Here is a 72089-nt window from a genome sequence, read left to right as displayed (position 1 = left end):
CAAACCGAGAGCTATGGTAGATGGAGCAAGGAAGCAAGAGAGAGAGACATTGTATGTGGGAATCCCAATAGTCACAATGTGTGGCTGGCCTTTCCTTATTCAATAGTAATCCACCACTGGCAACCCATTGACAATGATAGATACAAGGTATCTGAGCTCAAAGTAAATCGGCCTATAGTCATGAATCTTTGCAATAAACAATCTAGCATAAACCAAAAGAGCATAAAGAGTCTCCCATTGTCTCAATGAGCGAAGCTCTGCAATAGAAATACAAATGGCTCCCACTAGAAGCAAATACAAAATGCCCAAGAGTACAATAAAGCTCAATATATCAAGCACATAATATTTGGAAAGCCCAAGTGCATCCATGATACATTCATGAGTATATACATCCAATATGTCTTTAATAATCCGCAACTGAATAATCATTGAAGCAAATGGCTAACACCCAAATACATCCAATGGAGCTCAAATCCAAGCTTCAAAGGTCACCATAAACTTATCCAAGCATGAATAGCAATGTTGAGCATCGATATAAGTACATGAAAGACTTGAATAACATGTAGCCATATAATACTACACAAAGCTATGTAACCTGCAAGCTTGTTGTCCAAACTAGAACTACTCTATTTTGTATTAAAACAAAGAATCAAAAACTACATAGAATCAACTATCTGAGTGCTTACATCTATAGATCTTATTGTGCTCTTCATTTCTAGCTATAGAATACCTCAATCCAATATCGTATGCAAAAGTTATGGCCAAATTACAAAAGTGATGTTAAGCTACCATAATTGTCAACGACTTCTATAGCATGCTCTGTATCCACTCAAAATGAATAGATTGAATACTTCTTAGCTTAGTGAGCACTCAACAAGGCTCAACTAAGCCTTAGGAAACTACTAAAATAACCTCAAACAAGTATTGAAGGTAGATAAGCCAATGCACACCTCAAATAGATTGAAATGGAGCTACCATAAAAGTTGTAAGTCAAGCTCTCTTCCCAAGCTGCATGCAATATCGATGAAGCCCCTCGAATTCCCACTCTAATACTAGTTGAAAGGTGGAGCAAGAGTGGAAGCATGAGTAGAAGCAAGAAAGAAGCAAGAGTGGAAGCACAAGCAAAAGTAAGAAAGAAGCAAAAGCTAGGAGGTTCACACGAGAGCAAGAGCAAGATGATATGTGGGAACTCCAATAATTACAATGTGTAACATGCCTTGCCTTATTCTATTGCCACAAAAAAAGAAAGAATAAAGTGACAATGATAGGTCCTTGCAACCTACAATGTATAGATGTGAGGGCACAATGTACACAGTGAATGTGGGTGATTAGGCACATGCGCCTTTAACCCCCAACACATGCATAAACCTCTTTCAACTTGGAACATTGAAGGTTTTAGACTTGATTTGGTTGTGAAATTAGTTCAACACAAAGATTCACTCAAAATAAGTAGTGTCAATCCCAAAGCAACTAGCTAATTATGCTCCCATGAGCTAGTCTAATAGTGTAATAGATATCCAACATTTATGCTTCTTCTGAGGCAACAATAAATTGGTACAAATGGAGTATGTTCAATAATTTATTAAAAAATTAGATCAATCTTTCAATCCAAATTCAACCACATAAGATCTTGAATTATACAACCGATTATCATAGTCTTCAACTACCTAGTCAATGGGTAAAGTAGCTAGTAATGGGCTAATGCTTGGCCCATGGCATCCCATGATTAGAGATTAAGTAAATTCATAATTCTCAATGAGGAAACAATAGAAAACCAAATATTTAATGATTTCTTATATCCATCATAATACATGAAAAATCAATGTCTCTTGTTGAATCTGGTTAAGCACATATAATTTGATGGTGCTTGGCAAGTGAGAGGCCTATTTTTAGAGTTTTTGTTTGTTTTTTTTATGAATTTGATTGGATGAGAAATCATAATCCAATCCATTATTTCAACTATGTAACTACTCTAAGAAATTACTCTTGGATTGGTCATTTTCAGTCTGCCCTTCATACTCCATGTCTCACAAGGTTTGTGCCGTCATCGATATCCTAGCAACACTCTCCATCATGCTAATGCACCCTGTGTATTCCATTCATCAATGATGAGGATATTTAATGATCAAGAATCCATTGTGTCTCTTTAGTGGAATGAGAAATAAAGTTTGGACAAATGGACCTATGCATATGGGAGCATGAACTCTTGAATCTCCAATGCCTTGCAGTTTCTCACCTCAAAAAGTATTCTCACGAAATGTTTGACTAACCTCACATAACTGTGGACTCTATTCTACAACCAAGCTAAGATATTAAAATAGGAAAAGAAAGTACATGGATGCAATGAAAATTCGAAGTGTGTAGTCTATATGGTTGTCATTGAATTCAAAGCTCTTGTCAATCCCCATAGGCCCTTCTCCTTGTGTCCACACTCATGAATCCCAAGAGCGCACAATGAACTCCTTTGCTTGTTCCTCCAATCTGAAGCAAGTTTTTTTTTTTTTTTTGGGGGGGGGGGGGGGGGGGTTGTTTAATAGAAAGAAAATGATGAATGAAGCAAGGTGAATGAGAATGCACTTGAGTAGATTGAGGATAACCCTCTTCTTGCAACTACTCCAAGAGCAATGGTATCCTCTCCTTCCACTAGCAAGCTCGTAGGAGAATCAACATAGCTAGTAGAAGCTAGAGTAGAGTATAGATAAGCCACATTTACTTTGCAGCCACTGGAATGATTTTTTTTTTAATTCCCACTTTAAATATGGTTGGCCTTTTTTACACGTGGGTTGCCTCTTACTATTTTGCATTGTGCCTAACTATTCTATCACTTACAACCTTCATGGTTTTAGCCCATTGGGTGAGTTAGTTCTTCATTCCACTGACACATACACAACCACACTTTACATGCACACACTTTTTAAGTTACAAATTGCATAGGAGTGAGGGTGATGCTTGATAATGATTTCACAATAAATGTTTGGGATTTCTAAGTATTAAATTTAATTTCCTAATTTATCTTGGAGGACCTAATGCTTAGTGTTGTTTTCACTTTTTCGATTTTGGGTTGCACTTTCACACTTAGCTTTAGTTTTTATCATGTGGATGTGGTTATTGTTATTGCTGGGTAGTCATGTTTTGATTTTTGCTTTTGATTTTGGCCATTCGACATACATTGCTTTTTTCCTTTTGTTGCCTATCACTAATTTTCTTTTCAACCTTTGTTGTAGTTGTCCTTGAAAGGGATTAGCATCTATCAATCCTCTTCCATGGCTTGCATTTATAATTTTTTTTAAATTTCATGTGGCTCATAATCAAGGGCAATGTCTCCCATCTAGGCTTACCACTTGGGAGGAACCTTAAAGTGCCACCAAGGTGGACCTCGTAATTAATTGTTCTTTTAAGACCTTTGTTGAGATCTAGTTTCATTACGATGTCCATTGCTAAGCTTCCACCAAGGTCCCCACAAGTGTTGTTAACCCTCAAACGAACAAGGTGGAAAATCTAGAAAATCTAAACCAGAAGACAAGGCCAAGACAAAAGTGAAAAGGAAGACGAAGGCGTGCCAAGAAAAATATGGAAACACAAGAAGTGTAGAAAAGTCCTAAATCAAGGAGAAAGGTGCACAAGAAAAAGCGCAAGTCAATAATTTTGTAAAAGAGTGCAAGGCGCACCATGATTTCTTTTAAGAGCATCGGGCTCTCACCCGTGCAAATTGTAAAGGTAGATGGGCAGTAGGAAGGAAGCTAGGAAGATAGGAGGACAATGGAAAAAAGGGCCTAGTCGGCCATGTAAAAAAGGGGATAAGGGGATGACCGCCCAAAAGGGATTTAGGGTTTTGTATATAAAGTTGAAAAGTGAATGAGAAGTTCATTCTTGTGTGTGGCCAAAAGTAGCTCTCCTCTTCTTCTTCTTCTTCTTGGTTGCTTGATCTTGTGCTTGAGAGAGAGTGTGTGAGAGAGTGAGGGAGTCAGTGTGTGAGGGTAAGGGACCATGGTGGAGAAGCTCTCCATCTTCTCCTCTCTTCTTCTCTTCTCTTGCTCGCGGCAATGGAGCTTGGAGCGTGGAGCTTGAGGACGTGCTCGCTTGAAGCTTACACTTGGGTCATGAAGCTACTAAAGTGCTCGGGAGAGGAGGCATCTCTATCGGGCATGGAGGTAAGCTCACTACACTTGTAGAGAGAGATAGTGAAGGGGATGTAATGGCAGTGGAGAAGGAGAAGAGGAAGATGCGGGAGAGAAGAGCACATACAATGTAGGTGCTGTCCAACTGAACTGACAGTCTTATTGCACTATCATATTATATATGAATAAAGAATGGGCAGTCACAATAATGTACACGGGCAGGCCCAAAGGCCTTTTACCCCAACAACCTTCCACTAAAAGGCCGATGTGGCTGGGGAGTGAAAACAAAGAAAAGAAAAAGAAAAAGACAAGGTGAGGAATCATGACATCTCACCCAACACCCAATCGGAAAGCGAGCTGTACAAGAAGTGTTGGGAACCTCTACAAAAGAAGAGTCAAGCATCCCCAAGTCCATGACATCTAGGAGATAAGTGATCCCGCAGCTCCATACAATGGAGCAATCCAAGAATGCTTCTCATGAAGCAAGCACAACTCATCAATGCACGGCTGTAAAGCATCAGAGTCGCGCATAGCATCACCGTGGCGCATACAAGACAATGGAGAGTAGTCAAACTCTCTAGAGTCAATCATTGAAAGAGAGCCAACATCCTGCACACTCATCCAAGGGGGTCTCAAGACTACATGTGGCCTTAGCGAAGCGGAAGACTGACATGTGGCCTTAGCGAAGCGGAAGACTGACATGTGGCTGGCTATCCAGCCTACAAAACTACAAGAAAATGGCTCTTATGAGCCTACAAGGGGTCTAGTAACTAATCACCAACATCTTGACCCTTACTGCTATGCGTAGCTATGTCATCTGGGCCAATAAGTGCCTCATTTTCAGCATAAACAACTTGCTGTAATGGCACTATAGCTGCTCTAAAATCAGACATAAAGCATATTAAACCCTCATCAGGAGGCCTAAGAGGTGTTTGCGTCTCATAGAAGACAACATGACGGCTGTGTATGACCTGCTGGGCATCCAAATCCCATAATCTATAGGCCTTACAATCACCATCTCCATAACCAAGGAGGATACATCTATGCGACATAGGCTAATGTGGCATATGTACAGATGCCTGGTAGCCAAACATCCTCAAGTAATCATAGGAGGGTTGCATGCCACTCCATGCCTCATGGGGTGTAATACCATCCAAGGTCAAGCATGGCGTCCTGTAACCAAATAGACTGTCGTCATAAGGGCCTCAGCACAAAAGCCATAAGATAATCCAGCTATGGTATGCATAGAAGCAACCTTTGCCTGTAAGGTCAAGCACATGCCATGAGCAATCCCATAATACCGTGGGCGCAAGAAATCAATGCCATACTACTGACAAGAGGTCCAAAAGTTGGGAGAGAGAGCATGACTCATAATCCATTTGCAAGCACCTAGTCCTGCTACCAGCAGAATCTCTAAACCTATCAATCATAACTGCAACATCCTCAATTTCCACCAAGGGAAAAGCCCAAACATGGTGGGTAGCATGATCAACAAAGGTCACAAAGTACGATGCTCCACCAAGTGACTGGGAAGGCATAGGTCCATATACTGCACAATGGACAAGATCTAGAGGAACATGTCTCGTACGATCACCATAAGTCAAGGAGGCTCTGCAAGGACCAAGAGTATAATCAAGGCAAGCATCAAGATCTGTAAGTGACATAGGAGGCAACAATGAGTCTGAATGAGACAAGATCTCCATCTCTCTGTGGTGCATATGGCCTAGGCGATAATGCCATAACAATGCATGTGGTATCCGAATAACTGCAACCATATAATCTCCCACATGAGAGACATGCATTGGGTAATGAGAACCAACTCTAGAACCTCTGGCCAAGACGAAGCAACCACGACAGATCTTATATGACCTATCCTGAAGAGAAATAGAGTAACCTGCATCATGCAACTAACTAACAAAAATTAAGTTCTTACTGAGAATGGGAACATGTAAAATATCCCTAAGCATAAGAGAAGTCCCATTAGGCAAAGCTAGGTGTATGTCTCCTATACCAAGAATAGCATAAGTCTCCTCAAGGCCCAAAGAAATGCATCCATCAAACTCCCTATAAGTAGAGAACCATGCCGTGGAGTAACATGACAATATGCCATAGAATCCAATAGCCAATTTGAGGCGTAGGCCGTATCACTGAGCAAGAAAGTTGTAGGAAAACTAGATGACAGGAGTACATGCTCAACTACATCATCATGGGTAACAACATGTACCTCACCACTAGTAACAGTGGTAACACCTGCTGCATCTCTTGTGTCTCTAACTCTCTGCTCATGTCGAGTCCGTCTCTGTCTCTACTGCTCTCTAATCCATTTAAAATATTTTCTTTTAGCATGCCCAAGCTTCCCACAATGGAAGCATACATCTATAGAAGAAGAATATGTAGAAGACGACAAGGGATCCAAGTCATCATGAATAGGGCTATCCATAGCATCCACGGAGCTCAAGGAGTCGAGGGCTGTCCCAACATAGGGAACCTACTTACTATCAGTAGAAGCACAAGTAGTAGAAGCATGCTGCTGCAAGTACTCTTCCATCCTCACTGGAGAGGGAAGCACAGAAGCATCAACTAGGGAGGTAGAAGCTCCCACATGAAAAAGACTTGTAGCTAAGTGCATGACATAACCAACCGCAATAGTGTAAAGGTCAAGACATCTGTTAGAAGAGCATACGGTATTTTTCCATGAAATCAGCGCATAACCATAATGGCAAACATGACTCTATAGTACATCAGACCACATAGTAGTATCCAAGTCAATGCAAGATTGGTAAGTGGCATAAGATCCTGCACTGGTCAAGCTCTAAGAGAAGCCCAAGTATCTATACAACAACATCCAAATAAGGAGCTCTGTAAAGTACATGATAGTAGACAAAGTGCATAATTGGGTAAGCATCAAGAGCAACTGCTCTCTGACCTGTATGGGCAAAAGCAACCCAACGAGCATAACACAGAAGCAACAAAGCCATAACTGCTAAACCCAAGCACTATCAAGAAGTCTAGTGATCAAGAAGTAACCCGCAAAGAACCAAGCATCAATGAGCAATGAAATTTCAATAACCAACTGCCAAGACAATGGAGCAAGCACTGCTCAAAACATGTATCTGCATCCAAGTAAATCCAAGATCCATAATCGGGGCATTAAGGGCCAAATAGCATCCAAGCTGCATAAGTGATAAGCCAACCAAATGCAAACTGCTCCACAAAATTCTCAAGTGCAAGTCGTTTCAAGCCCAAATATCCGCCATACTACAACCGAACCCAAAAGCATCCACATCAAACATCAGTCCCATGATAGGTAGCACGGGGCATAAACCTTGTCAAGTGAAATGCCAGCTACAAAGAAAATGACAGTGAACCAAGAATTGAGCTCTAATCTTTGCTCAAGAAGCATTCGAGAGCATAAATATCAAAGTGGCATCATCCAAATACATCAACATATCATCCCGAGTAGTCGGGAGCACTCGTAGACCATAGGCATAACCAAACTGGAGGTAAAATAACCTATCGACCAAGGTAGCATAAATCGCAACCAAGAACAAAGTGTCTGCATCCAAATCAAGGCTCAATAGCTCTCAAATAGCATATCCGGGCATAAACCATGATGACCAAGCATCAATACATCCAATAGGACACCCGAATGCCAACAAAAAGCATTATGCATAAGCCGTCCCTGATAAAACCTTGCTGCCCAAACAATATACATCAATAAATCCCTACATAAATTGAGCTATGGAAGCTCAAACCAAGTCCCAAAGCATCTCAAAACATTGGGTAAACATCCCCAAAGCATTTGGGCATCAAATACCAAGCCTCGGGAGCATCACATAAGCTAAGAGCATGACATTTTCTTACTGTAAATCAACTCAGATCTATTACAGAAAATTCTATGATCAAAATTTGGCAGATCTAACATCAATATTGCATCCAGAGCATGCCAAAAACCCTAGTTAGACTCTTACCTTGCCTAAATCGGGTTCCGAATGCCTGAGATATGAGAAAAAATGGGATTTTTGAGCCAGGTTTTGAAACAAACGCAAAAAACGTGAGCTGCTATTGTGGGGTATGCTGGTTATGCTAAGGATAAGGGGGCGAATGGGAGCATACAAGGTGCCCAATGAAGCCAAGGAACACCTGCCAAGAGCTTATGAGGGTCGAGGAGAGGCGGGAGATGAAATCTTACCTCGAGGGGAAGAAGCCATGGCTGGCATTGAAGCTCCAAGCTCTAGGTCTTCAATCCTGGCTGAAATAATGCCGACGGGCCAAGCTCCATGATCAAGCTCTTATCCAAAGCTCTGATACCAGTTGAAGGGGATGCAATGGCAATGGAGAAGGAGAAGAGGAAGATGCAGGAGAGAATAGCACACACAATGTAGGTACTATCCAACTGAATCGACAGCCTTATTGCACTATTATATTATACATGAAAAAAGAATGGGCGGTCATAGTGTACACGGGTAGGCCCAAAGGCCTTTTACCCAACAAATAGCGTGTCAGCTATGTGAGAGGTAGCCATTAGTGCTCGGCTTGGAACGCTTGAATAATAAGCGGTCTGTGGGTCTTAGCGGTAGCTCACCTCTACAAGTGCAAATGATTAATGTCACTGTTATCTTACTAAAGTGCCCACGATGCCTTCAGTCCTCAATAACTTTTTTGAAGGTTTAAACTTTGGGGGAGAGGGTTATAGAACAAACTTGAATAGTTCCTAAAATAGAGTCCATTGATTAAACAACTCAACAATCTCAATGAGATGATTTGAACTCCTTAACCATCAAATTTGGCCTAACACTCACCTTGATCATCCAAGCAACCATTGGGGTGTCCTAGCAATAGGCACGGGAATTGTGAGCCTCATATCAAGAAAATACATGATCATAGAGGGAAAAGGAGATGCCCCAAAATAGGAACAAGAACAAGAAGAAGGTTAAGAGAAAAAGCATATATGTCTTTTTTAAAATACATAAAATATCAAGTACAAGATTTGAAGCTATTATAGTACCTCCATGTAATAACATATAATATAATATGTACTATACCATGTGGCATAGCCAATTGGTGATATTCAATATGTATACAATACATAGTGTATAACTCATTAACTTACAAAGCCTTAACCTAACAATTATAATATTTAAAACTTGTTTTGGTAGGGTGTTTTTTATCTTTCCCATTCAACCCATCAGTAGGACTTCAAAAATCTCTAGCCTAAAGCAACCCTTGAACTCCAAGGCTTTTAATGGAGGGAAAGAGAAAAGATCCCAATAACCAAAACAAAAGCAAGGCAAAGAGAAAGAGCAAATGTTAAATTTTTTAATATAACATAAGTTTTAAGGTTTGAAGCTACTATAGTAACATGCAATCTATGCAATAATATTTAATATAAATATTATTTTGATATTTAAAACAATCATATTAAAAATGTGTTTTATGCAAGCATCTTTTATTCTTGCCATCCCATTGATACTTCCATTAATTTTTTGCAAATTGTGAGCTTGCCATTCCATCGTTGAGTTACCCTTTCACTAGACAAGTTCAAAGCATTGTTCACTAATATTAGCTTTATAGCAAATGCATGGTGAACTTTCTCATCCTACATCTCTTGCTTTAGTTCCTTCCCCAAAGATTGCCATGGCTACATCACAAGGCCAACTTTAGGCCCAATAAAGACGATTGTGGTTGTAGGCCATACACCCCATTTGTGTAATTTGAGAGAATTGTGTAATCTATGTTTTGAATTAGTTGCAAGTGAGTGAGGTTTCATTCGAGCTTTGAACTATAGTTGAGAGAGAGAGAGAGAGAGAGAGAGAGAGAGAGAGAGAGAGAGAGAGAGAGAGAGAGAGAGAGAGAGAGAGAGAGAGAGAGAGAGAGAGAGAGAGAGAGAGAGAGAGAGAGAGAGAGAGAGAGAGAGAGAGAGAGAGAGGTGTTAACTAAGCTTTGAATCAAAACTTTGAATGAGCTATGAGTGAAAGAGGTTCTATTCAAATTTTGAACTCTAGCTGAATGAGAGAGTGAGGACATTATAATTGCATGACTCTACCCAACAATATTAGACATGGAAGAATTGGTTCGATTGAAGGTGGAAGTGGCACAAGTGGAGGAATGGTGAAGTGTAAAGATGATGGGGCTATATAAGGCAATGAATATGGTGCACCTAAGGGGACCCTGCCTTGGAGCTACACTTCAAGCGTCAAATCAAAGAGCATAGGAAAATGCCATCACTGCACTTTTGAATATGTCAATATGTGCAAATAACAAGAATTTGATAATTTGGTAGTTGGTGTATTGGAACCACTAGTTGAGGTAGTAAGGGCAAGCAATAACATGGAAGTAAGGGAAAATGCATATGTAATATTGTTCTCATTGTTTGTTGTGAATGATTGTAAGATGGCTATTAGGAGCAAGCCCAATGTTGTCCCAATGTTGCTAAACCTAATGTACTAAGGGAGTTCCAAGGGCAAGAAAGATGTTGCAATTGTGCTATTCAACTTGTCTATCTTCATGAGAAACAAAGCAAAAGTGGTGTAAGAAGGCGGTATATTGTGGTCAGTGGACCTTCTAACAAAAGAGGACAGGTATTACTAATTAGTTGCTTGAAGTGCTTGTAGTTCTAATGAGAATAAGTGAAGTTGTGCTTGCAATTGATGAGATGAAGGCTATACTTATGTTAGTCAATCTTTTGTAGTGGAGATTACCAAGGGGTGAAGAGAACTCCATGGTTGACTCATTAGTGCTTTGCAAAAGTGGTGTTGAGGTTGTGATTAGGTGTGTAATGGCACACCCACAACATTGTCTTCTGTGGAGACCTATGGTAGCTCTCAAGGTACACTAGACCAACCATCCATAAGAGTGAGCATGGCCAAGACCTTGCCAACTAATACCAACAAGCCTTACCAAGATCTAGTCGGCTACCCCTATGACACCATACCCAACAAGATTGACTAACTCTTCCATGCCTAGATGTCCCACTGTGAGAATGACATGACCTATGGCACGAATGGAGTATACAACCTACAGCCACGACCATCTTTAGGGAAGAAAGCAAAGCCCACCTTCTCGTCAACCCCCCCCCCCCCCCCCCCACCCCAACACACACACACACACACACACACACACACACACACACACACACACTCTCTCTCTCTCTCTCTCTCTCTCTCTCTCTCTCTCTCTCTCTCTCTCTCTCTCTCTCTCTCTCTCTCTCTCTCTCTCTCTCTCTCTCTCTCTCTCTCTCTCTCTCTCTCTCAAATGTGAGCCAAAGTAGAAAGGATGTAGCACATAGTTTTGTCTCTCACAATTTTTGTTGCATGTATAAACCATAGCATATAGGTATAAGGCTTATAAAAGACAACCATTGCTTTGTGTTATGAAGGTTCATGATAAGCTTTCAAATCTATGTTTTCTGATGATCTTTTTATTTTGAGAACAATAGTAAAGTAACAACTTTAAGTGACTCTTAACATTTGACTTGAACATGGTTTTTCTTTCATCGTGTTAGGTCAAATGTGATGCATTGCATGACTAATGAGTTTTGTAGGTTTAATGTTTTTATATTACATTGAAGATAGCAAGAGAGCAACACTATCTCTTCAAAATGAGAACTATAGTATTTAGAGACAATGAGCCTTTGGATGAGGAGAGCCTTAAGCTGTAAGAAATGAGGACAAGATACCTTTGAACTTTCTACTCCTCCAAAGTTGGAAGGCGAAAGTATCTGTCTTTAGATTGCTAATAAGCATGTCACATTATGCTTTAAGAGTGGCCTTCAAACATTGAACAAAGTGTTATAGTGGATTCACACTAAGGTCACATTTGTGCAATGGGCATGATATATATATATATATATATATATATATATATATATGTACACACACACACACACACAAAAATCAATGTGTGTTTGGCCAATGGGATTGATTTCCTCAATGCTACATTGCATCTTAGAGCTCGCTCTATCTTGTGTGAAGGTGCATTGTGTTTCACAAAGCTATAGGCATGTCCTACAAGAGAAAGGCATGTTCATATGCATGGTGTATTGACTTGCTTTGGCAAATCCAATAGTGTTTTGAGCATGCAAAGTAGTAATGGAAAGACCTTAGAAATGGCTAGGATAATTATAGAAGAACATATGCTATAGATGCATTCAAACCCTTTACAACATCAAATTTGATACCTTTTTCCTACTCATGTTTCAAAATATACATGAAATGCATCTCTTTCTTGAAAGTTATGCACAAAGATTTAAAAACTTATAGCCTCAAAATTTGAGTATAGATTTGAAGATTCTTTTATGTAGAAACCTTCATCACTCACTCACTAGCTCTCTTCCTCTTTCAGGCTTCTTTTCTTTCATTTACAAATTTCACAATGTAGATCTTAATACCTTATTTGTTTGCTTATTTACATGACCATGTGATAGTTTTGGTCATGATTTATTGGAATTCAAGCCCGTGTGTGTGTGTGTGTGTGTGTGTTGCATACATGTTGTCCCATGTATGGTGTAGAAAACATTCCAAGGCTATTGTGGCTTATGTAGTATGCATTTGCAATGAGAAAACTAAGTCATTCGGGTAAATTTTTAAAGATAATGAAAAGCACATAAACATAATATCTTCCTTTATATTGAAGTTTCCTCTCAAGAGGAAAGAGATGCTACAGTTTGGTTCTTTCAAGGGACATGCATTATAGAGTTAGATGCATGAAGGCCCAAGTTTATTGACCAAGCTACGACCAATTAGACTACCATTCCATACTAAGAGATTGACCTCCTATTAAAGATAAAGATTCTAGATGAAACATTAAGCTACTTGGCCCTTCATTCGATAACTTCTAAGGACAAATATTAGTCTATTTGGGGTTGTATGACTTTGCGAAGTCTAGAAGAGAGGCTATAGATTGCATGACTCATGTACAAACGATATTTTATTCTGAAGCCATCTTTGCAATTGGTGTCACATAGGGTGTAGATTATGCAAGCAGTATCTCATAGGGTTTTTTTCAAGTGAATGATAAATTTTGTGTTGTATTCTATCATATGTACTACTTGAGGTTCATAATGAGATATGAGTAAGGCAAGCGATGTTTTAAAGGCAGGGGAATCACTCAATTAAAGATCAATTAGACATACCTCGGATTTTCATTGAGTGGCTTAGGGCCTTGAGATGGGTGCATGTTGATTGAGGAAAATAATCCTTTCTCGAGAGGGGGAGTGTTATTATGTTCTCAACTGTCGATTTAACTGTGAGCCATCTTACACGCTATAATCTCTCAGCTCTGCGGCCCAGTTCAAAATCGCATTTGGAAGCAATGGCGATGGCCGCCGGCTTGCGCATAGGGGCGCCCTGCTTCTTCACTTCCTCCCCGGCATCTACCTCGTCGTCGTCGTCCTCCGCTGCGGATCACTGGCCCTCTCACTCTCTCTCTTTCTCATCAAGGCATCGAGGAATCATAGTAGAAGGCAGAAGAAGCAGCAGCGGCAGCAGTCATATTTGCAGGGCCCTGATCGGGATCCCACGCCCCGTCCCTGCACATCCCAACGATCCTTTCCTTGCTCGTCTGCAAGCTGCCGCGTCTTCACCTGCAGGGCAGGCGCAATTGGCCTGGGACACCAGCGGTAGCGATGAACCTCCATTGCTTGACCTTGTTGCGAGCCCTAAGCTCATGGCAGCTCCTGGTCAGGTAGCTGGCATGTTATCTGTACTTTGGGAAATTCTTAGCATAGGTCACAGGACGCAAATGCCAGGGGAGATAGCTGTCATCAATATGTCACAGTGCACAAACTCAAATCGAAGCAGGGGTGGGTGTCATCAATATTTCACAGTGCACAAATGGAAATGGTGATGACCTTCGTCAATATGTCACAGTGGACAAACAAATTCGAGTGGAGATGGCCATCATCAATATTTCACAGTGCACAACTGGGAAGGGCGATGGCTGTTATCAATATTTCACAGTGCACAAATGAAAATGGCAATGGCCATCATCAATATGTTACAGTGCACAAAGCCGAGTGGAGATTGCCATCATCAGTATTTCACAGTGCACAAATGAAAATGATAGCCATACAGTGCACAAAGTTGAGCAGAGATTGCCATCATCAATATTTCACAGTGCACAATAATGGCGATGGCCATCATCACCATGTCATAGTGCACAAAGTTGAGTGGAGATTGCCATCATTATCAATATTTCACAGTGCACAAACGGAAATGGTGATGGTGATCATCACCATGTCACAATGCAGGGATTTGATCGGGGGTGGGCATCATTGATATATGTCGGTGCACAAATGGAAATGACGATGGCCATCATCACCATGCCACAATGCATGAATTTGAGCAGGGATGGCCATCGTCTATATTTGATAGTGCACAAATGGAAATGGCGATGGTCATCATCACCATGTCACAATGCATGAATTCGAGCGGGGATGGCCATCATTGATGTTTGATGGTGCACAAGTGGAAATGGTGATGGCAGTCATCAATATTTCACAATGCACAAATAGAAGGAGGGGAGGATGATTTATGATGCTTTACAATGACGATTACAGTTCCAACTTATTGTCATCAATATTTCACAGTGCACAATGGAAGCAGGGGAGGAACTTAAATTGATTGGCCTTTACAAACTTATTGGATGATTTATCATCATTTACAACAATGATCAAAGTTCTGACTTATGGTTGTGAAGCCTGACTGTTGGGATTTCAAACAATCTCGGTTTTAGATTGATACATATGAACTGAGCCTTACCCTCAAAGGTTCATAACATTGCAAGCTTTCTTTAAATGAAAAACAAATTGAAAAATGGGAATGCCATGAGCACAGTCCAAAAAACAATGTTTTCTTTTGACAATTTCTGATGTTGGTTGTATATATCGTCAGGTTGAGAGATCAGCTGCTTATAACGAGCATAAACCACGAAGGCCACCTCCAGATTTACCTTCGTTGCTTCTCAATAGTCGGATTGTATACATTGGGATGCCTGTAAATTTCTGAACTTTAGGTCATGGCAGTCATCTATTGTGCTTATAGTTTCGACACTATGTATAACTTTGAATTATTCTGGTTGTCCAGCTTGTGCCTGCAGTCACTGAGTTGGTAATAGCAGAGTTGCTGTATCTCCAGTGGTTAGACCCTCGGCAACCCACATATGTCTACATCAACTCTACAGGAACTTCACGTGCAGATGGTGAAACGGTATTGTCTAACAAAAGTAACTTTATGCAGTTGATGGCACTAAGATCTTTGCCATGAGAAGAGGGTAGCTGCCAGTCCACTTTTTTGCTGTCAAACAAGTGTGGTGCACAGTATTGCCAAATGTTCTTCGGGACTGTGGATGTGTGCCTAATCTGGACATTTCACTAGGGGATCCTTTAGGTAGATGTATGTTTCAATGACTAATACTCATCAAGGTTATGAGCTCCCTTTGCGGCAGTGCGACACGATCAGGTTACTGGGTAGCTCAGCAGCCACTGAGTTGGTAATAGCAGAGTTGCTGTATCTCCAGTGGTTAGATCCTCAGCAACCCACATATGTGTGCATAAACTCTACAGGAACTTCACATGCAGATGGTGCAACGGCATTGTCTAACAAAAGTGACTTTCTGCAGTTGAAACCGCTAAGATCTTCTTCATGAGAAGAGAGTAACTCCTAGTCCTAAGTTTGGCCACTGTTTTGCTGTTGAACAAGTGTCGTGCACAATATTGCCATATGTTCTTCGGGACTGTGGATATATGCCTTCTCTGGGCATTTCACTAGGGGATCCTTTAGGTAGATCTATGTTTCAATGACTAATATTCATCAAGGTTATAAGCTCCCTTTGCAGCAATGCAACACGATCAGGTTATTGGGTATCTTAGTGGGGTCTGAGCTACTTTGTGACATCTTCCACATGATCTCATTGTAAGTCAAGCGATGAATTAGCTGGAGCAGACCATTTTTACTGGGATTAAGTCTCACTCATGAGCTCCTAAAGATGTGAAACTGGTTGTGCATGTTAAGAAATACTAAATCAGGCCAACGGTAGTGGTAATCAGTTCCAAAATCATTGGCCAAATTTACACAAAACAGTGTCTAAAAGGGCCAAATTAAATTAAAATGGAAACCTGACAGTTCTGGTTAGGGCAAAAACTCTATAACTATAAAGCGACCAAGGGGGACACCCTCACTTTTTCAATCATTATCATTCTTCAATGCCTTTCTCATCCTCTAGTTGCTGTAATACACACAGCCCATCATTGTGGCAGTTCCTCCTGCCTAGATGATTGCTGCTGCTACCTGGCATTTCTGGTATCAGCTGCCACCTTATCATTCAGTCTAGCCATTTTTGACTGCTGCTGTCATCATCATGCTGTTGTACTGCATCAAAAACACAGCCTTTTATTGCTGGTGATTGCATTTGCCACCTATCTGGGTCTACTCCATCCTGATATGCAGCCATCTACAGCCTAAACGGCAGCCTTTGTGCCACCGAAAACACAGTTTTCTGCTACCAGCCTTCTCTGGATTGTACATGCTGCTTCCCTACAGCAAAGCAGCTTGCTGCTTGGACAATCTTTATTCCATGCTCAAAAAATTAATATGACTAGCCAACAAGTAGATTGGGTAGGTCAATTTATCACCCAAGTAATCCAGAGTACTCATTAGCCTTGGAACTAGCATTAATTAATTAATTAATGCCAATTCCCTAGTGTCACCATTGACACTCATGGCTAATTAAATGTTCTAGGTGAAATTTAGACACCAGGTACCACCTAGTACTTGTTAGATATAACTTGTTACAACTTTGCCTTTGGCACCAATTGATATCTTAGGGTCCTAGGTCCTACATTGTAAAATAACTAACATGCACGTCACATTTGCACATTTGATTAACTCTTTAATCAAATGCTACACAACAAAATTTCATGTCCTCTTGACTATAGGCATTTGGCTCGCCAACCATAGAGCCAATTGATGGAAAGTGGTGGTTAGATTGTGCATTGTTTTTTAAAGTGAAACCACTTAAGTTGACCCTTAACACAACCCATCTCGAGGTCTCTATGTTAGTGCGAGACTTCAAAATTTTTTGTGTATGTTGATAGAAGTTATCTGAACAAGTAGTCTTGGTGATGCTATGAAATTCTTGCTCGTGTATTGTCTAGGATACAAATCTGCAATTTCTTTCTAGTTGTCAATTGAAAGTATAAAGGCAAAAACTAGAAGCAAGCTATTGACATGCTTTTTGCTTAAAGAGAAAGGTTTGATGTTTGAGGTTAAAAAATATGCAATTATGGTAAGTGTAATAAGAAGCTTGAAGGTCATGGACTCCTGTTTGGACTCACCTTATCTGCAGTTCACCATGATATAGAGGTTTAAGGTCCATTGTATAATACCAACATATTGTTTTACTCATTCATTCATTTATCATGCTAAGTTCTCTTTTTCTCGAGTTCTATTACTTTCACTATGTTTGTTGTACACTTTGAGTTCTTTATCTTTATTGTAGCATCTCTTTACATTGCATCCGAGCTAGGTATAATCAACGATACTTCAGCCTTGATATGAAACCTTGACATTGAAGAGAAGTATGAATGCAAAAGAGAAGAATGTTTGATCCACTTGTGAAGATATGCTAGGGTTTGCACAAAGAAAGCACAGAATGTATAAACATGGCTGAAACACAATAACTCAGATAGTAATGCAATAAATGCAAAATGCAAAATGCAAAACATAGAAACACAACCTTGATCTTGGGAGGGGGATCCAATGCTAACTAAGTATTGTAAGCATGCTTGAAACTTGACCTTGGAAGATGGCTGTGATGCTAGTCAAGAGTACGAAGGCACAATCACCAAAGTAGCTGTCCATGTGTCATGAAAAGTAAACTAGAAGTGTAGATAATGATGGCTAAATGATAAAAACACCTCTATTGAAAGGAAAGAAAAACGGATCCTAAAAGGAGGAGGATGCAAAAGCCTCGATCTTGTTAGAGAAGATACTATCTTTATCTCTAGGCTGATGGAGGCAATGCTTGCCAAGTTAAAAACTGAAAAAACAGACCTTTAGCCCATGTAGGACCTTTAGTGTTAGTCCTAAATGGAATAAAACCAAGCATGAAAGGATCAAGAAAGAAATCTACATACTAGATGTTTCATATTGAGATGCTTTTGATGTTGTGAGGCTGAGATGAAATGGAAGTAAATGAAAGGAGGAAATGTGTAGCGGAAGACTTGAAAAAGTATGGCTAAGCCTAACCTAAACATTGGTTGTACTTTCATTGTATCTTTTTAGTTTAGCAAGGACACTCTACTCTCTTGCTTCAGCTCACACCTTGTCACTTTCTTATTTCTCTCTTCTCCATAGCTGGTGCCATTTCTCACATTTGGTATTAGAGTCGCTTTTTTGCATAGATTTTACTCAGCCATTGTTAGTTGATGCCACTCCACCCGAGTCTTGTTGCCATTGGCTTTATTTGTGTGAGGTAGAGAAGGAGCTACTGAAGTCTGAGCAGCTGCCTGCCAGCTCTGGCCTGCCCTACCTTGCATGCTGTCTACGCCAGTGCTGCCAGCATGTTTGTGTTAGACATTCATTTCTTGGACAGTCGGTGGATAGCGGAGTAGGACAGTGCCATGTCAGCAGCCACGTCAGCAGACTGCGTAGGTGCCACGTGGTAGCCTTCAGTCGAACAGTTTTTACTGCGCAGTCAACTATTTCTGGCTATTTATAGCTGGTTTGTGACACACTCCATTCATTCATTTTCAGATTCTGATCTTGAGATCTGTTGGCTGAGATAGATTGTGCTCGGGCTGACGGAGATCGAGGTCATCAAGTCGGAGACATACGCAGATATTTCCTCTGCCCCCTTGTATATTTCTGCACTCTTATACAGCATAATACACCGCAGATTTTCTGCGTTTACACTGTCTCCTTTTCTCTCTCTCTCTCTCTTCTCTCTGTGTTCACTCTCTCTCAGTCTTTGTTCTACGCTTCCGCATCGCTGCACTCTAACATGGTATCAGAGCGGTGAAGATGGACTGATTGAGGGCTGAACCTGTCTGAAGAGGAGATTTTAACGTGACACAAGGCTGCGTTTCCAAGATTCGAGGGCGAGCAGGAGGGCTGCGTATCGGATCAAGTCTGAAGCGAGCATGGGCGTGTGGGAAAGGAGTCTTATCGGTGAATTTGTTGCAGGTTATTGCTGTTCGAAGGTGAGGAAGGTTGTGTTTGAGGCCTTCCAGTGCAGATTTTACTTTTTCATCGCCTCCGGTGGGTGAAGAAGGTTTGGGCACTGGAGGAACCGGCCCTAGAAGGCTGCATTTACACAGTCAGAGGGGGCCAATTTTGTGTTTGTGCAGGTATTGCAGGTTAACATGTCTATAGAGATTGATTTGGAGTTCCAGGCGATAATGGACAGGAAGGTGCTTGTCCTACCAGCTCTTCCATCTAATCAAAAGCTTGATGGTGACAATTACCGTATCTGGCGGGTGATGATATTGGCCATTTGGAGTCTTATGATTTGCCGGAACTGATGATGGAGGATATTAATAGGCCCTTGGTGAGGGATGAGTCCAAACTCTCTTCCAATGCTCGTGCAGAGTTGACCAAGGCCCAGTCTTATTGGGACAAACTGAATGCCAGGATTCGATTTTTTCTATTTCTGTCTTGCACTATAGCCGTGATAGCTCACATCGAGCACTTGACGTTGGCTCGAGAGATATTGTTGGAGCTCGACCAGATGTACAACCGGATGACCCTGATGAAGAGGGTTTCTTTGGAGGTGCAGATGCGGACCTTGTTCGTGAATAAGTCTTCTTCGTTTCGGGAACACATCAACAAGCTTCGACAGCTTCAGATGCAGGTTCAAAATGCGGGGAAGCCTATTTCGTCTGAAGACATGGCGATCACATTACTGTCCCATTTGCCTCCACGATTCGGTACTTTTTATTCCGCCCTTATTGCATCAAGGCGGGGGAGTCGACTCTTTGGTGGGAAGAGTTGGTTCCTATGGTCTTGGACCAAGAGGAACAGTTGAAGGGACAAAATGCTTCCAAATTGGAGGCATTGGTTGGTCAAGCATCTCAGAAGAAGGGGAAGGACCAAAAGAAGAAAAAGGAGGACAACAAATCCAAGAAGGACAAGGAGAAGGAATCGACTTGCCATATTTGTGGTAAGACCGGTCATTGGAAGAAGGATTGCCCCGACAAAGACAAGGACACCAAGAAGGACACGAAGGATTCTGGAGTGGTGGTTGCACCCTCATCAGATGCTTTTCTATACTTAGCAATCATTGAGGACTCTACCTCGAAGATTTATGATGCTGCAATGACAGCTCCCCAGGCTTGAGAGTGGATTGCGGACAGTGGTGTCTCACGGCACATAACTCCTTCCGATGGTGTTGCCCATTTGCAACCTTTGTGTGGGCAGATTCTCATTGGAGTCAGCTCTTCTGTATCTATTGCTACGCGGAGTGAGATGCAGTTTATTTCAGATGGATGTGGTGGTATCCACACTTCCGAGGTGTGGCATTTGCTAGGCTTGGATCATTTGCTTTTGGTCCATAAGATTTGTGCTCTTGGTCTCTTGGTGGAGCTTAACAGTGATGCTGTTCGTGTCCTTGATCGTGGATTGAGGAAGGTTCTCTCTGCAGGGTATGAGGATGATAGCATCTACAAGTTGAAGTCTTCCCCAACTCTTACCTCTCTTCTTTTTACTTCTCAGACACAGTCTGAGCTATGGCATGCTCGGTTTGGCCACCTGAACTACGAGTACCTTTGGAAGGCGTCACGAGGGTCGTTTGTCCGAGGATTGTCGGACATAGTGGTGAGCCATTAGCCATGTGTCTCTTGCATTCGTGGGAAACTGCATCAGGATGCGATTCCCAACAAAGCTTTTAGGCGGTCTACTTCACCCATGGAGCTTGTATCTACGGATCTTTGTGGCCCGATGAGGATTGAGTTCTTGAAGGGGAGCTTGTACTTCATGTTGATTGTAGATGACTACAACAGGATGACTTGGGCCTATTTCTTGACTTTGAAGTCAGAGGCTTTCTCTTACTTTAAGGATTGGCTTCTCTTTGAGGAGAACCATTTTGGTTGGCGACTAAAGACCTTGCATTCAGACAAGGGAGGTGAATTTATGTCTAATGAGTTTGCTTGTTTTTGTACAGATAGAGGCATTCACCAAGAGTTTGCTAACACCAACACTCCCCAAGAGAGTGGCATTTTGGAGTGGAAGAACCGAAGTGTGATCGAGATGGCGCGCACCAGGATGGAACACTGACAGATATCTCAGTTTCTGTGGGCCGAGGCAGTGGCTCCCACAGTTCATATCCTCAATCGATCTCCTACTTCGGCCGTTGACAAGATGATAACTTTTGAGGCTTACTCTGGGACTAAGCTTGATGTTTCTTATTTTAGGATCTTTGGGCGTGACGCTTATATGCACATTTCGAAGACGCAGCGTGACAAGTTTGAGACGGCTTCCCGACGACAGGTTCTTGTTGGTTACAGCTCCTTGTCCCAAGGATATCGTCTGTTTGATCCCGTCAAGTGGGATGTCTACACAAGCCGAGATGTGCGGTTCATGGAAGTTCCGGCCATAGAGGGGGGTGAGGAGCACCCCGTTCTTGGATATCTAGGGGAGAGTTGGGCTCTCGAGACAATTCCTTTGGAGTCAGAGTCTTTTGATGGAGATTTTTCTTCTGATTCAAAGTCTTCACTTCCACCGGCCACACTTGAGGAGCTTCCGGCGGTGGATATTCCTGAGTCTTCAGCAGATGGAGAGCGATGGGGAGAGGTTCGGCCTTCTCGTTGGGCCCATGACACACTCTGAGATTCAAGGATTGAGGGGGTCCTTGAGAAGTGGAATCCGCAAGATTGACCACGGAGGTCACGGAGGAACCATGCACATTCTTCGGAGCTTGTTTGCTCCAACTATTGTTTGCTGACCTGTGTTATGCATGATTGTGAGCCCATTTCCGTAAAGGAGGCTTTGTAGTCTGATCATTGGCGGAAGGCTATGGAAGCCGAGTTGGAGGCTATTGAGAGGAATGGCACTTGGTCTCTTGTGCCTTGTCCCTCTCACAAGAAGGTGATTGGTGTCAAGTGGGTCTTTAAGACCAAGTATCTGAGTGATGGTTCTTTGGACAAGCACAAGGCTTGCCTTGTTGCTAAAGGTTTTGCTTAGCGCCTAGGCATTGATTTCCATGATACTTTTGCCCCCATTGCTTGTATGGCGACTATTTGAGTTGTTCTTGCCTTGGCTGGCCATAGGAGATGGCCTGTCTATTAGGTGGATGTGAAGTCGGCCTTTCTGAATGGTGACTTGCAGGATGAGATCTATGTTGAGGAGCCTCCTGGCTTTGGATCCTCGGATGGGAAAGTTTACAGGTTGAAGAAGGCCTTGTATGGCCTTAAGCAGGCTCCATGTGCATGGAACGAGAAGATTGACTTGTTTCTTCAATTGAAGTTAGGATATCGGCGCTCCAAGGCCGATCTGCAGCTTTATGTGCACGCTTCCGAGGTTGGTCGTGTGTTGTTTGTGTTGTATGTTGATGATTTGATTCTAACAGGGGATCATGCACAGAAGGTCCGAGAGACCAAGACAGCTTTACATCAGGCATTCGAGATGACGGATTTGGGGCTTCTTCATTTCTTCTTGGGTCACGAGATTTATCAATCTCAGAGGGGGATTTTTATCTCTTAGCAGAGGTACATTCAGGAGCTCTTGGTGACTTTTGAGATGGAGACTTGTCGGCCCATTACTACTCCTATGGATCCGAATTGGAAGGCCACTTCACACTCAGATTCTCCTTGATGGACGCTTCACGCTACCGTCAGTTGATTGGATCCTTGATTTGGCTTCTCAACACTCGTGTTGATCTTTGTTTTGCTGTGGGTCTTTTGACAGAGTTTATGATTGAACCCAAACATGTGCATTGGCAGGCTGCCCTGAGGATTCTTCGGTATTTGAGGGGGACCTCTGACTTAGGGATTTCTTATCCCGCAGGTACAGATGTTTTCGATTTGGTTTTTGCAGGTTGGAGTGACTTGGATTGGGCTGGCGATGTGAACCATCGACGATCTACTACAGGCTACTGTTTTACCTTGGGTATAGGTGCTATCTCTTGGAGTAGCAAGAAGCATCCACGGTAGCCCTTTCTTCTATTGAGGCGGAGTATCAGGCTGTCTTCTACCACATGTGAGGTTGTGTGGCTTCGGAGATTGTTGGAGGATCTTGGCTGCCCCTAGACTCGTCCTACTCTTCTGCGGTGCGACAATGAGAGTTGCATTGCCTTGGTACGAAATCTTGTATTCCATGCCCGGACGAAGCACATTGAGATCTAGTATCACTTCAATCGGGAGAAGCTTCTGGATGGGACCATTGATGTGGAGTATTGCAAGACGGAGGATAATCTTGCAGATTTGTTTACGAAGGCACTTCCCCAGGCTCTTTTTCGGTAGCATTCCAGATCAGTGATTTCCTAGATAGTCGGTGGACAGCAGAGTATGGCAAAGCCACGTCAACAGCCACATTAGCAGACTATGCAGGTGCCACGTGGCAGCTTGCAGTCGGACAGTTTTTATTGTACAGTCGGCTAGTTTACTGCGGTTGGCTGCATTTAATGTAGCTGACTTGGTGCAGTTATTTCCTATTTTTTGGCTATTTATAGCCGGTTTGTGGCACACTCCATTCATTCATTTTCAGATTCTGATCTTGAGATCTGTTGGCTGAGATAGATTGTGCTCGGGTTGATGGAGATCGAGATCATCAAGTCGGAGACATATGCAGATATCTCCTCTATCCCCTTGTATATTTTTGCACTCTTATACAACATACTACATTGCAGATTTTGTGCGTTTACACTATCTCCTTTTCTCTCTCTCTCTCTCTCCTCTCTGTGTTCACTCTCTCTCAGTCTTTGTCCTACGCTTCTGCATTGTTGCACTTTGACAGTTTGCTACCGATGCTACTTGCCAATGCGCCACTAACATTGCCGGCAACACTATCCAGGCTGCCTCTTGTAGACGTCGCCAGCCTCCACTCTTTTACCTCTTGTGCCCAGTCCTAGCTGCTCGGTTGCCACCTTGCTCCATTGTGTAGCCACTTGTGCCTGTCTCTGCATGTACATCTTGCCAGCCCTATTTGCCATGTGCCTATAGTATTGCCATCAGCTATCAAGCCCTCGCTAGCTATGTGACATGCATCCCGAGGAGATGGTACTTTTACCCAAATCAATGTCCTACGTGCGCAGTCACCCCAAAATTTGGGGCTTTCTCAACAAGGATTGGGGCCCAAATTTGGCTGCAATGTCCCCAAATTTGGGGCATTGGGATCCCAGGATCCAAAAGAGCCCCCAAATTTGGGACATTTTGAATGAGTCGCTGCCCCAAATTTGGGAGCTGAAAATGCGCCAAATTTTGGGGCTTTTTCAGTAAGGGAATGCAGGCTGGAATGCCCCAAATTTGTGGCATTTTTAGTAAAAGGAATGCAGGCTGAAGTAGCATCAAAGTTTAGGCATTTTTAGCAAACATTTAACACATGCATGTTGAAATTTTGGCTGCAAATTTCTGCAATTTCATTGAACTTTAGTGATTATTTGTCACTTTTATATAGATGGCAGCATTGACATTTATGGGATCTTCATCATCCTCAGTAAGCACTTAGTCAACAAGTGGACGAAGTCAAAGCACTACTTGGTCATGGTGGGATGAGGTAGATGCAGGCGTGCCATTGAGAGGTGGAGGGGCTTGCCCTTGGAAATGCAAACTTTGCTCTTATGCTCGCACTAGTGGGGCTGATAAAGTGAGAGCCCATCTTCTACATGAGGAGCGGAAAGAGGTGCATTTTTGCACCAATGTATCAATTGAGAAAAGGCAGGAGTTACTTGACTGCATAGCCACTTCTATGGGGAATTCACATGCCACGAGGATGCCAAATATAGCAGTGGATCCAACAACATGGACTCCAAGGTGAGCAAGGCATGGTGCTTCATGCAGAAGACCACTAGGATTAGTGGCTATGTAGCCTTCTCGTAGGCCATCAGTGGCAGCAAGTCATGGTGTTAGACAAAGTTCATTGCATACTTCATGGGAACCAAAGAAAAAAGAGGAAACAGATGCAACAGTGGCACACTTTTTTTACTATGACCATATTGCATTCAAATCAGCTAGGTCACCTTATTTTTTAAATATGGTGACAAAGATTGTAGAGTATGGACCCATATATAAGCCCCCTTCATTAGAAACAATCAGGACTACATTGCTTTAGAAGGAGAAAGCACCCATAGAGATTGCAACAACAAATATTTGCAATCAATGGGCAAGAAATGGAGTGACATTGATAGTAGATGGATGGAGTGACACACGCTATAGGTCCATACATGGTGTTGTCGCATATTCTTGTGGGGATGTATACTTCATTGGTAGTCATGATGCTTTAGAGATTGGAAAGGTGTAGATGTATTGGCATTTGAGTGGTCCAAGGCAGTGCAAGCTGTTGGGGCAAAAAATATAGTGCAGTTTGTGGTAGATGGTGAACCTACAAACAGGGCAATAGGAAACATTTTAATGGCAATGGATCCACATATCACCTTTAGTCCATGCATGGCACATTGCTTGAATAACTTGTTGAAAGATATTGGGGACTTGCCATGGATTGCATCCCTTGTTGCGAAAGGCAACAAGATTATCACATTTATATGTAATCATTGGTACTTGCATGTTGGGTTTTACAAGAGAAGTGACAAATAACTTCTCAAATACTCGGATAGACAATTTGCATATAACTTTCTTATGCTTGGTTGATTGCACTATTGCAAAGGTGTAATTAGGGAGCTATTTGCTAATGATGAGTATGAAAATTAGAGTGGGGCTGCCACTGCTATTGCTATACTATGTAATGCATATGTCTCTGATAGAGATTTTTGGGATGAGGTGAATCACAGCAACCAAATGGTTGATGCTATTATGCACATGTTGAGGCTTGTAGATGGCATGGATCCATGCATTGGGAAGATCTATGAAGGTATGGATCGCATGATTGAGAAGTTGGAGAGTTTGGAACCAAATGTAGACATGTATTAGCAGATCAAGGAGTTATGCATCAACAGATGGAATGAGTATGACTCGCCTATGCATCCTGCAGTATATGTGGTTGATCCTGAGTTTCAAGGAAAGATGCAAGAAAGAGACCTTGAGGTGGTCAAGGCTTGGAACACATTGCTTGCAAGGCTTTGTCCTAGCCGTGAAATGCAACGCAAAATAAAAAATTCACTCTGTGTATAGGCAAACATTAGGATGTTTGGTACAGAGGATGGATTAGAGGACATGATAAATATTGGGGTGCTTTATGGTGGGAGAACTATAGGGTAGAAGCTCTAGAGTTGCAGAGTTTGGCTATCCGTATTCTTAGCTAAACAATTAGCTCTTCTTGTTTAGAGCAACTATGGAGCTCATTCAATCATATTCACTCAAAGAAGAGAAATCGTCTTGGTACAATGAAGATAAATGTCCTAGTTTATGTGAGCTCCAATCTTCGCTTGCTAGCTCGTACATCAATTGCAAAGGCTGATTCTTTTATACGTTGGAAAAAAGATGACAATGATGATGATGATGGTGATGGTGATGGCTAGGATGCTATTGAGTAGGATGAGCATTTAGGCACAGTGGAGCCATCTTCCATGAATGAGAGTACTTAATAGCTAGCCTCTTGGAACTTTAGAGTATTGACTTGGAAATTGGAGCTCTTGTAACTTGGATCTTTAGACTTTAAAGTTTAGTGCATGTTTTGTGTCTTTACAATGCACAGTTGTTGGAGTTATGCAACTTTGTTGATTACAATGTTGAATGTGACAATCCATTGTTGATTACAATATTTTGAATCTTTATTATTGTTGAAACTTGATTATGTCTCTAATTTCACGAATTATGGTTGATATCTCTAGATCCTAAGACTTAAGTGTCGATTCTCTCTCTCTCTCTCTATATATATATATGTGTGTGTGTGTGTGTGTGTGTGTGTGTGTGTGTGTGTGTGTGTGTGTCGTTCCCTCCGTTCTCGTTACCCAACTTTTGGGCGTTTCCCCCGTTCCAAGGGGTCCCGTTCCTCGTTCCTCGTTCTTGGTAACTATGTTAAGGGATTCCGCAGCACGAGTGAGAGATTGTTGAGGAAAGGGTATGAGATGTTGTTTGCCTAGTTGACATGCTTTACATACATCTTGAGATATTTTTAGGTCTGGAAGGCCCTCAACCGTTCGCTGATGTGACAGCTCATAAAGAGAGTCATAGCCAAGATGTCCTAAGCGAAAATGCCAAAGATGCTCAGAGTTTGAAGGCTCTTGTCTAGTTACCAAAGCCTGGAAGTGGTGAAACTCTGAATCATCGGCAGTTGGCTTGGTAAGAAAGTGTGTTACGTAGTAAAGGCTGTTAGGGTATGTCTTGCTGTGAGTAATCACTAAACTAGTCTGAGAGTTGCAGACCTCAATTGTAGTCGGGGTGAAGAAAACTGCTTGCCCCAATTGGCAAAACTGCTGAACGGACAATAGGTTTACCCCAAGCCAGGAGACATAATAGATATCATCCAGCAAAGCGAGATTTGGACCTAGGTTAGTGGGAAAACTCATGCAACCTTGGGCCCGAATCTTGATCAAGGAGTTGTTTCCTACATGAACATTGTTGATTGTAGGGGCTTGGGAAATGAATATGTCCACTCTAGGAGTCATGTGGTGGGTAGCTTCATTTTCTATAAGCCAAATAGGTACTAACATGCTCGGTTGTGATGAGTGGGCCTTTGCAGGTACCTCATTAGGAAGCAACTCGCAGATGTGAACGAGACTTGCATTCGATGTTTCTAAGGAGACGATTTCCTTTTTGCAGCAGGCAGTATATGATAACTTGACACCTAAAGGGGCAGCAAAAGACTATGATAAGGGTGAAAAAGCAGTCAAGTTTGAGTTCTTCAGTAGTGTACAAGATATGTTGAAAGCTTTGATTTTCATTCAGTAGTTTGATGCAGCCTATTTAGGGGGGAACTTCATGGAGTCCTCGAAGATTCGAAAGGCAGCCACTTTCTTGAAAGGGAATGCATTACAGTGATGGTCCACTCTTTTGATGGAAGGTAGAGCACTGTCAACATGGGTGCAATTCAAGCAATATTTGTATCGAATTTGTTGACAAGTACCTTTGAGATGGACATCATGATAGCTTGGAATTAGCTGGATGCCAAGGAATGTAAGAATTTGGAGCAATATAATAATAAGTTTTGGGATGCATTGCTGCCTATTACTTCTTGTTGTCCCGTACCCCTTCATGAGTAAGTGGAAAGATATGTTTGTGGGCTACCCAAAGGAATCAGGGATTTTTGCATTAAATTCACCATGTCTAGCTTATCTCAGCTCATAGAGATTGCTGCTACAGTCGATGCTTTGCTGTGTGGAAAAGATTCGGGCTTCCTAGAGAGTGGGGAGGAGCCGAATAAAAAGTTGTTTAAGATTGAGAAAAGGGGCAGATCTAAAAATCAGCTTGAAAAGAGGCCAAAATAACAAAGAAAGAACTCGAAAACATTGGCACGACGAAGGAAATTGATTGTTTCAAATAAATGTTTTATTTGTGAACAGGAGGGTGACATTGCAAGGGACTATCTCAATAGGCACCAAGTTGGAAAGTCAGAAAAATCAAGGAGATTCTGAAGGAAAGAAGCCCGAAACATCAGTTGGATTGGTGCCCGATGTTGTTAGTGATCAGCCCAATGATGATGCTATTGAGTTGTGCAGAGCATAGGGCAAAATTAGGGATCAATATGCATTGATTTTCTTTGATAATGGTGCATGAGCCAACTTCATCTCTGTTGACATGGCAGCGTGTCTAGGCATTAGACAGGATGAGATGGGACCCATGGGGGAAGTTGGAATGGCATGCAAAGGCCATACAAAGCCTGTCACATTGCTCGTTGGAAAGCTTTGGTTGCATATATAGGGATATGTGGATAGCAAAGAATTTTTCATTGCTTTGCTTGAGAGTTGTGATGTATTGCTTGGTATGCCATGGTGTCACTGTGCGCATGCAGTGATCGATTCTCGTGCAAAAAAGAGCACTATTCAGCATAAGGGAAAGGTACTCACGCTTGATGTAAATTTGAAAGGTAAATCTGTCCCGATTATATCTGTAGTTGCCGTTTCTAAAGTAATGAAAAACATCGTTCAACATACTTGGTTTTACTCAGGATAAAGATGATAGCGAGAATGTTGGGAATATGTCTAAGTTAGAGAAGAATCGCATGTCCTTTCTGAAAATGTATGCTGATTGCTTCTCTCAATCACTTTTACGGCAGTTACCGCTTGAAAGGCCAAAAGATCATGGCATAGATCTTATCCCTGGAAGTAGCCTACCTAATAAGCCACCATATAGAGTGGATGTAGCCCAATAGGAGGAGATTATGAGTTAGGTGAATGAGCAATTTGAAAAAGGGTTGATTTAGCTCAACTCATCTCCTTTTTGTTCTCTAGTACTTTTGGTGCAGAAAAAGGATGGTTCATGGTGTATGTGCATTGATTATCGTGCTTTGAATGAGATCATGATATAGAATGGCTTTTCGATTCCTCAAATCAATGATGTTATGGATACATTGCAAGGGGCAGCCACATTTAGCCGTATAGATTTGAAAAGTGGGTATTATTAAATACGCATTGGACCGGAAGATGTGCCTAAGATAGCTTTGAGGACATATTTTGGATTGTATTAGTTTCTTATTATGGCTTTGGGACTTACGAATGCTCTTGTCACTTTTAATCAGATGATGGATTATATCTTTAGGCTACATAGAGGATTTGTGGACACTTTCTTTGATGACATGATTGTCTGTTTAAAGAATGAGGCAGAGCATAGAAGACACTTGGACATTGTGTTCAATGAATTGCGTGAGCATAGGCTAGTTATCAATGACAAGAAAAGTGAATTTTTCTTGCATGAAATTTATTTTTGGAACATATTGTATCGACTGATGGTATTTATATGGATCTTAAAAAGGTTGAGACAATACAATCACGGCCACCTTTGAGAAATGTGCATGAGATCCGTAGCTTCTTGGATTTATGTTCTTACTATAGAAAGTATGAATGCAAGTTTTGCTAAAATTGCATCTCCATTGCGTGCTTTGTAGAAAAAGGATATGCCATTTAGATGGACAATAGTGGAAATTTCAGCATTTGAAAAGTTGAAGGAAAAGATGACTTCAGATTCTGTGCTTGTGTTGCCTGATCTAAGAAGTTATTCATAGTTCAATGTGATGCATGTGGTAACAGCATTGGGGCTGTTCTTATGCAGGACGTCCGAGTTGTGGCTTATGAGAGCCAAATTCTCCATGGTGCGGAAAAGAATTTGGAGACCTATGAGAAAGATCTCTTGGCTATAATTCATGCATTGTCTATTTGGAAACATTATTTGTTGGGGGCTGATTTATAGTCCAAGAGACCATCAAACTTTGAGGTACTTTTTGATGCAGACAAAGTTGTCAGAGAAGCATATGAGACGGGCAATTTTTCTCTATGTTTCATTTTCAGATTGTATATATTGATGGTAAAAATAATGTTATTGCTGATGCACTGTAACGTAAGCCACAAATTCCAGTTGTCAGCATGGCTTATCACATTGAGTTGGATGCCATGAAAGAGCAATATGTTGATGATTGAACTTTGCTAATGTTTATGATTAGCTTTGCAATGGCCAAAGACATGAACACTTTGTGCTAAGAGATGGATTTTTGATGATGTATGGATGACTGTGTGTCACAAAGCAATTAAGGCCTAGAGTTATCACTGAAAGTCATGCTCCTTCGTATGCAGAACATGGAGATATTGATGCGATAGTCAAGGTAGTGGAGCATTTCTTTTATTGGCCAGCTTTGAGGCATGATGTAGAACGGTTTGTTAAGACATGCATTGTATGCTAGAAGGTAAAGCATGATAGGCAAAAGATGTCGGGTTTGTTGCAGCCCTTGCCTATTCCAGATAGGCCTTGGTAGAACATTGCAATGAACTTTATTTTTTAGCTTCCTAGGACACCTATAGGGAAGGATAGGATATGAACTATCATTTGCAGGTTTGGCAAATAAGCCCATTTTATTCCAATGAGAAAGAAAATAAAGGTTAATCATATGGCACGATTGTTTTTGCAACACATCTTTAAGCATTATGGTATGCTAGAGTTGATCATTAGTGACCAGTGTATTTTGGAAGGGGTTGTTTGAGAATATGGATACCATGTTAAAATTCTCATAATCCTTCCATCCATAGACAGATGGTCAGTTTGAGGAAGCAAATTCCACTGTTAGATCTTTTGAGTTGCTATGTTTCAGATCACAAGATACAGTGGGAGCGATATTTGCCCTTGGTTGAGTTTGCTTACAACAGCACAGTGCATAGTTCTATGGGCAAAGCTCCATTTGAGGTGGTTGAGGGTGGCAAGAAGTGTTAGCAGTCGTCAACTCTCCTACCATGTTAGCAGTGCCACGTGGTAGTTTTGCCACATGGCAGCAGTCGGATTGTCCTATTTTGGGCATTTTTCGAGGCATTATTTTTAGCCTTTTTAAAGGCTGAGTTCCAGCAGTTTTGATCACTTGTATATGACAGATTACAGCCTGCTGGTGAGAGAGACAACACTCGGACTGACGGAGATCGAGGTCCTCAAGGCGGAGACATACGCAGATATTCTCTCTGCACCTGTGTATAATTCTGCATTCTTATACAGCATTCTTCACTGCAGATTCTCTGTAGATTCTCTGCGTTTCACTGTCTCTTTCTCTCTCTCTCTCTCTCTCTCTTCTCTCTCCGTTCACTCTTTCTCTTTGCAGCCATTGGAGGACCTTGTGAGGTAGCTAGGGTTGGGAGAAGACCAGTCAGCACAGCAAGTGACAGTATCTATAGGCTGTTGAGACAAGGCACCAGCAATAAAGAATTGATTTTCTTCAGTTCTTTGTATCTACAAGCTGTTGAGATAGGGCAACAACAACAAATGACATATTTTCTTCAGTTCTTCGCGAAGAAAGTTTGAATTTTCTCTCTCCTCAGCATTCTCCTACATGTCCTAGCCTTTCTTTAGCCTTGCTTCGAAGATTATAGCATTGAGATCACCAAGGTCGAGAAATTTTAGATTTCTCCACTGTAAACTCTGATTTGCAGGCAAAAATTAGGGTTTAGCAGCAGCCTCGGGAAGCTTGCCTGATATTGGAAGCTCCAAGACTTGGATTCAATAGGGCTGAAGCTGTTTTCAGTCAAATTCAGGTGGAGGGACCAGTAAATCAATGAATTTGGAGTATTTTCCATCTCTATTAAAGCAGGTGAAGGCCAATTGACTGCCCGAATCAATGGGCAAATCAGATTGAAGACTTGCTGGTCATTTTGGACAGCAAGGGGAGTTGGAATACCGAAAGGCATTGGGAGAATCCCATTCTATATCAACTTCTTGTTCAATTAGGTTAAATAAATATCGAAAGGGGCGCTAGTTTTGGAGCCAACAGGGTATCCAATGCCCAAGATTATATGGTAAAGTGTGCATTTCAGTTATGTGAATTTGTTAATAACAAATTGCTGTAAGTAGTGCTTAGTGAGTTTATTTACCACCCTATCTGAGGAAGAAGGCTGGTTTCATTGGGCACTACCTGAGAGACTTAAGTAGGTGATACTTGAGATTATCTGTGCCTATAAACATGACACTAACTCCACCCATTCATTATCCCCACTCATTCATTCGTTGTGACATTTTTTCTCTCTTCCATCTCTCTATTGCTGCTCACATCCCACTCAGAGGACATTGAAGTTTGTAGTCTCTATCTTTTCTTGCACTAGGCGTTGTGTGTTATACACCTTGTAGGTTGTGTTTTGGGATATAAACACACTCTCTTCACCAGGTATCACCTTCCATCACTTGGCAATTGGGTGATTTGCTCTTTTCAATTGCCGGCCTCTCCTTCTTGTTGGTGTCAACTTTTCATGCATCAAATTTGCATATCACTTTGGAGTCTACAGGCTACATTTGGGCACTTCATCACTAGGTGTCTATCTTTTCCTCTAGATGCCATCATCTTTGGCTCCACTTTGTAGATTGGGCCCTCCCTGGCACTAGCACTATTAGTAGCAAGCTCATATTGCTTCATCCAGGTTGCATTTTGTAATTCTTGGCTCATCTAGGGCTAGATTTCCTCATGTGGCAGGCCATCTTGTTGATCCTTATCTTCTGAAGTACGTGTTTATAGTTTGTAATTATCTTCTTCCACTATGATAGCTTGAGAGGATTGTATTTGTTCCCTTGACAGCTACCCTTCACCTTCAGTATTACCTTTGATATCCTATTGTTGGAGGTCAGCATTTTGCTGCCCTCATTGTGAGATTTCCAATAGGTACTACTGCCTGATCCAGACAAGACAATGCTGGCTTTATTGTATCAGCCCTGAAGTTTCCAGCAACAAATAACAATCCAAAACCAAGTTAAATAATGTTCAAACCAAGCTCAAATCAAGTGCCAACTCATAGGCATACATTCTCAGATATGTAGGCACCAACCAAGCATAATTGGGCATCAAGTGACCATGTAGCATGAGCATAAAATGTAATGACAGGGGGCTGCCCTATTTTGGGCTGCATGTGGATTGTGTAAAATAGTCAATGGCTGAGCAAGATCAGCTCCAAAACCATCTCACATGATAGGCATACATTCCCACATCATTCGGGGAGCATTCGGGACCAACCGAGTGACCAATGTCAATGCCAATGTGGCCCAAACATAAAATCTTCTCTCTCAGAGTTTGCCATATATACTTTTTTCTCTCGGCAAACCCTACTATCTCTTTGGTTTGTTTCATAGCAGTTATATTTTGACATGGTATTAGAGCCATAGATGCTCAAAGAGCCAATAAAATCCTTTGTATTAGAGAAGGCAGAGACAGGTTGCAGAAGCAACAATATCTTTGGATTATCCCCTTCATTTTTGCTCCATCATCAGGAGTTAATCCTTATTCTCTTCTCTTCCAGCCTCCCTTTTACAGGTTGACACTTCGGTGCTATGGCTTCTCCTGATGGTATTAAGCAATCCATTGTGTGCTTCTATTGTAGCAAGAACAGTCATACCACAGAAGAATGTCGACTTTGACCGTTGCTTCCTATATCATCGAGTATATGCATATCCCACGCGGCACTCCTTGTGTCACTTCTCACTTTTAGGCAAGAGAGAGAGTTTTGCATCGACTACTAGAGTATTATGCTACAGGCAACTAGACATGTGCAACCGGTCTATGACTCACATAAAGCGGTAGTTCCTTCAATTAACACCTGGACTTTACATACACACACATAAACAGAGACCTCTCTCCCTCTCTCAACACCAGATTGGCCCCGAAGACTGGCGCCCCTCTCGGTATTTCTTTATCAATTAAAAGATAGAAAATTACAAAAATGGTAATGTTCCAAAATACATAACCTGTGAATACTTGGTTTTCATCTCTTTTAAGTAAATCCCAGCTGCATAGGAACATTATAGCATGTGCAGATCAACATCCCTTACTGTCCAGCATGTGCAAAATTCATTGTTTTTACTGTCCAGCACAATGTTCTTATTGTTCAGCATGTGCGGAGTTCACTGTTCTTACTCAGCACGAGCAGAGTTCACTGTTCTTATTCAGCATGAATAGAGTTCACCGTTCTTACGATTCAGCATGTGCAGAGTTCACTGTTCTTATTCAGCATGAACAGAGTTCATTGTTCTTATTCAGCATGTGCAGAGTTCACTGTTCTTATTCAGCACGTGTAGAGTTCACTGTTCTGATTCAGCATGAACAGAGTTCACTGTTCTTACAATTCAGCATGTGCAGAGTTCACTGTTCTGATTCAGCATGAACAGAGTTCACTGTTCTGATTCAGCATGTGCAGAGTTCACTGTTCTTAGGATTCAGCGTGTGCAGAGTCCACTGTTCTTATTCAACCTGAGCAGAGTTCACTGTTCTTATGATTCAGCATGTGCAGAAAAAAACACAGAATTGTACCTTCGATGGAATCAATCCATCATGCAAAGTGTTTCTTCTGAGAATAGAGAGAGAGGTGATCAGAGGGAGCAAGCTCTACCTCCGTGCTTGAGTCAGAGACGTAGAAGTACTCTCCATGGCTGGTTTTCTTGCAGCAATCTGTCCTCAGCTCCTCCAAACTTCATTCTCCCATTTGCCCCTTATGCCTATTACGTTTTTTAAAAAATGCTCTCTCTCTCTCTCTCTCTCTCGGGAATTTGTGTCACATGGCATATATGTAACAATTTTCCCGTTTGAACCTTCTGGTCTAAAATTCTCCATGATCAGTGCAAAATTTGACCTCGGCACAGACCAAAGAATTAATCATCCTGTAAAAATGAAGACAATGACGCGAACAGATTCTGGGGTCCAAAAATAGTAATTCCCTAAATTTTAGGGATGGTGACCCCTGCATTCCTCGAGTTGTTCTGTGCAACTTTTATCATTGCGACCACATCAAAAGTGTAATGTGGCTTAGTTACAGCGACTTTTATTCCGTGAGCATTCTCACATGTGTATCTTCTATCTTGGCCAGGCTCATTGTCCTGCACCATCTCCAGTGGCTAAGCACACAGTCCCAAACCACTGGCATTCTATTCTTCAGTGCCCATTCAATATGGAACTGGTCCTAAGGCTCAGACAAACCATTAGTCCAATTTGTCCCAATGGTTGCCTCTTCTGGCCATGCAAAGATCTCGCTTATTCCAAGAGAACTTTGGAGGTAAAGAGCACCAACAACAAAAGAAAAGAAAAATAAAATATTTATATAAGTAAATAATAAAAGCGACTGTAAAAAGTATCACCACCTGGTGACATACCTCTCTCTTGAAAGAAGCAAGCGATCTCGATTGCATGCCACACATGCTAACGGATGACACAGGGCGATAACAAGATTCTCCATGTTATTAGTGCCATGCAATGTATCACTTGCTAACAGATGACATGGGGTGATGATAGGAGTTTCCCTACTACCATTTGTATCATCGCAAGTTCAAGTCTCACATAGATGGAGAATTACATCCTGTATCCAACTATGATTATTAGGAGCCTTTCTAATATACATGTTTCCGGATGCAACACAGGGCGATAGCACGTATGCGTGAACTATTAGTGTCACAACATGCATATTCATTCAATTGAAGTGTAACAAATACAACTTCAAAGCAGTGAGATTTCATTCAATGATACACATGTTAATGCTAAATGTAAGCTATACATTATGCATTATTCTATGAGATACAATATTCAACTGTATAATAGAGAATGTACATTGCTTCAAAAAGCATTCTAAGTCATTGTAGATTCTAGTAAGAAAGCTTCTCGGTAAAGTTGCAATAACTGAGGCAAATCTGCCAATTCAGCCTCTTCTATCCATTTGGCATCCATTGGCAAATAGTTCTTGAACTTCACCAAAAATCTTCTTATAACTATCTTTCACTTTCCTATTCTTATGTGCTGGGATCTGCTCAGGAACTAGAATCTTATCTAATTCCTCTACTTGAGGCTGTTCCTCTTGAACCAAATCTTCTGGCAGTTCACCAATAAGAGGCCTCAATAGGCTCACATGGAATGCATTATAAATTTTCCAATTCTCTGGCAATTTCAACCTATATGCTACGTCATTGATCTTCTATGAGACTAATGCATACTCAACTTTGGAAACAAACGTTCCTTGCCCTTTTGTTTTCTCAAACGTGCCTTTTCAAAACGCAATAAGACCCAATCATCCTTTTTGAACAAGAGCTCCCGACGATGACTATCAACAGCTTTTTTCTATTTAGCTTGTGACTTTTCTAGGGCATACTTGACCTTTTTATATGCTTCTTCCCAATCTTTTACATGCCGATCTGCTTCGAAGATGTTATCTTTTGTCTGCAAAATGGGAGGCAATCTCTTTCCACCTTCCACAATCTCAAAAGGTGCTTTGCCAATAGACGAGTGCACTGTATTATTGTATGCATACTAAACCAATGGCAAGTAGTGTTCCCAAGAAGTCTTATGATCTGAAACATAACACTAAAGTAAATCTAAAACAATCGAATTCGCTTCTTCAGACTGCCCATCAGTTTGTGGATGGAAAGAAGATGAAAATTTTAGCATAGTGCCCATGTTTTCAAACAATGCTTTCCAAAAAAGCTAGTCATTCTTGGGTCTCTATCACTAACAATTGACCGTGGCATTCCATGGTACTTGAAGATATTTTGCATAAATATCTTTACCATGTGTTCTGGCTTAACCTTTTTCCTTATAGGAATGAAATGTGCCTGTTTACTGAATCTGCAAATGATAGTTCAGATTCCATCATTCCCTGAAGAAGTTCTTGGAAGATCAAAAATGAAATCTATGGCAATACTTTCCCATGGCCTTTCTGGAATAGGCAGTGGTTGCAATAACCTTGGTGCCTTCTGTCTATCAAATTTGACCTTTTGACATATAAGGCAAGGCCTGACATATGCATCAATATTAGATCTCAAGGCTGGCCAATAGAAAAAAGTCTCTACCGCTTTAGTCCTTTCTCTAAAAGCTCATTAACCTGCGTCATAATCTCTTTTTGCTGCGCTGCACTAACCCTGTATGGTGGCCTATTGGGCGGACTAGTCCCTGGAATAAGATCTATGGTATGATCTTCAGGCCTCTCAGGGGGTAACTCTCCTGGTAACGAATTTGAGAAACAGTCACTGAATTTATCCAAGAAAGCCCTTCTGCTTTCATCTAGTACAGACACATTACTGTCAACTTCATTAACTTGCTTTGCAAAAATCAAGTATGCAGAAATATGATTTTTAATTACAGAAGTAATTGCAGAAGCAAAAACAACTGGGATAGACTCTCCTTTAAGCTTCATATCTAACACATGAGTCTTGCTCTTATGTACAAGAGTAATTGTTCTATTGTAAGTATCCAAGATAGCATCCTTTCTGTGGCACCATGGGATACCCAACAGAACATCACAGCCCTCTAGAGGCATAATATGGAACTCCTCTATGTCCACATAGCTCTGAATATGCATAGAAGTTTGCCAAGAATGGGGGTGACAGGTTTAGTATGTCCTGGGCATGCCAAATTAGCCTGTCCAACCGGTCCCATTTCCTCGGGATGTATACCCAATTTAGCTGCCAATGCTTGTGAGATAAAGTCTGCACGAGCTCCAAGATCAAAGAAAATAAGCATTGTGGAATCTCTGATCTTTCCCCAAGCTTTGCACAATTCTGTAGCATCATCAACTGATTGATCTCCCACCATATCAGACACTAAGCCAATGCTGGGCTTCTTTTTACTTGGCACATCTTTATCCTCCGCATCTTTAGAAAATTGTTGTGGGCACTTAGAAGCAATATGGCCTTTTTGTTCACAAATAAAGCATTTTCCAGCCATCATGAAAGCCTTTCTTTCTTCAAACGATTTGCCAAAAAGTGGCTCTTTTGTCCTTTACCTTGTTTAAAAGAAGTCTGAGGTTGTTGCTGAAATCTTTTCTTCCAAAAAGACTTCTTTGTAAAACTGGTCCTTTCTAGAAATTGCTTCTTCTTCTTGTTAGGATCCTGCTTAAACTGAGAATCCTTATTTTCAGTGCCTTTAAAGCTGTCAGCTTTTCCTTTCAACAATGCATTTGCCACACCAGCATTTTCAATTAATTGTACCATATTTGTAACCCTAGTCTTAGTACAATAATCCCTAATAGCTTCGGGCAAACTGCAACAATACTTTTCAATTTGTTTTGACAGGGGCACTGTCCTGTAAGAACTCATGGGCAAAAGTGCTTCCCAAAATTTCTTATTGTACTCTTCTAAATCCGTACAATTTGCCGCGTCCAATTTATTCCATGCGGTCATGACATCTACATCAAATGTGTTAGTTAACCATGAGGTTGCAAACAACTGTTTGAAATGAACCCAAGTGGGAGGTGCATATCCTTGCATCAACAATATATTCCACCACTGCAAAGCATTACCTTTGGAAAAAAGTTACAGCCTTCCACACCTTAGAAGTCTCAGTAAAATTCCCTCCTGTGTAAGTTGCATCAAACTGCTGATGTCAAAGCTTTCAGCTTATCTTGCATACCACTGAAGGTTTCAAAAACTTTATTGCTTGACCACCCTCTTTATAGTCTTTAGGCTTTGCACTTTTTGGTGTCAGGTTGTCATAGATAGGTGGCTATAAAAAGGGGAGTCCCTTAGGTGCATTATCAACATTCATTTCACTTGTCTTAGCTACCATATGCCCACTAGGCTGAGAAAAACCAGCGGCTGCATTTTGTACTCTAGGCATCAAATAAGGACTCTGCAGAGTCTGATAACTGGGTTGTAGACCAATATTAGCATAAAGTGGGTTCACTGCCTCAATAGGCATTATTCTTGGTGGCCCTCTAGGCAAGTATCCCTGGTAACCCGTGGGTAATACAGCCATTGCTTGAAAAACTGACCCACCACCAAAGTGACCAGGATAAGTAGCAAACTGAGGAGGAATAGTCTACTGTGCCACTTGTGCATAACTGCCTTGACCATTGACTCCCTAATCCTGTGCTTGTGCTTCTTGTTGCACTGGACCTGTCTCCATGTTTGGTGTCTTTTCCACATGCTCATGCACATTAGAGGTTTGCCTTTTTGAGCGCTCCATGGTATGATGTGATGACTCAGCTTGAGAATTCTCATTATGTGACTTCAAAATTTTTTGCATCTGAGGATTCTTTACCAGCTGTTGGAAAGAGCCAACCATATTGAGGAGTTGTGCCATAAACAAGTCCTCCTATTCTTACTCCTCATCATGTGGTTCAATCTCGGTTCTAGAAGGTGCTGATACCTGTGCACCAATACTCTCTCTTTGGTGTCTATGAGCAGAAGAAGAACTCTCTTCTTCATGGGGGAGTTTTCCTTTGCCTTTATCCATGTTTGTAATCTCTATAAAACTTGTGTGTATGGCCTTTTCACCCAAAACTCTCCGAGCTTAAATTCTTACAGAAAAGAATTCAAATCCTGGGGATGCAACCATGCAACCGGTCTATGACTCACATAAAGCGGTAGTTCCTTCAATTAACACCTGGACTTTACATACACACACATAAACAGAGACCTCTCTCCCTCGCTCAACACCAGATTGGCCCCGAAGACCGGCGCCCCTCTTGGTTTTTCTTTATCAATTAAAAGATAGAAAATTACAAAAATGGTAATGTTCCAAAATACATAACCTGTGAATAGTTGGTTTTCATCTCTTCTATGTAAATCCGAGCTGCATAGGAACAGTACAGCATGTGCAGATCAACATCCCTTACTGTCCAGCATGTGCAAAATTCACTGTTCTTACTGTCCAACATGTGCAAAATTCACTGTTCTTACTGTCTAGCACACTGTTTTTACTGTTCAGCATTTGCAGAGTTCACTGTTCTTACTCAGCATGAGCAGAGTTCACTGTTCTTATTCAGCATGAGCAGAGTTCATTGTTCTTACGATTCAGCATGTGCAGAGTTCACTGTTCTGATTCAGCATGAACAGAGTTCACTGTTCTTATTCAGCATGTGCAGAGTTCACTGTTCTTACGATTCAGTGTGTGCAGAGTTCATTGTTCTGATTCAGCTTGAGCAGAGTTCACTGCTCTTATGATTCAGCATGTGCAGAAAAAAACACAGAATTGTACCTTCGATGGAATCAATCCATCCTGCAAAGCGTTTCTTTTGAGAATAGAGAGAGAGGTGATCAGAGGGAGCAAGCTCTACCTTCGTGCTTGAGTCAAAGACGTAGAAGTACTCTCCATGGCTGGTTTTCTTGCAGCAATCTACCCTCAGCTCCTCCAAACTTCATTCTCCCATGTGCCCCTTATGCTTATTACGTTTTTTTAAAAATGCGCTCTCTCTCTCTCTCTCTCTCTCTCTCTCTTTTGGGGATTTGTACCACATGGCATACATGTAACAATTTTCCTGTTTAAACCTTCCGGTCTAAAATTCTCCATGATTGGTGCAAAATTTGACCTCGGCCCAGACCAGAGAATTAATCCTTGTGTAAAAACGAAGACAATGACGTGAACAGATTCTGGGGTCCAAAAATAGTAACTTCCTAAATTTTAGGGATGGTGACCCCTGCATTCCTCGAGTTATTCTGTGCAACTTTTATCATTGTGACCACATCAAAAGTGTAATGTGGCTTAGTCACAGTGACTTTTATTCCGCGAGCATTCTCACTTGTGCATCTTCTATCTTGGCCAGGCTCATTGTCCTGCACCATCTCTAGTGGCTAAGCACACAGTCCCAAACCATTGGCATTCTATTCATCAGTGCCCATTCAATATGGAACTGGCCCTAAGGCTCAGACAAACCATTAGTCCAATTTGTCCCAATGGTTGCCTCTTCTGGCCATGCAAAGATCTCGCTTATTCCGAGAGAACTCCGGGGGTAAAAAGCAATAGCAACAAAAGAAAATAAAAATAAAATATTTATATAAGTAAATAAGAAAAGCAATTGTAAAAAGTATCACCACCTGGTGGCAACATGTCCGATAGGCACTAAGTCCTTATGAGCAAAAGGAGGATAATCTAGCACCACAACCTCTTAGAGACCACCGCAATGCACCACAGAGCTTTTTTCCATCTATTTTTAGGTTTGATGGCTTCCATGGTCCCAACATGCGGTTTTGTAGCTTGCTCTACTAAGAGAGAGTGATTGTTGGATATCATCTTCTCGATAGTCCACTCTTTTGAGAGAGACATGTTGTTTGATTCCTTTCTCTTCTTTGACTCCACAATCTGCTCCATTGGGAAGTGATTGTTGTCCACCCCTTGCTCCCTAGGAGCTCTATATTTTCTCATCTTCTCTATCTTGCTCCACGGAAACCAACTTTGACAAGGGCATCCAAGAGATTCCTGTATGATATCTTGATATCCCTCCCTCCACTCCCTCTTCTACTTAGGTTCAGGAAGCCACCTCTGGAAGCTAGCCAACCTCTATTCCAATGGAGCCCGAGATACCTTCTTTGGCCCTAGATACTGCTGATGCCATTTCCTTTGTCTTTAGTTGTTTCAAAGGCTGTGATCCGTTCTTTTCTTGATTCTCTATCCCTCTTAGAGAGGGATTTAGCAGCAGGGGATTCAGAGGGGGCTCATCTTTCTTCTTTAGAGGGAGATCCCATTCCTTTGGCTTCGGAGGGGGTCCTCTCTCATCCTTCGATTCTTCACACACCTTGTGAACAACCCTTTACCTTGTTGGGGTGGTTGACATCTCTATGCCACATCACCCATTTCATCACCCATTTCATAATCTATCTACACATTTTCTTTTTACCTTCACACCCAGGATTAACATGTTCCTCCTAGTTCAGAGCTTTGGATGTTTCAGCCATGGCTTGGTGGTTAGGCTTGCATATACCTTGCAGCATGGAGTAACCAAGCTTGTGGCTTCTCTTTCGAGATTGAGATTTGGATTCTATCAGCTCATGTTGTCTACTCTCCTTCACTACATGTTGCCTTATAGGTAGAGCACTGAGATCTTGTAAGAGATTAGTCATCCCGTGGACTAGCATTCTCAATATATAGTTGATGCACTCAGTTCTCTTAGGTGGACTTACGCATTTCTTGTTAGTTATTTGGGCATTTTCAACAGTCCCAATGTATGGGCACCTCATTATGGGCAAGGGTGGTGCCACGTGTGAAGAAATGCTTGGGTTTGCACTGGGAAACACACTAGGTAAGACCAAGATTGAAACACAAAGATTGAGACAGAGGCAAGTAAAACTCAAACCCTTAATGCAAAACGCAAAATGCAAAAAGCTCAAAACTCAAACATAGAGACAAACATAGAGAGAAGAAACTGCGAAGTGAATGAATGTTGTAAATGAATGTTGTAAATGAATGTAAGAGTGTACAGAATGCCCAAGGGTAGAGCAACGCAGTTTTAGAGGGCGACATCAACTGAAGACGGATTCCAAGTGTTGTGACCACCAGTTAGAGTGTAAAGTCAAGGAAAAAAACCAAACATTGATTGCGGGAGGATATGATGATTGAGGCGATAGTAGGGAAGGTGCTTGGAGCTGAGGGTGGCAGCTGGAAGTTGCAAACACAACTATAGAATGACCGCTAGTAGGGAGAAGAAGGTTGCCAGCTATCTATTGGGGGTGGAAAGGCTGAATGCAGATTGCAGGGCTGAAACTTGATGTTGAGGGAGGGCTGCTACTTGTTGCTTGGTTGATGGAGAGTTGAATGTACGAAGGAGGTAGTTTGTGGATTTGCCATGGTAGATGGACCAAATACAACAGACAAGTGAGAACTTGCACTAATGGGATGAGACTGAATGGTGGGCAGCCTGTCTATTTATAGATGTTGAAGGATGCCCCACAAATTAGGGTTTTGGGGGACCATTTACGAATCGTGTACCAAATTTGCGTTTTTCATTAAGTGTGCTTTGGGGCTGTTTAAAAATGCTAATCAGCTATAAAGCATGTTTTAGCTCAACACCACGTGGGAGTGTGACAGCAGATCGTTGATTTTCTTGGGCTGCATGCAGTCAATCGGCTGCATTTATGATGGCCGCTAGTGCTGGCCGACCACTTGCATATTTTATTGCATTCTTTTTGTGGTATATATTGGCATTCTTCAGCCTTTTGTCCATCACTTGTCTTCTAGGTGTTGGTGAGAGATATCTGGCTTGAGGAGATACATCGACAACCGTTGTACATCTACCCTCTTCATTTCAGCATTCATTGACTGCAGATATTGCGTTCTTCTGTCTTTTCTTTCATATTCATTGTCTTTCAATCTTGTCTATATGCTTTCGCATGGCTGCACTTTGATATGGTATCAGGGTAGTGTAAAAGGGTTGATTGATTGTAGGCAAATCTGATCAGGAGGATTTTTTGTGTTAAAAGTTTGTGTTTTCAGCTTCTGGCGGCTAAGGTGAACATGTCAACCTTGTGAAGTAGATTTTGAGTTTTCATCGCCTCCAGTGGGTGAAAATCTTTGAGGATGAGTGGAGGAAGCCCTAGCAAGCACTTGCACCATGCACAGAGTTAGAGGGGCCCTTGCTTTTGTACAAGTCATTCCATTTACAATATTGATCGAAATTGACGTGGGGTTTTAGGAGACACATGATTTGGCGGAGCTTGTGATGGAGGCTATAGACCGTCCTGCAGTCCCTGATGCCTCTAAGCTTTTTGCAGATGACAAAGCTGAGTTGATGAAGGTATAGATACATTGGGATGAATTGAATACTCGCATTCGTTCTTTCCTCTTTCTCTCTTTCACTCCAGTCTTGCACTCTAGTTGTCATTGTTCACGTCGAGTACTCTAAAGATATGGTTGGAGCTAGATCAAATGTACAATTGGATGACCGTTATAAAGGAGGTGTCTTTGGAGGTTTTGATGGGCACTGAGTCCTAACAAGTCTTCTTCTATACGGGAGCATGTCAATATTGAATAAGCTTCGAGAATTGCAGGTGCAGGTCCAAAATGTAGGGAATGTGGTTACCTTGGAGAACATGGCGATAACTCTTCTTTCTCAGTTACCTCCCCAATTCATTGATTGCTTTAGGGTGCGCAAAGATCTTTAAGTGGGGGGAGTTGGTTCCTATGGTCTTGGACCAAGAGGAACAACTCAAAGGTCAGAAGGCTCCCAAGTTGGAGGCTTTGACTGGTCATTCTTTCCAATAGAAGGGAAAGAAGAAGAAGAACAAGAAGAAGAAGAAGAAAAAGAAGGATGAGAAGTCCAAACAGGACAAAACCAAGGAGTCTACTTGCCACATCTGTGGCAAGACAGGTCATTGAAAGAAAGATTGCGTGACAATGACAAGGACACCAAGTAGGAGAGGACTACAAAGGACTCAGGAGCGGTGGCTGCTCCTTCATCGGTTGTCTTCCTCTACTTGGAAGTGATAGAGGATGTTTCTTCGACGGCCATTGATGCAATGATGATGGCCCCACAGTCTCATGAGTGGATTGTGGATAGTGGCACTTCCCGCTGCATGACTCTTTCAGATAGGATTGCTTGTATGCGTCCGATGCATGGAAAAATCCTTATAAGTGATAGTTCCTTGGCCCCCATCAGCAAGGGTGATATGTAGGTGATTTTAGATGGGCAAGGCAGTGCCCACACCTTAGAGGTGCTCTATGTGCTAGGTGTAAGGTATCATCTTCTTTCAGCTAGCAAGATTTGTGCTCTTGGTTTGATGGTTGAGCTTGATAAGGACTACTTCTGAGTTCTTGATGGTGTATCTTGACAGGTTCTTTGTGTAGGACGTGAGGAGAATGGAGTCTATAAGATGCGGTCTTTTCTTGCCTTTTTTTCTCTTCTTTTTTTTTCACAGACTCAGATTGAGCTTTGGCATGCTCGGTTTGGCCATCTCAACTACGAGTATCTTCAAAAGGCAGCTTGTGGTCAGATGGTATGTGGGTTGCTAGGGATTGGAGTGAGCCACTTGCAATGTGTATCTTGCATACTTGGCAAGTAGCATAGAGATGCTATTGCTAACAAGGCTTCATGACGGGCTAAGGAGCTCTTGGAGCTTGTTTCAACGGACTTATGTGGACACATGAGGAATGGAGTCCCTTAAGGGGAGTTTGTATTTTATGCTAATTGTTGATGAATTTAGCAAGATAACCCGGGCGTATTCTTAGCATTGAAGTTTGAAGCATTCTCACATTTCAAGGATTGGTTGATCTTTAAAGAGAACAAGTCTTGCAAGAAACTCAAGAGCTTGTGTTTTTCAACAAGGGAGGGGAGTGTCTCCCAAGAGCTAATACGTTTTGGTTGTGGTTGGTATGATCCGTTTTGAGGCTTATTTTGGACAAAAGCCGGATGTCTCTTATTTCAGGTTGTTCGGGTGTGATGCCTATTTTCATATCCCAAAGAAGAAGAGGAACAAGTTTGAGTTGGCTTCCAAGAAACATGTGTTTGTGGGATATAGTTTGTAGTCCCAAGGATACATGCTTTATGATATCGCTTCCCAGGAGGTGTACACGAGTTGAGATTTTCGGTTTGTGGAGTTTCGAGCTACAGAGAAGGGTGTTATCTTGTTCTTGGAGATCTAGGTTATAGTTGGGCATCTACTCGAGTGCCTTTTGAGCCTTTGCCTATTGAGGCTCCATTCTCAGTGGAGGAGATTGCTTCACCACTAGATTCATCGGTTGAGTCGACTCCAATGGACCTTCTAGACTTTGACTGACGGAGAGTGGCGAGGGGAGTTTCGGCCTCCTCCTCTGGTTTGAGGGACACTCCATGCTTTAGGGTTTGAGGGAGTCTTTGAGAATTGGCAGCTAGAGGATGATTCATGGTATTCTCGGAGGAACTAGACACATTTCATGGAGCTTGTTTGTACTAACTACTATTTGATGACTCGTGCCATGCAAAGATAGGGAGCCCATCTCAATGGAGGCTTTGTAGTCACAACATTTGAAGAAGGCTATGGAGGAGGAGTTGGATGCTATTGAGCAAAATGGCACTTGGGATCTTGTGCCTCGGCCCCTTCATAGAAAGGTGATTGGTGTAGAATGGGTCTTCAAGACTAAATATCACAATTAAGGTACTTTAGATAAGCACAGGGTGTGGCTCGTTGCAAAGGGCTTTGCACAACGGCTAGGGGTAGATTTCCATGACACCTTTGCACCTACTGGTTGGATGGCTATCATTAGGGCCATTCTTGCCTTAGCTAGCCATAGGAGATGGCCAGTTTATGAGCTTGATGTGAAGTTTGCCTTCCTTAATGGATGATTTCATTTTGACAGGTGACTATGCTCAAAAGGTCAAGGAGACGAAGAAAGCACTACACAAAGTGTTCAAGATGACGAATATGGGCCTTCTCCATGTCTTTTTAGGCCATGAGATTCATTAAACTTCAAGGGGGATTTTCATCTCCTAGCAGCGGTATGTGTAGGAGCTTTTGACCACATTTGTGATGGAGGGATGTAAGGCCATTTCTACTCCTATGGATCTGAATTGGAAGGCTATATGGCCCATGCAGGTTCACCAACGTTAGACACTTTCCATTGCAGGTAGTTGATTGGGTCCTTGATTTGGCTTCTTAACACTGTGATTGATTTGTGCCTTCTTGTAGGTTTGTTGGCCGGGTTTATAAGTGAACCCAAGATGGTACACTAGTTGCTATGAGGATTTTGCGGTTCATGAGGGAGACCTCGGATCTTGGTATTCATTATCCAGTAGGTATTGGAGATTCGCCTTTGGTTCTTACAGGTTGGATGCTTTTAGATTGGGCTAGAGATGTTGACCAACGAAGGTCAATGACAAGATATTGTTTGACTTTGGGTGTAGGTGTTATCTCGTGGAGTAGCAAGCAGCTGCCCACAATTGTCCTTTCTTCCACCGAGGTAGAGTATAGAGCAGTGTCTTCTACCACACGTGAGTTAGTGCGGCTTTAGAGGTTACTAGAAGAGCTTGGTTGCCCTCAGACAAGTCTTACAACCCTTCATTATGACAATGAGAGTTGCATTGCATTAGTATGGAACCTTGTGTTGTATGTTGGGTCGAACCACGTTGTGATACAATACCATTTCATTCGAGAGAATATCTTGGATGAGACTATTGATCCTGAAGGGGAAGGAAAAGGGACAAGAAACCAAAAGCACTAACAAGGGGACATTAAAACTCTCTAAGTCTAGGAATACTCCTAATTCATCCCAAGATCTAATTCACATGATAGTAGTCGCCCACAACTATTGCCATGATCAAATCCATTGATCCTCTAGTCACTACTTCCCACATGAAGTGGAATCACAACTACTACACTCCTAGCAAATAAAATAGTCAGCTTTGTCAATGAGTATATTCTTAATGCTTTAACGAAACAAGACAAGATACCTATCAAGTCATGCTCAACTCGACCAAAGCCTCTAGCTAAATTGAAACCTAACTTGATGGCTAGGAGTTCCAACAAAATTATAGAAGAAAACATGCATAGGATAATCTGATAAATTTGTATATGAAGGTGCTTCCTCAGACTGTTCTTTGACAACACTTGAGATCCTTGACTCTTATGTCGTGTCTAGGATTTGAGAGGGGATGTTAGAGATTAGTCATCCTTGGATAAGCATTATTAGGATACAATTGGTGTAGTCAATTATCTCAAGTGGACTTATGCATTTATTGTTAGTTATCTAGGGTTTTTTCAGCAATCAGTGTACGGGCACCTTATTGCAGGCAGGGCAATGCCGTTTGTCAGCCTGATAGCAGATTGTTGATTTTCTTGGGCTGGGTGCAGCGAGTCGGCTGCATTTATGATGGCTGCCAGCTGGTCGATCAGTTTTGTTGGCCAACTTGTATATTTTATCGCATTCTTTTTGTGCTACATATAGGCACTTTGTAGCCTGCCCATCCTCACTTGTCTTCTAGGTGTTGGTGAGAGAGATCTGGCTCGTGGAGATACATCGACAGCCCTTGTATATCTGCCCTCTTAATTTCAACGTTCTTTTATCTCTTTTCTCTCTCCCTCTTTTTCGTGTTCATTGTCTTTCAGCCTTGTCCATATGCTTCCACATTCGTTGTAGTTTGATAGATCCCTGGGTTGATCTTCTTCTCTCTTACACTCGTCTTTTTTGCTCCTTTTCGGGCTTGAGAGGGGGTGTTGAGAAACCAATTCATTCAATACATTTTCCCTCCGTTCCTTTTTTTGGTTTCCACTTACAGCCCCAAAAAGGATTTTTGGGAGCCTCTCGAGAGAGTTGGGGCTCCACATGAGAGACTTCAGTAGGTGGTGCTTGAGATATTCTGTGCTTGTAAAGACGGCACTTACTTCACCCATTCTTTATCCCCACTCATTCATTCCTTTTGACATTTTGTCACTCTCTTCCATCTCTCCACTATTGCTTACACCCCACCTAGAGGGCATTGCAGTTCGTGGTTTCCATCTTCCCTTGCACCAGGTGCCTTGTCTTCTATACCTTGCAGGCTATGTTTTGGGCTGTAGACACTCTCTCTCCACCAGGCGTCAATTTCTATCACTTGGTGATTGGGTGATTGGGTCTCTTCAGCTAGCGGCCTCTTCTTCCTGCTGGTGTCAACTTTTCATGCATCCAAACATTTGCATTTGACTCTACAAGCTGCGTTTGGGTGCTCCATCATTAGGCGACCATCTTCTCCACTAGGTGCCATCATTCCTGGCTACATTTGCAGTCTGGGCCCTCCCCGACATCGGCACTATCTCTAGCAAGCACTTGCTACTTCATCCAGGTTGTGTTTTGCAGTTCTTGGGCGGATTCCCTCATAAACCCTAATTCTGGTTTGCTGTTTAACAGAGCATGCACATCCCGAGAGAGAGAAAGGAGAAGAAAGAGTGATTCCGAGTTGTCCAACACCTTGGGGTGGCTGCAGTACACTTTCTGCTTTCTGTTCATCGTGAAAAACCAGCAAAAGCATGCGTCACCTCTTGTTGCTACAGCTCTTCAATTCAAAAATGGGAGAGAAAAGAGTCCCCCAAATAGCAAATATCAAGTTTCTAAATGAATAACCAGCTGTCCCATAATCAAATCACGTGTTTGATTAAGAGCTACTTAATGACTTGATCATTAGTCATAAGTGAGCTGCTCACTGGAGCAAAACTTAAGCATAATGAAAGTTTCACATTGCACCTTGTTTGCTTTGCCTCGTCCTCGTATCATATAGCTTGTACACTAATCTACCACATGCCATAGTGTGAAATTTTTCGCTGCTAATGCAATTGTTGCTTTGCCAAGAGGTAGGGGGTACCGTGGTTAAGAGTTCATTTTCAATTAAATTAATTAGCCTATCTGTGATTCTGATAACAAAGACTTTTCTCTCTGTGTATATTTAGAAATGTGCATACAAGTGCAAAACTTTACTGGCCTGGGGATAGGTCGCTCTAATATTGGGTGCTATTGTTTCTGGTTTGGGGCGTGATTATTGTATGGTTTAATGGATTTTTTTCACATGGATGTTCAAGAATTTCACATCATGCATTCTACCTTGGATGCTAGGTTGGGATGGAGACCGAGGGTTTTGCAATATATGATACAATGATGCTGGTCAAGAACGAGGTGTGTTATGTGACAGTCAGATGAAGTTGGAGTTGTATTTACTTGCTATGCTCTGCTCTGCAACACAGCGTGTAATATAATCAATGCTTTAAATTGTCCAGATACAAACAGTGGCTGTGGGGGCTGCAATTGGGCAGGCTTGCTTGCTGCTTGCTGCTGGAACAAAGGGGAGGCGTTACATGCTACCCCATGCCACAGGTTTTCTAGATTAGTTCATCCAGTGGTAATCTAAGAACTAATCTTTATCATGATAATCTGAATAGAGGTTGATTCTGTTGTTTTGCTGGTTATATAGCTATGATTCAACAACCACGACTGCCAGCCACAGGACAAATGCCAGCTATTGATGTTCACATTAGGGCTAAAGAGGTCTGTACAGTCAGTCCAGTTTTGAAAGTAGTTTTTATATGCACAATTATTGATTGTAATGCGAACTTTATGTATGTAGGTTGTTAACAACAGGGACACACTTGTGTCACTTCTTGCAAAACATACTGGGAATGTAAGTGCTCTCTGGATTGTTTTAATGTGATGATGGCCGCCAAATGCTTTAGGTCATTTTTACTCAAATTTTCATAATAGTCAGTTACAGACCTTTCTTTGGGTTGACAGTCATTTGAGAAAGTCTCAAAAGTTATGCAGCGTCCATATTATATGGATCCTAAGAAAGCGGTCGAGTTTGGTGTTGCTGACAAGGTAAATAATGCTTCTGCAGGACAGATGCCTATAAATATTTCTATTCCTTGTCTGCTCTAACTTTGACTTTTTGTTTTGTTATTCCTAATACAGGTTATACTGACTTTTAGAGCTATCATTCTTTGCTTCTATTTTGTACTTTTGCAGCATGCATTAAATCTGCAGCCTATAGAATGCTTGCTCATAGCAGGGGTTTTAGCCTGCATTTTCTGAAAGTTAGCAGGACCAGATGTCCATCTATTTTTGAAATCTCCTCACAAATCCAATTTCAAGTAAGACCTGGTTTACATGCTTGCTATAGGTGTATAAACACACCACCACACCACACACTCACCCCCCAATAAGCTGAAAGTGCAGACAAGTCTTGGAAAGACAATGATGTCCTGTTTAGTATCTAAAGTCATAAACTCAACTCAGCTTGCCTAGAGTGGATAGTATTGGTGGAACAGATTCAGAAGGCTTGAGGACTTTGATCTTGTGTAAGGCATTTGCCACCGTTTGCATCAAGGTCCATCAATAGCTAATTAAAGGTAAAATGCATGACCTCTTCAAAAGAGGATATTATGAGAGGCTGAAACAAGTAGAGTGGTATGCTTGAGGCTAGTAGGTCCAAAGGAGATTGCCCATCTGGGTACCTGAACAGTTAGAATTCTTCTGTATCCATAGTGACATTGGACAGCTCTTGAGGACTTTGGTCTTGTGAGGCATTTGCCACCCATTTGCATCAATGTGAGTCATTAGCTAGTTAAAGGTAAAATCCGTAACTTCTTCAGGAGAGGTTATTATGAGAGGTTGAAACAATTAGGTGGTATGCGTGAGGCTACTAGGTCTCAAGGAGAGTCCATCTGGGAACCTTAACAGTTAGAATTCTTCTGTATCCGTAGTGACATGGGCTTCCCCCCTGTCCCCATCCCATGCCCACACCATACTGGTCCCGTCCCCATTTTAGAGCTTCCTCTCATGGTGGTGGGGCAACAATTCTTGTTCCCATTCGGTTTATTCCAGTTCTCATCTGTCCCTAAAACCCATTCCATGTCACTATGCTACACGCATATAGTAGTACAAGAAGTGAATCTTATGAGGAGCGATGTAGGGTACTGTAGTTTCACTGTACTCCTAAGCATGACCATTGATTAAGGCTGTTGCTGCTTTCTTTTCAATTGTAGCTGGGGTCAGCTCCTGCACATCAGGTGGTATGGAGGTGAATGTTTGAAAGTAGTTCTGTTTGAAGGGTTAGCTATTCAGCCAGCAGTATGTTCAACTAGCATAAATTTTAAATGCCAATCTGTTCTTGTTTCTAACATGTGGCCCTTTTTGTCAAAGATACTGTGGCGTGGACAAGAAGCCATGTCTGAGACATTGTCCACAGAAGCTTGGGATAAGAGAGCGGGAATTCGTGTCATGGAACAGCCCATGACTTATGGTGCAAACAATGCAGGTCTAGGCTGATTGTGTTGCAGGGATTCTTGCTCTTTTTATAGGCGACTTTTGGGTGAAACAGTTGTAAGATAGATGTTAGAATTTTCATGGTGTAGATGCAACATAATGTGTAAACAAATGACAACAGTTTTAGAAAGGTCTCCATATCAAAGTTTTGGAAGGACAAGCATTTAGTTTAATATGCTTCCACTCCCAAACAAAGAAAAAGTCATTGTCTTTGTTTTCATCTTGAATGGAGTAGTATGTTTGCTACATCCTTTCTAATCTTAGTATTAGCCCTAACCATGCAAACTTTGAGAGAATTATTTCATGGTAAAGCATCTCATTGTAGATATGTTAAAAGGTATAATCAGATCGACCTTGAGCACATATGTTGAAAGTTTTGGAGTAACCACCATTCCATGGTGTGTTTCTTTCTTGTAAGGGTGGCCTTTTTCAAAGCTTTCATAAGATCTAGCAGCATAGATAATTTACCAAGTCAAGGCAATCGATAGTTAGCATATAAATTATCAACTTTCATAACCTAAGCTAGGTAAAGGTGGACTTGCAACATTCTTTTAAAAGGTTGGTATGTGAGATACTAAAAAGGTGACGAAAAATCCAATGCTTAGTGTAGTTGAGCATGATTGACATTATGCTTGTAACAGGTGAAAGTTGCAAATTCTTGGTGAGGTCAGAGAATAGTGGTGAAAGTGGGAGTGCAATCTTGTCTTTAATCATATTTTGTTCTTTTGACAGGTTGATAAGTTGTATGTAAACACATAGCGATACTTGACAATCTTAATTACTCTCTCAAAGAAATAATTCCATTTAATTTTTGGCAAGCCATGCAATGCGTAATATAGTCAACCTTATTGAATAACATTATTCCAATGAGTTTCACTACTTTTAGCATTAGCCATCTCATACATTATATATGTCAATGCTTGTGCAAAACACTTTATATGTAGTCTTCTTAAATACATAGTATTATATTTTGTATAATTGGGAGGATTTTCTTAAAATAGTCTTTCATGTGGTTGGCGACAGCATCCAAATATGTCATCTTTAGCAATATTATTACAATGACTTAAAGAAAGTTTTGAAACTCATTTTTTGCTTTTAGAAATGGTATTACAATGACTAAAGTTTCAAGCCTCATTTTTCACTTTATCTCGTATGCCATGTAGGATGTTGATCTCTAAAGTCAACTTTGGCTTTTGGCTAAAATAATTTTTGATGGGCATATCTACTCTTGCAACCTCTTTTTACTAGTTCTTACTTGAGGATAGTTGGGATAAGAGCGCTAGTTTACGATAGTGTATGCATGCTAATAACCTAGAAAAGCATTATACAAGTTGTTTATGCTTGAACTTGATTCATGCAGGTTTCGGTTACCCAGTTGATTTGCCAATCCACGTTAATTCCTACAATCATGCATATTATTGCAATTACCCTAGGGTACAACTTTTGATAAACGCTAGTTAGAACAATTTTCTAACTATTTTATATAGGAAACTCAAATAAACAAGATTATATGTATGAATAATTAATGCACAATTTAAGCAATAATGTGTAGAGATTTGAATAGACAAATGCTTGAACTTGAGAATTCGGCGATGAGGGCACCAAAGCCATTGAGAATAGAGGCCCAAGAAGGTTGATGAAGACCACACGTAGAGGCATAATACAGAAAGAAATATATGAAGTCGATAATCAATTGTGAGCAAAGTCTCTCCATTAAATAGTCAAATGTCTTGCAAGCCATGGATACTGATTGAGTAATCACACAAAGATTTGGGAAAAATATCAGTATTAGATGCATCCCCCTTCGCTATGAGTATATAAACCGATATTGAAGAACTCTCTCATTGATAAAAAGGAAACAATTGTGCCACACAAAAATTCTTGTGCCTAGTGTAATATACTTAAAAGTATTATTGTATGTTTGTATGCTTGTGTGTGCGAATGCGTGCTTGTGTGTTTTTTAAGTCCATGAAATATGTGTGTGTGCACATATATTATAAGCCATTTACATTAGCATATGTTTGTGTATATTGTCAAACATATGTAAAACAAGAATGAATATATATGATAGTATTTCACGAATATGTATAGCTAATATCTTAAAGTACATAAAGGTACATATATATTTTGTTTGTGTGCATTGTCATACATATGTAAAACAAGAATGAATATATATGATGATAGTATTTCAAGAATATGTATAGATAATATCTTAAAGAACATAAAGATGCATAAATACATTTTCAGCACTAGGACATAATTGCACATAAAACAAGAATGAATGCATATGATCATAGTATTTTAAGAACATATATGGATAATATCTTTAAGTACATAAAGATGCATATATATTTTCAACACTAGGACATAAATACACATAAATAACAAAGATATTTAAAGTAAGCATCAAATTTGTTTGCTATTAACACAGATATTGTTTGCATGCATTATGTACATATATATTAATCTATTATGTGTTTCTCTACATCTATATACATGGGTAAAAGAAGCATTGAAATATAGATGATAGTATTACATAAAGAATATTGGAAGTATTTATTCACATTTTCTCAATAGATTGTGTAGCATCAAAAACCAAAAGTAAGTTGGTGGTGAGTTTCAAACCACCATGCTCAACACACTTACACATTGAGTTTAACACTACAATAAGCAATAAACTTCATGAAAAAATGTTTATCCATTGAAGAGATAATCAATACTCCACATTCTTATAGGTGACGTTCTAGGCTTTCAATCCCATTCTTCAAGAAAATCACTCTTATTGGTGTTTTCTTTCTTTTGTAAGAGGCTTGAAATTTGAAACATGCCTCAAGGGTGCATGCAAGGTTTGATCTCATGCACCCATGTATACATTCACATGCTCAAACCACATGGCTAGGATCCTTATTGCATCTAGTTATGCAAGGTAAATGAGATCTCATTTGCCATACTCATATGCTCTTCCTACATGTGTGTGGATTGTCTTCTTGATGACACATGCATAGTATTAAGAATTATATAATCCAAACTTTGAGATTCTCTCGTTGGGTTCTTCATACCATCAACATATCATCCTCTACATCAACAATCAAAGCCCCATGAGACCGATAAAGAACCAAGCCTTCCATTTGAGGACCAAGCACACTCGATCATTATCATTTGGTTTGTGAGGAGATTGAGCAAAAAATGGTTTCTTTAGAGTACATCTCTACTCCGTGACAATTTGTGTAATGTCTTCCCCCAAGCTTTATCTTAAAGCAATCGTGATTAGCTTCTTACACACATTGAGGTTCCATCCCATCTACTTAGCAATTTTAGAGTGGGTACTTCTTACCCCACCAATTTTGGTCTCTTCTCAAGTTGATTTTGGTGTTCATCCTCATTGTGACCAAAACATAACCAAAAGGGGGGTAATGAGATAGCGTGTCTAGCCTCATTTTGGGCAAGGGCACTTCTTTCAATTGGGTATCTCCAGAAAGATACTTGTTTTGTATTTGAATCAACAAGCATGGCCATCAATGTACCTAAAGGGCTCATCCTAACACTATTTAAATGGTCCAAATGCTTCGGCCCAATTGACCCTAGACCTACTAAGATGCATGTCTAGGTTGAGTTCCTCAATTTCCAAATCACCTATGCTTAATCACTTCCTTGTTTGGTAAGATCCTTGGGCAAAGACCTTATGTGAACATAGACTTCCATTAGCATCCCATGAACCCCTAAATATTTATTTAATTTGATCTTAGCAAAAATTTGGGATCACATATCCTAATTAAGGTGTTTTAGATAGTAGGGTATTGGAAACAAAATATTTAAATAGGAACCTATCGTATGCTTGTTTTTAGTACTCAAAGCCTAGCCAATTTCATTTGTCACCCCAAATGGATTAAGAATGTTGAAAGGAGGATCACAAAATACCTCACACCAAAGAGTTAATGATTTTTGACAAATAAGAGAAAAACATAAACTCAAGTATTTGGGAAGGAAATCATCATACTATACATTAAGGAATATTAAGCCCCTAATTGCTAATGGCAATTAGTAGGGGATTAATGATACACAATGCTTGCTATGATGGGATAGTATTGAGATGTGTATACATTGAATTGCTCAATCATCTTGATAGAGTATGCTACATTGCCAAAGTAATGATTATTTCTTCAAGGTAGTAATTCTATTCATAATTGGCATATAGTGTGGATTGATGGTCTCAAATATGAAATATAAAGTGTTTTTCATGACTAGGCACATACTAGAATGGTTGGATTGTGCTTAATCCTTGCCATATTAACTTTGTATGTTGCCATGATCTGGTTGTCTGAGAATAACATGATCAAACTATCATCAAATTATAAATTAGTAAGGAACAAATATGCCCATGTTTGTAATGGCAGTTAATTGAAGGACAATGATACATATTGCCTACCCACTAAACTGCTCGGTCAATTAAACATAGTACATACAATTTGGTCGTCTCAAGCTTGAAATGTAAGGCACATTGCATTCCTAGGCACAAATTGGATAGATTATGATTGTTTGAATCCTTCCCTATAATAGGTTGTCATCTAGGACGAGCATGATTAGATTGCCATCTCAGGAATAGTGTGCCCAGAAGTGCTAAAGTAGGTAATAGAAAGCCAATTATACTTATATGGGGAAGTACTATATAAATACTACCCAATAAAATGCTATGTTAGCTTGACATAATATGATACATTGTCTCCATGGCAACATACTTAAACACTTTGTTGGAACAATTAGATGATGCATCATATGCTCAATTTGATTTTCTGTCAGGACATGGATTAAAGTAACAAATCTAATTGGCAAAGTCTTTTGACAAGATTGAAAGTCCCATTACTAATTGATGATTAATGGATAATTTAACACTACCTAGATTATGTAAATGTCTTGCATATATAGCATAATCAATATGTCAGTTTGATAATTACACTATTATGATGTTGCCCCTCTTTGTTATGCTCATGGTTAGATAAGAAGTATGAAATGTGAACTAAATTTGGAATGCGGATTATGAATCATAGATTAAATTGCACAAAATTCTATAGTCTAGATGGAACTATTAGATATGCCATTTTGTTGTTACTATGACACGTTAGATAAACATTTTGTTGTAACAAAATGTGATGACGACATAATGTTGTATGCATCTTTTGCGTAAAATACTTGAAACAATAGTCATGACTTAATTCTTGAAACAATAGTCATGGCTTAATTTTCAAGATTAACTAAGATTAAGAATGTGTTTATATACTAAGTTTTTGTTTAATGGATTATTACTAATCAAAGAACAAAATCAGTAAGGTTTTATGGGGTGAGGTTATGAATTTTTGACTATTCTTTTTTGTACAAGGAACTAAACAGTCTTAAGTAATAGATTGCATTCCCCACATGATCATGTATAATTTGTTGTGCATTCATGGATTCTTAACAGTCAGTTTTCTCCTTAAATTTTTTGAAAATGGCAAAGTTCTGCTAAATAATTTCTATCAAATTGTAAGCCCTTTTAAATATACAGTGCTATAGGGTAATTCATCTTAGATCTTAATCATCGAAATATCCTTGGTCATATATACATTATAGGAATAGTTGGAGCAAGATAGTAATGGTTTTATACAATTGTTGGGTGGGCATCTTTTGTACCTTATCCAAAGAATATATGATTTATCAATAGGCATGAATTCTTGGATTGATCATAAGCATAGTATGGAGCAATAAGATTTTTCAATTTATCATAGCATAATAGAATTAATGTGCCAGTTGCCTATATGAAGACTACGTATTGTATGGGCATAGATGTAATTTGAATTTACCAAATAATTGTTATTGTGCATGCAACTTATAGAAAAATAAAACACTGGGATGAAACAAGTACATGATAAGGGCGATAACTTGTGCAATATACATATGCCTTGTTGGGATTTTTTTTTGGGTGCAAATTATGATCTGATAAGAAATCAGAAAGTCTACTTATTTGGGAAATTGAATTGATTATGAAATATCGGGTTGAAAAGTGAAACCAAATATTTAGTATCACCTATTAAGCATCTGTGGCTACATAGTAATTGTTATTACCTTAAAAGTTGTTGCTTAATGCATATTGTTATGATGATAAGGAGTAGTAGTTTACTATTTCTTGGTAGTATTTGGGTTAGACAAGTTGGGCAGGTTTGTTGGCTATTCATTTATAAATATATTTCTCTTTTAGATAGTTTGTTGGTTGGTTACACAAGAGTTGTAAAAGTTTGCTATTCCTTTGAGAAGCTTTTTTGTTGACTAGGCACGAGGTTTTGTACTGGTCTAACTGTTTAATTATATTGGCTCATTTCTATGATGCCCTGGAGCTCTCATTGGTGATGATAAACATGGTAATAGCTAGAGATGGTGTAATTCTCTCTTTCTAAAAAAATATTTTGGTTTATGATTGATAATCATTCAAACATTTATTTTTGGCTTAAATAAGTTGGAATATAGGGTGAGCTAAATTCAACTATCACATGACGAGTGAATAAGTATAGTAACCTTGTTAAATTGACTTGGACATTGTTAATTGAATTGATTTAGTGAAGCCATGGACTTGTATCCTTGGCTCACTCTGTCCAACCTTGGCAATGGTTGGCTATTAAAATTTTTCCTAAAAATGTATAGGGTTAACTATCGCCTACTTTATAATGTTCATTAAATTTACTTTGAATCTATGGTTTACTAGGATTAGTTATCACTTGTTATTGTTGACATCAACACCTGTAATATACGTATTAGAAGACTAGATTCTAATCTTCTTCTTTTACATGGATACATGTATAGTTCTTAGTCTTAGAATACCAGGTGTGGCTGATTATATAGCTACCCAAGATTCCTATTGAAGACATCCCCATTTTTCTGTGTGAAATGTCAGATTGTAATATGCACATTTATCAAAGATAGTTGAGAGTTAATATAACCTCTTTATTTTTATCATAATTTTTTCTAAAATATGTATAATTTAAAAACACACACACACACACACACACAAAAATCTCTCCATGTGATTTTATGAATCATGTTCCTTCAGTCCCATTGCTTGGTCATTTGTATTTCATGGTTTCTTACTCCTTACCTTGTTGGTGTACACAATGTATTATTTTACATTATACAATAAAAGACATTTCTCCCATATACAATATGTTGTATCTTCCAAGGAATTATTTTTCTTTTAGTCCAAGCATGTGATGCTATCACTTTCTTCACACACACACACACACACACACACACACACACACACACACACACACACACACACACACACACACACACACACACACACACACACACACTACCCATTGCTACTAATATCTAATGTTGAGATATCGAGCTCCACTCGTGATATGCCAGGGTGACCGTTGTGCATTTATGTCACCGACTTGTCAGTTGTAGATGCGGTTGGTACACCACCCATGAATAATAGCTAGATGACAGCTATCCTTATCTACTCTAGTTCGTGGCTCAGTTAGTATGCCGCCTTAGTTAGTTGAGTTTGGTTTGAGACCCATATATAGGGTTCTTCTATTTCTATGTACTAGAGTTCTTTTTGGCTTACACAACTAAGAAGAGGAAAACTGTTTTCAGCCTCCACCCTTGTGTGTATTCCCCCATTGTGCAAGCAAGAAAGCTACAAAGTGAGACTCCTTCCTTCTCGCCCACAATCTTGACATGGTATTAGAGCCTTGTTCGTGGTAAGTCTCTGCAGGTAGCACAGCCGGAAAGTGCAAGAGTGCATTGTCTCAGATTGAGACGCCCTTCGCGGTGTAGCAAGAGGGCAATATATGCTACGGGACAGGAATTTAGCACTTGGTTGCTCTGTTTTTTTGATTTGAGGCCATTTCGGGGCTTGTTTTGGAGGCGGAAGTTTTCTGCACGCACTCAGGAAAAGGCCTAGTTTTATGCTGTGAGACCATTGTTCTACAGGTCAGTGAAAAGTTACTGTAGAAATTGCATCGTATGCCTGTGCGCAGAGACATTGGGAGTTACAGAATCATCCTTGTTGCCTGTTGATGCAAAATCGTCACTAGGAAGTGACTGTGTGGTCAAATACCACTTTCGTCAGTTTTGCAGAGTTGCCCTTGTGAGGCTGAAGTTGTGTTCTTTGCAGTGACAGAATTTTTTGCAGTGTTCTGTAATGGCATCTGATTCTCTTTCACAGATTGTCATTGAAAAGCTTGACAAGAACAACTTCCAAGCATGGAAGTTTAGAATGACGAATGTGAAAAGGATATTGGGAATTTGTTGCAGGAAATGAAGAAGAACCAGTTCTTCCTGATGTTCCCAATCAACAACAAATGCAGGCATTTAAAGCATGGCATGAGAGAGCTAGGAAAGTTATGTACTGGCTGTCTATCAGCATTTCAGACTCTATGATTATGCATATTCAAGATGCAAGTACGCCAAAGGAGGCATGGGATACTTTGTAAAAAATGTATAGCACAAATATGCAAGCTAGGAAAATGCACCTCAAGCAAGAGTTGCATAATGTGCAAAGAGAAAATATGAGCATCAATGACTACCACATGAAGGTGAAGAAGATTGCAGATGCACTTGCTTCCATTGGGTCGCCAGTGGAAGATGATGATTTATTTTCCGTGACCTTGAATGGTCTAGGAAAGGATTATGCACAGTTCCGAACATCCATTTTCGTCCGTGAAAGATTTCCTGATTTTGAGGAGTTGATTGCTCTTCTAATTTCTGAGGAGCAGAGAAATGGTGGTGCATCTTCTTCAGGAGGAACTTCAAAAGAAGCTGTCTTCTACTCAAATGCTGGAGGAGGTAGAGGCAGAGGTAGAGGAGGCCAATCTGGAGGCGGTGGTAGAAATTAGAATATGCAGCACACTCAAGAAAACCAGTCCTATGGAGGAGGACGTGGTAACTCTAGAGGCAGGGGGAGCCAAAGAGGTCATGGTGGATGGCAAAGAGGCCAAAATGCAAACAACAATGTTGAATGCTACTACTGTGGTAAAATAGGTCATATAGCTAAAGACTGCTATAAAAAGCAGAATGACATCATGAATGGAAAATTGGAACAAGGGGATTATGCATCTTCTAGTAGACAGGGTGATGACAGAAATGAGCATTTGTTTATGGTACAGCACATGAACAATTCTGTGACAAGTGCAGAAGAAAGCAACGATGTATGGTATGTTGACTCAGGTGCATCAAACCACATGATAGGTCATGCAGAATGGATGGAGGATGCAAGGAAAATGGAAAAACCAGGATTTGTGAAGACTGGTGATGATACTGCACATCCTATTGTGTAGATTGGAAAAATTCCTTTGTCTATGCAGGATGGGAAAAAGAAATACTTGTCCGATGTATTTCATGTCCCGAATATCACCAAGAATCTGATTTCTGTTGGACAAGTGGTTGAGCAAGGCTTGCAGGTCAGATTAAATCCTCATGGATGCTTTGTTGAGGATATAAAAAATAAAGGGTGCTTGATAGCAAAAGGAAAGAAGAAGGGCAGAATGTTTACATTGGATGCAGATATGTCTGAATTGAGTGCAGCAATGTTTGCACATGGGATCTGTGTAGTTGCAGATATTGATATCTGGCATAAACGCATTGGTCATGTTAATGTACAATGACTTAAATCAATGCAGGCCCAAAATATTATTGCAGGATTGCCTAAATTCAAGGTTGCAGAAATGCATAAGCTATGTGAAGCCTGCCAATTTGGAAAACAGGCAAGGAAACCATTTTCTAGACATGTTCAAGAGAGTAAGAAGCCATTGGAATTAATCCACTCTGATGTGTGGACTACTAAAGCTGCATCTCTTAGAGACTGTCATTATTTTGTCACTTTTATTGATGATTATAGCAGAAAAGTTTGGGTGTATTTTATGAAAAAGAAAAGTGAAGTTTTTGGGCATTTCAAAACTCTTAAAGCTATGGTTGAAAAAGAAACAGGCCTGCAAATAAAATGCCTAAGGTCAGATGGAGGGGGAGAGTACCTCTCAAATGAGTTTGCAAGGTTCCTGCAAGAGCATGGCATAAAGCAGCAATATTCATGCAGTCATACCCCACAACAAAATGGAATTGTAGAAAGGAAAAACAGGCATATTGGAGAGGTATCTCGTGCCATGCTCAACGAAAAAGACTTGCCAGATTTTTACTGGGCTGAAGCAGTTGCTACAGCAATCTACATAATGAACAGGATTCCCACTGCAGTAATACATGGGATGACTCCAGAGGAGAGGTATACTTGTAGGAAACCATATATTTCTCATTTGAAGATTTTTGGTTGCATTGCCTATGTTCATGTGCCAGATGAGTTGAGATCCAAGTTGGATCCAAAAGTTGAGAAGTGCATCTTTATTGGTTACTCTCTAAAGCAGAAAGGGTATAGATGCTATAACCCTTCTACTCGTAAGTTTATAGTGAGCAGAGATGTTGTTATTGATGAGATGAGTAGTTGGTATAAAGCAGTAAATGTGATTGATGATGTAGATGCACAAAATGGTAATGCTGCACATAATTCACTGCAGCAGTCACAAAATATTAGTGGACCTGGAACGTCCTCTAGTAGTGGTTCACATTCTTTGCCATGGACAGGCAGATTGAGATCAGGAGAATCTTCTCAAAGCAATGTAGATAGTGGTATCTAGGTATCACGAAAAGGAAAAGAGAAGGTAGATCAGCCCATGTTTGATGTGAATGCAGGTCACTCTTATGTGGATGGTGAATCGAGTGGCTCAGAACAGAGCATTGATGATGAGTTGGGTATTCCTTCTATTGTTACACCTAGAGTAAGGAAGACTAGGGATGTTTTGAGAGCACCTGGGAGTGAACCTACTTTGCGTAGGTCTACGAGAGCTAGGTATTCTGTGGACAGGCTGAAATATGATGGATTCACAACCATTCACTATGCCTATATGGTCAATGTGATACAAGAACCAGAACCCACTTCTTTTGAGCAAGCCATGGGAAAAGAAAAATGGAAGAAAGCCATGGATGAAGAAATGGATGCCTTGGAAGCAAATGCTACATGGGAATTAGTACCTTTGCCTAAAGATAAGAATGCAATTGGCTGTAAGTGGGTTTATAAGGTGAAACACAATGCAGATGGTTCTGTGAATAGATACAAGGCAAGATTAGTAGTCAAAGGGTATGCACAAACATATGTCATTGATTATGAAGAAACATTTAGTCCGGTTGCAAGGATGGCAACCGTAAGAGTAGTCATTGCTATGGCTGCATCAAAGGGATGGTCTTTACATCAGATGGATGCAAAGAATGGCTTCTTGCATGGTGATTTGCAAGAAGAGGTCTATATGGAGCAGTCACCAGGTTATGTGCATGCTTTTCATCCTGAGTTTGTTTGCAGGTTGAAGAAAGCCTTGTATGGCTTGAAGCAAGCACCTAGAGCATGGTCTGACAAGATAGGACAGTATCTTGTCACTATTGGCTTTCAGATTTCCAAGGCAGATTTCTCACTTTATGTGAGAAAAACAGAGAAATGTATTATGCTACTTGTCATTTATGTTGATGATTTGATTAGGACAGGTGACAATGATGAAGATATCCTTCATGTGAAAATGCTATTGAAGCAGAAGTTTGAGATGAAGGATTTGTGAGAGCTGCGTTATTTCTTGGGCATTGAGGTGATTAGATCACCAAGTGGGATACGGCTCTTGCAGAGGCAGTATGGATTGGACATGCTGTCCAAATATGGGATAACAGGTTGTAAGCCTATTTCAGTTCCTTTGGAGCAGAATGTGAAGCTGAGTGCAGATGCATGTGAGGTTCTGGAAGACCCTACTATGTACAGACACATAGTAGGAAGTTTGATTTATATGACTATTATCAGGCCAGATTTGAGCTATGCTGTTGGATTGGTAAGTCAGTTTATGCAGGCTCGAAGGAAACTGCATTTAGATGCGGCTAGACGCATACTCAGGTATGTGAAGTCCACATTGCAGTATGGACTATTTATGAGACTGGGGTTCAGATACAGTTGCATGGATACACTGATGCTGATTGGGTTGGTAGTATTTCTGATAGACGATCTACCAGTGGATATGTGTTCTCTTTTGGGAGTGCTACAGTCACTTGGAGCAGTAAGAAACAACCTACAGTTGCCTTGTCGAGCACAGAGGCTGAGTATAGGGGCGCAACAATGGCTGCATGTGAGGTAGCTTGGTTGTATAAGCTACTTTATGATATGCATCAGCCTACAGATGGGCCAGTTGTCATTTATTGTGACAACATGAGTAGTATACACTTGGTAAATAATCCAGTCTATCATGCTAGAACAAAGCACATCGAGGTACATTATCACTATGTGCGGGAGAGGGTTTTACCAGGTCTTATTGATCTAGTTTATGTCAGCACAGAGGATCATGTAGCTGACATATTCACGAAGGCATTGAGCGTAGAGAAGCTGCGCAAGTTCAGAGACCTGCTTGGTATGCAGGAATTGGGATTGAGCTCGAGGGGGAGTGTTGAGATATTGAGCTCCACTTGTGATATGCCAGGGTGACCGTTGTGCATTTATGTCACTGACTTGTCAGTTGTGCAGATGCGGTTGGTACACCGCCCATGAATAATAGCTAGATGACAGCTATCCTTATCTACTCTAGTTCGAGGCTCAGTTAGTATGCCGCCTTAGTTAGTTGAGTTTGGTTTGAGACCCATATATAGGGTTCTTCTATTTCTATATACTAGAGTTCTTTTTGGCTTACACAACTAAGAAGAGGAAAACTGTTTTCAGCCTCCACCCTTGTGTGTATTCCCCCATTGTGCAAGCAAGAAAGCTACAAAGTGAGACTCCTTCCTTCTCTCCCACAATCTTGACATCTAATGTATATCAAGATAGCATAATAATGATCTATACATATTACTCTTGAAATATAATAATGATAAAAGTGAATATGTGTGGTTATGCTACATGTCCTAATTTCAATGGTGTCACCTTACTAAAAAGAATGGATATGGATGTACAACGGAAGGAGCAATGGCACAAGATATGGAGGCTTAAGCAATCATCTTCATCTTCATTATTCTTTATCTTCCATTGTCAATTGAGTAAACACAAAGTATCTCCCAAAAGTGATAGATACCTTGTGATATTTTAGTCATTTCACACAAAAATTCTACTTTATTTATGCATACGTCACATATAAACTTAGCCTATGTCTATTTCTCAACACCCCCTCAAGCTCAGAATGAGCTTGCAGTTATAATACCCCATGTGCACTTTGGAAGCACTCAAACTTGTATTTACCTAATGTTTTGGTAAAGATATTTATGATTTGGTCGTTGGTTTTGACATGTACTAAGTCTATCCCTGTATCCATAACCTTCTCTTTGATGAAGTTTAAGGCAGCTGTTGAAACAGAAACATGCTTAAAAGTGAAGTGCTTGAGATCAGATGGAGGAGGAGAGTACCTCTCTAATAAGTTCAATGGCTTCTTGAGGACTCATGGGATAAATAGGAAATTTACTTGTAGGTATACCCCACAGCAAAATGGTGTTGTAGAAAGAAAAAACATGCATATTGCAGAAGTTGCACGAGCATTAATGGCTGAAAAGAATATGCCCAAACATTTTGGTCTGAGGCTGTCCATATTGCTGTCTACATTATGAACAAAACTCCCACAACTGCAGTTCATAGGATGACTCCTGAAGAATGCTTTACTGGTAAGAAGCCTGATGTATCACACTTGAAGGTATTTGGCTGTATTGCATACGTTCATGTGCCAGATGAGCTACGGAAGAAGCTTGACCCAAAGGTAGAAAAATGTGTTTTTATTGGATACTCTTTAGAGCAGAAAGGGTATCGCCGTTATAACCCTGTTAGAGGTGAGTTCACAGTGGGCAGGGATGTTATCTTTGATGAGATGGGAAGTTGGTATACACCTGTTGGTGATGTTTTGGATGATGATAATGATCAGGACAGCTATGTGCAGAAAGATAAACAAGAATCACGGAGACTTAGTGGACCAGAAACATCATCTGGTACTACACCTACAGTGAGCCCTTGGTCTGGGAGACTAATGAGTAGCCCCACATCTTTAGGTGGATCTATAAGTGTTGCAGGGAAGGACAAAGGAAAGAAGAAAGTGCTGGATGGTAATGATGCATCTACCAATCATTTGGGATTTGATGGAGATTCTAGTGGTTTGGAGAGTTTGGATAATGATCTTGGCATTCCTTCAGTCAGGACACCAGGTCTATAGAGAGCTCATAGTAATGTAAAGGCTCCATTGAGTGATCTGGTGATACGCAGATCTAGTAGGGTTAGATACCCTGTTAAAAGATTTGTTTTTGAAGGTTATGCAGCTCACCATTATGCTTATATGGTGAAACTAGTTGAGGATATTGAGGCCACTTGTTTTGAGGATGCTGTTGGTCATGCTCATTGGGATGCAGCAATGGATGAGGAGATGGCTACGTTAGAAGCCAATAAGACTTGGGATTTGGTACTCTTACCTAAGGGTAAGAAAGCTATTGGCTGTAAGTGGGTTTACAAAGTCAAGCATAATGCAGATGGTTTAGTTAGCAGGTATAAAGCTAGAGTGGTTGCAAAAGGCTATGCTCAAATATATGGCATAGATTATGAAGAGACATTCAGTCCAGTTGCTAGGATGACAACTGTTAGATGTGTGATTTCCTTGGCAACAGCCAAAGGTTGGAGCTTGCAGCAAATGGATGTTAAGAATTCCTTCTTGCATGGTGAATTGCAAGAAGAAGTGTATATGGAGTAGCTAGCAGGTTATGAGGATTTAGAGCATCCCACATATGTGTGCAGGTTAAAGAAGGCGCTCTATGGGCTGAAGCAAGCACCTAGAGCATGGTCTGACAAGATTGAAGAGTATCTTGTCAATATTGGATTTTGTATTTCTGATGCCGATCACTCACTTTATGTGAGAAAGGGAGATGCAGGTTTGGTCATCATAGTCATCTATGTGGATGACTTGATTATTATAGGTGATAGTGACAATGGGATTGTTGAAGTTAAGAGATTCTTGAAGAAGAAGTTTGAGATGAAAGATTTGGGTGACCTGAGATACTTTCTTGGTATTGAGGTAATCGGATGTGATGAGGGTATATGGCTATCCCAAAGGCAGTATGGCTTGGACATGTTATTCAAGTATGGTATGACATCATGTAAGCCTCTTTCAATACCATTGGAGCAAAATGTGAAGCGGAGTGCTGATATTGGGGATGAGATAGAAGACCCTACTATGTTCAGGAGGATAGTAGGGAGTTTGATTTACATGACTATCACAAGGCCAAACTTGAGCTATCTATTGGCCTTGTCAGTCAGTTTATGCAGATGCCTAGAAAACCTCATTTGGATGCAGTTAGACGTATATTGAGGTACGTGAAGTCCACTTTACATTATGGACTTTTTAATGAGGCAGGTAAGGATGTATAGGTCTTTGGATACACAGATGCAGATTGGGCTAGTAGCATGTCAGACAGAAGATCTACAAGTGGATTCATGTTTTCCCTTGGTAGTGCAACAATTACATGGAGCAGCAAAAAGCAACCTACAGTTGCTTTATTGAGTACAGAAGCTGAGTACAGAGGTGCTGCTATGGCAGCATGTGAGGTGGTATGGTTGCAAAAGTTATTAGGTGATTTGGATGTGTAGGGAGATGGTCTAATTGTCATTCATTGTGACAATATGAGCAACATACAATTAGCTAGGAATCCAGTGTTCCATGCTAGGACAAAACACATTGAGGTGCACTACCACTTTGTGAGAGAGAAGGTACTTGCAGGAGAGATTGACTTGGTATATGTCAGCACATAGGATCAGATAGCTGACATTTTCACAAAGGAATTGGGTGCAGAGAAGCTTCGAAAGTTCTGAAGCTTACTTGGAGTTGCAGAGATAGAGTTGAGCTTGAGGGGGAGTGTTGAGATGGCAAGCTCAACACGTGCGGACATTGATGATGGACCGCCTGGCTAGATGAGTCCGCACATCTACACTTAGCACGTTGGTGGTCATTATGATACTCACATGGCCACTGACTTATCACTTATTATATTTAGTTTGTTACACCTACCTATAACTGGAAAAGATATAGTGCCGGTCGATTAGTGTAGTCGATTATGCACTGTTTGACTTAGAAGGCCACTTTCCTTTATGTTGTATCTTATCTATACTTTGTATACATTGTATAGTGTGTGGAAGAAGAAGAAAAAAACTAGCAAGAAAACGTTTTGGCCTCCACCTCTCTTCTTGTCTTCTTGAGTGAGCTTCCTGTTGTGTATATAGTGTGTGTTTGCGCCGCAGCACCTCAAGCAAGTCCCCCCACCACGCGATTCTTGACAAGGGAGAGGAAGAGAGAGAGAGAGTGAGAGAGCATGAGAGCTCATCACCACCTTTGCTGCCGTTGCCACATACAAAGAAGAAGAAGAGAGGTGCAAATGAGAAAAGAAGGAAGCCACGAAAGGGAGGCACGAAGAGTTTCATCTTCGGGCCTTTGAGGTAGGTACATTGACTCTTCTTGCTTTGTTTTGGTGTTTTGTTCTTTTGTTGATTTATTTTTGTTTGTGGATAGATGCATTGAGAGATAGAGAGAGAGGAAGAGAAATAAAGAGAAAAAAAGGAAGGGAGAGGAAGAGAGAAAGGGGGAGAGAAAGAGGAGAAGGGAAACAAAGAGGGAGAGAGAGGGAGGAGAAGAGAGATAGAGAGATGGAGGGAGGGAGAGAGAAGGAGGGTGAGGGAGAGGGAGAGGGAGGGGGAAACAAAGAGAGAGGAAGGAAAGGAAACAAAGAAAGGGAAAGAGAGAGAGAAAGAGGGGTGGGGAGAGAAAGAGAGAGGAAGAAGTAATAAAAATAGAGATGGGAGAGAGAAGGAAGGGACAGAGGGAGGGAGGAGAGAGAAAAGAAGGGCGAGGAAAAGAGAGAGAGGAGAGTGAAAAGAAGAGAGAGGAAAGATAAGTCAAATAAATAAATTGAGGAAAAGAGAAAAAATAGAGACAGAGGGAGGAAGATAGATGGAAAGAGAGAGAAAAAGAGAGATGAAAGGAAAAAGAAAAATAGAGAGCGAGAGAGAGGGAGAGTAAAATAGAGAAACAATGAGAGAATAAGAGAAAAAGAAGGAGAGATAGAAAAGGGGGAGACAGAGGGCTTCATGAAAAATAGAGAGAGGGAGGGAAAAAGAGAAACAGAGAGATAGATGATAGGAGAGAGAGGGAGGGTGAGGGAGAGAAACAATGAGGGAGAGAGAGGGGTGAGAGGGAAGGAAGGGAGAGAGGGGGGGCTTCATGAGAACTAGAGAAAGGGAGAGGAAGAGAGGAATAAAGAGATAGAGGGAGGGAGAGAGAGGAGGGTGGGGGAGAGAAAAAAATGAGGGAAAGATATGGAGAGAGAGAAACAAAGAGAGAGAAAGACAGGGAAAGGAAGGGGAACAAAGGAGAGAAATAGAAGGAAGGGGGAGAGAAAGGAAGAAAGAGAGATGAAGAGACAAATAGAGAGAGAGAGAGAGAGAGAGAGAGAGAGAGAGAGAGAGAGAGAGAGAGAGAGAGAGAGAGAGAGAGAGAGAGAGAGAGAGAGAGAGAGAGAGAGAGAGAGAGAGAGAGAGAAATGGAAGGAAAGACAAAAAAAGGAGAGCGAGAGAGAGGAAGAGAGAAATAGGAAACAAAAAGAGAATGAGAGAGAGAGGGGGAAAGAGAGAGATAAGGAGAGGGAAGGAGTCATTGCTTCCCATTTCTTTGTTTTTTAAGTTTCTTCTTTACTTTTATTTGTGGAGAGATACATTGAGGGAGAGAGGAAGAGGGATGAGAAAAAAATAGAGAGGGAGGGAGATACAAATAGAGAGATGGAGGGAAAATAAAAATAGAGAGTGAGAGAGGAAGAGAGAAATAGAGAAACAAAAGGAGAATGAGAGAGAGGAGACAGAAAAGTAGAGAGAGATGGGGGAAGAGAAAAAATGAGGGAAACAAAAGCATATTGTCTACCATATCATAGATGAAATAGATAACAATGATGGCCGCAACATTCAAGATCGTGAGATGTATCTCAATTAGCATGTTTTGTGCCCTTACACTCAGTGTAAGTTAGCAATTCGATGAAAATGCCATTGTCTATAGACCACGTGGGATGCTTCGATGATTTCAATTGGAGTTCATTGACCAAGCAATCTTGGACTTTGAGCCAATAGTAAGAAAAAAGTGGAGGAGTTATACTTTATATTCAAATTACAATTTAGATTATAATTGAATATCATATACGATAATATTAGATGTCTCCTAGAAAAGTCTACAGAGAGGTGTCATTCCATCCTAAGGAACGCACATATTGCAGTCTCTGTAAGAAGAGTTTGTGGACGTGCAATGGATGGAGTACCTGAGTAAATAAACCCATTGGAGGGTACGCCACTAACTATGCCCTTGACACCAAAAGAGATGGTGGACCTTTCAGACCTTCCTCCAATCTTGTAGCCTGAGATGGAGGTAATGATTGATGCATTACTATCTATGGATGTTGAGTCATCTGATCTATTGAGAGAGAAGGCATCCATACCCCTATGATGGGTGCTAGGTATGTCGCTTAAAAATGCTACTTGCACTCTAAGTGTATATGCAAAGTATGGATGGAGCGATGCGAGTGTCATTGAGTTATTTATGTACATATTACACTTCTTTGTCTTTGACTCTATTATAAAAAAAGGTTTATGCTCTTCAAAGGTGCTTGGGGTTTTTTTCACGTTGCTAAAATATCACATATACTGCCACCTAAAAATACGATGTCCAAGTCTCGTGATGTGCAAGATTGGTGTTATGGAAGCTTGGCATGGACTATAACAACATTGATGCATGTGTCAATGATCGTGTGCTTTTGACGAGACACGACTTGTAAGGGTAAACTGTCCCTTAGAAGGTTCTCAAATACTTTTCACTTATACCATGTATATGTCACATATTTCACACGTGAGGCATGGCAAACTTGACAACATGGCATATGAGACATGGCGAGCTTGACAACATGGTATGCACAAAATGGATTCATAGGTGGAATCCAACAAATACCAACAGATTTGCATGCATGGATTCACATTGACTCCACCTTTCTAGGCTTTTCATGAGAGACAATGGATCTTTGGCTTGGTCTTGCTATGCATGGCATGAATCCATTCAGTCTCTACTCAACTTCTTATAGTTTGTGGCCTACAGTCCTTGTAAACTACAACATCCTACCATAGATTTCTATGAAGAAGGGATATTTGATCATTAGCTTGGTCATTATTGGGTGCTATAAAGTCATGAATCTAGACATCTATCTCGATCCATTAGTTGACAATCTCAAGATTTTGTGGGAGGAGGGAATTTATGTGGAAGACATAAGCATGTTGATCGGCAGCTAATATATGAGTCAATCTTATGTGGACTATTCATGACTTTTTGGGATTTAGGAAGTACTTAGGTAAATGAGCTTTCATGACTTTTTGGGAGTTAGGCTCATTTATATTTGTATTGACTAGATAGGGATATTGTGATAGATTTGATTACTTCAAGTTATTATTCATGTCCATTGTGTGGATCACAGTTAAACTCTTGAAGGTTGTGGACTATGTAGAAGATGGTATATTAGGGGCACACAACTTTCTTGCTGGAGGGCTATGAATTGAGGGCAAGTTTTCTTAGATGACCTCCAGCACTAATGAATATCCAAAAAGATGGTATGAGTGGAAAATGGTCCATGAGGAGTTGCTTCCAAGTAGAATGTGATGGTTCTCAATTCTCTATGAGTTACTATATTAAATCCACTTACAAATCAACCATTTGTTGCATCCTACACATAT

At 40.7% G+C, this 72089-nt stretch overlaps 1 protein-coding gene across 1 annotated transcript; it reads left to right on the top strand.

Moving 5' to 3' along the window:
- Positions 1 to 13274: 13274 nt before the first annotated feature.
- On the top strand, positions 13275 to 52649 carry LOC148041038 (ATP-dependent Clp protease proteolytic subunit-related protein 3, chloroplastic-like). Its single transcript, XM_087675924.1, has 9 exons — positions 13275 to 13802; positions 15011 to 15112; positions 15203 to 15325; positions 50072 to 50131; positions 50233 to 50329; positions 50427 to 50500; positions 50580 to 50633; positions 50744 to 50827; positions 52151 to 52649. The coding sequence occupies exons 1-9, from the start codon at positions 13341 to 13343 to the stop codon at positions 52274 to 52276; spliced, it is 1182 nt and encodes a 393-aa protein (XP_087532050.1). The 5' UTR covers positions 13275 to 13340; the 3' UTR covers positions 52277 to 52649.
- The last annotated feature ends 19440 nt before the right edge of the window (positions 52650 to 72089 follow it).

Source organism: Lygodium microphyllum, chromosome 1, assembly GCF_053477565.2.
Source record: "Lygodium microphyllum isolate KBCC chromosome 1, Lygodium_microphyllum_v1.1.10, whole genome shotgun sequence".
Taxonomy (NCBI): domain Eukaryota; kingdom Viridiplantae; phylum Streptophyta; class Polypodiopsida; order Schizaeales; family Lygodiaceae; genus Lygodium; species Lygodium microphyllum.
The sequence above is the reverse complement of the archived record's forward strand: the minus strand, read 5'-3'. Positions and strand labels throughout refer to the sequence as shown.

Excerpts from the sequence above, each read along its gene's own strand:
- LOC148041038 (XM_087675924.1), top strand. The coding sequence starts at position 13,341 with ATGTTCTCAACTGTCGATTTAACTGTGAGCCATCTTACACGCTATAAT. Across the intron at positions 50,132-50,232 it reads TGATGCTGGTCAAGAACGAG|ATACAAACAGTGGCTGTGGG; the intron begins GTGTGTTATGTG and ends TAAATTGTCCAG. Across the intron at positions 50,330-50,426 it reads CATGCTACCCCATGCCACAG|CTATGATTCAACAACCACGA; the intron begins GTTTTCTAGATT and ends CTGGTTATATAG.